The 60,232-nt window shown below is 41.7% G+C and overlaps 3 protein-coding genes across 3 annotated transcripts in view; all 3 read right to left on the minus strand.

Annotated features, from left to right (window-relative positions):
• Positions 1 to 7,110, minus strand: part of LOC137095463 (transmembrane protein 160-like) — a 9,502-nt gene extending 2,392 nt beyond the window's left edge. The window contains exons 1-2 of the mRNA XM_067462158.1: positions 6,888 to 7,110; positions 1,774 to 1,866 (exon numbers count right to left, since the gene is read on the minus strand). Coding sequence (XP_067318259.1) covers positions 1,774 to 1,866; positions 6,888 to 7,065 — 271 coding nt within the window. The 5' untranslated portion in view covers positions 7,066 to 7,110. The remainder of the gene's footprint in view (positions 1 to 1,773; positions 1,867 to 6,887) is intronic.
• Positions 7,111 to 11,926: 4,816 nt separating this feature from the next.
• Positions 11,927 to 22,068, minus strand: LOC132781593 (NTPase KAP family P-loop domain-containing protein 1-like). The gene is made up of 4 exons (XM_060785878.2): positions 22,050 to 22,068; positions 21,671 to 21,802; positions 17,340 to 19,144; positions 11,927 to 12,208 (listed from the first exon to the last, which is right to left on the minus strand). Exons 1-4 carry the CDS (start codon positions 22,066 to 22,068, stop codon positions 11,927 to 11,929), a joined length of 2,238 nt encoding a protein of 745 aa, XP_060641861.2.
• An 18,934-nt stretch (positions 22,069 to 41,002) lies between these two features.
• Positions 41,003 to 51,216, minus strand: LOC137095098 (NTPase KAP family P-loop domain-containing protein 1-like). The gene is made up of 5 exons (XM_067461338.1): positions 51,086 to 51,216; positions 49,442 to 49,537; positions 46,530 to 46,661; positions 43,711 to 45,401; positions 41,003 to 41,808 (listed from the first exon to the last, which is right to left on the minus strand). Exons 2-5 carry the CDS (start codon positions 49,482 to 49,484, stop codon positions 41,494 to 41,496), a joined length of 2,181 nt encoding a protein of 726 aa, XP_067317439.1. The 5' UTR covers positions 49,485 to 49,537; positions 51,086 to 51,216; the 3' UTR covers positions 41,003 to 41,493.
• Positions 51,217 to 60,232: the final 9,016 nt, after the last annotated feature.

Here is a 60,232-nt window from a genome sequence, read left to right on the forward strand (position 1 = left end):
CCGGCAGGACTGAAGACCGACAGGTCGCAGGTTCGAATCCGGGGAGAGGCGGATGAGCTCCCTCTATCAGCTCCAGCTCCTCATGCGGGGACATGAGAGAAGCCTCCCACAAGGATGATAAAAACATCAATTCATCCGGGCATCCCCTGGGCAACATCCTTGCAGACGGCCAATTCTCTCACACCAGAAGCGACTTGCACTTTCTCAAGTCGCTCCTGACACGACAAAAAAAAAATCAATAAAGTTATTATTAGCTAAGTTACTCTTACAAGGTTCCGGATACATTGCAACCTGCTCAATAGCTACCTATAACAGGTACCTAGCCTCCAGCAGCAACAAAATCACAAAGGGATATAAGCAGTCAGGCAATGTATCTGTATGTTCCTGCCAGAAATCTCATTTACGTGGCTGTGACAAAATGACTTAACAGCTCCAGAAATAATAAATATATATTGGACATGTAACAATATTATTATTATTATTATTATTATTATTATTATTATTATTATTTGTTGTTGTTGTTGTTGTTGTTGTGTTTGTTAGTTTCCATAATCCATAAAGTATCAATATCTCACACTACACTTCTCCTTGGAAATAATAAGATAGAAAGCTCTATTTTTCCTCGCAGTGACAGCCTGCTTCACATCCATATGGATTTTGTCTTTCTTCTAAAACTAAAAATTCTGGCTATAATAAAATTATTGCTGCTATAGATCAGTTCTCAGTGTGAAGAACCATTGCCCCCTGCTGGTCAAGGTCAGAACTGCTGCCTTGATGTCAATGGCTAGATTTAACACAGGCATGGGCAAACTTGGGCCCTCCAGGTGTTTTGGACTCCAACTCCCACAATTCCTAACAGCCGAATTGTGGGAGTTGAAGTCCAAAACACCTGGAGGGCCCAAGTTTGCCCATGCCTGCAGAATCATTGCAGATTATTATTATTATTATTATTATTATTATTATTAGAAACACAACAAGATGAGTCCACAGCAGACAGGATCACTCTGCTGGCTGTTGTATTGGATCACATGTCGGACATATTATTATTGTTATTGTTATTGTTATTATTATCATTTGAAACACAACAAGATGAGTCCACAGCGGACACTCTGCTGGCTGTTGAATTGGATCACGCGTCGGACACTTCCCAAGTGTCTAGGACTGTGTGATGTATCAACAGATCCCAGTAAGGTGGCCTTCTGCAGCTGGCAGATAATAATCTTGTCAGCGCCAATTGTGTTTAAGTGCAGACCAAGGTCTTTAGGCACTGCACCCAGTGTGCCGATCACCACTGGGACCATCTTGACTGGTTTGTGCCAGAGTCTTTGCAGTTCGATCTTTATTATTACTATTTATTATTATTATTATTATTATTATTATTATTATTATTATTATATGTTATTGTTGTTGTTGTTATTATTATTGTATTCTATACCCTTAATTTATTTTATCCTTATTATTCGATCCTTATTATTATTATTATGTTATTATATGTTGTTGTTATTATTATATGTTGTTGTTGTTGTTATTATTATTATTATTGTATTCTATACCTTTAATTTATTTTATCCTTATTATTCGATCCTTATTATTATTATTATGTTATTATATGTTGTTGTTATTATTATATGTTGTTGTTGTTATTATTATTATTATTATTGTATTCTATACCCTTAATTTATTTTATCCTTATTATTCGATCCTTATTATTATTATTATTATTATTATTATTATTATGGGGTTCACTGACACAACGCCTTCCTTGCCACTTACCGTAAGCAGCTTCACGTCCCATGTCGCTCTGCACATAGGAGATCACACCAACGCCGGTCGCCAGCAAGCCATTCCGGAACCAGGAGAGAAAACCTGGCAGGAAAAAGAGAGAACAAATTGCATTTAACTAGGTAGAGTTCTGTAGTAACCTACGGATGTGAGAGCTGGACCTTAGGGAAGGCTGAGCGAAGGAAGATCGATGCTTTTGAACTGTGGTGTTGGAGGAAAGTGCTGAGAGTGCCTTGGACTGCGAGAAGATCCAACCAGTCCATCCTCCAGGAAATAAAGCCCGACTGCTCACTGGAGGGAAGGAGACTAGAGACAAAGCTGAAGTCTTTTGGCCACATCATGAGGAGACAGCAAAGCCTAGAGAAGACAATGATGCTGGGGAAAGTGGAAGGCAAAAGGAAGAGGGGCCGACCAAGGGCAAGATGGATGGATGGCATCCTTGAAGTGAGTGGACTGACCTTGAAGGAGCTGGGGGTGGTGACGGCCGACAGGGAGCTTTGGCGTGGGCTGGTCCATGAGGTCACAAAGAGTCAGAGACGACTGATCGAATGAACAACAGGTAGAGTTCTATCAGATTAAACAAAAGTGTTTTTTTCTTAAATAACTAGCCTATATATCCAGTGTTGGGTTCAGTATTTTTTTCCCCAACTGTATTTATTAGAACTACTTTTGTTTGTTTTTCAGTGACATAAATGAACAACCCGTCGGAATTTAAGGCCCATCTCTTCCGGCAGAAGACCTGCCCATTCAACTTTCAAACATTATTATTCCACTAGAATATAATAATAGAATAACCATATTGTCATTGTGCATCAATTAATGAAATTTAATGCTATCCCCAAAATTACAAAATAAAGCACTCATCTTTTCGCATTCTAATCACTCTTGCACAGCCTCTAATGCCACATTGGTGTGAAACCACAAAAGTTCACAAGAGTTCACGAGTGATAGGATAAAAGCAATTGCTCTCCTTTGTGAAAAGAAAAATATAAAATATATAATAATTATATAAAAATATAATAATAATAATAATAAGTCCATTCTTTATTGATAAGGTTATAATATAATACAATATAATACTAATAATAATACAATATAATAACTATATATATATAATAACTATATATATATATATTATATTATAACATTATTGATAACGTTATAATATAATACTAATAATAATACACTATAATAACTATATATTTTATAGTCGAAGGCTTTCATGGCTGGAATCACTGGGTTGTTGTAGGTTTTTTCGGGCTACATGGCCATGGTCTAGAGCAGTGGTTCTCAACCTGTGGGTCCCCAGGTGTTTTGGCCTACAACTCCCAGAAATCCCAGCCAGTTTACCAGCTGTTAGGATTTCTGGGAGTTGAAGGCCAAAACATCTGGGGACCCACAGGTTGAGAACCACTGGTCTAGAGGTATTCTCTCCTGACATTTCACCTGCATCTATGGCAAGCATACTCAGAGGTAGTGAGGTCTGTTGGAACTAGGAAAAAGGGTTTATATATCTGTGGAATGACCAGGGTGGGACAAAGGACTCTTGTCTGATGGAGTTAGGTGTGAATGTTTCAACTGACCACCTTGATTAGCATATAATTGCCTGACAGTGCCTGGAGCAAACTTTTGTTGAGAGGTGATCAGAGAGGAAATAAACAACAGAGAGGAAACAAACAAAGACATCTAATCACCTCTCAACAAAAGTTTGCTCCAGGCACTGTCAGGCAATTATATGCTAATCAAGGTGGTCAGTTGAAACATTCACACCTAACTCCAGCAGACAAGAGTCCTTTGTCCCACCCTGGTCATTCCAGAGATATATAAACCCTTTTTCCTAGTTCCAACAAACCTCACTACCTCTGAGGATTCTTGCCACAGATGCAGGTGAAACATCAGGAGAGAATGCCTCTAGACCATGGGCATATAGCCCAAAAAAACCTACAACAACCTATATATTTTATATTGTTATATTCCAGTATATTGGTATAGTACAATATAGTAATATATAATACTAATATTATGCTGTGCTAATAATATAACATATTGTACACAAATATAATATTATAATGTAAAACAATATAATACTAATAATAATACAATAAGTATATATTTTATATTACATGTAATATTACTAATAATATTACAGTATAGTGGTATAGTACAATATAGTAATATATAATACTAATATTGTGCTGTGCTAATTAATATAACATATTGTATACACATATAATATTGATATTATAATGTAATACAATATAATAATACAATCTAATGACTATATGTTTTATATTACATGTAATATTACTAATATTACAGTATAGTGGTATAGTACAATATAGTAATATATAATACTAATATTATGCTGTGCTAATTAATATAACATATTGTATACACATATAATATTGATAATATTATAATGTAATGCAATAAAATACTACTAATAATACAATAAGTATATATTTTCTATTACATGTAATATTACTAATAATATTACAGTATAATGATACAGCACAATATAGTAATATATAATACTAATATTGTGCTGTGCTAATAATATATTGTATACACATATAATATCGATAATAATATTATAATGTAATACAATATAATTCTAATAATACAATATATTAACTATATATTTATATTACATGTAATATTACTAATAATATTACAGTATAATGATACAGCACAATATAGTAATATATAATGCTAATTTGTGCTGTGCTAATAATATAACATATTGTATACCCATATGATATTGATAATAATGTTATAATGTAATACAATAAAATATTAATAATAATGCAATAAGTATATATTTTATATTACATGTAATATTACTAACAATATTACAGTATAGTGGTATAGCACAATATAGCAATATATAATACGAATATGGTGCTGTGCTAATAATATAACATATTGTGTATATATATATATAATTGATAATAATATTATAATGTAAATCAATATAATACAATGTAATACAATATATTAACTATATATTTATATTACATGTAATATTACTAATAATATTACAGTATAGTGGTATAGTACAATATAGTAATACTAATATTGTGCTGTGCTAATTAATATAACATATTGTATACACATATAATATTGATAATATTATAATGTAATACAATATAATACTAATAATAATACAATCTAATGACTATTGTACACAAATATAATATTAATAATATTATAGTGTAATACAATATAATACTAATAATAATACAATAAGTATATATTTTATATTACATGTAATATTACTAATAATGTTACAGTATAGTGGTATAGTACAATATAGTAATATATAATACTAATCTTGTGCTGTGCTAATAATATAACATATTGTGTGTGTGTGTGTGTATATATATATTATTGATAATAATATTATAATGTAAAACAATATAATACAATGTAATACAATATATTAACTATATATTTATATTACATGTAATATTACTAATAATATTACAGTATAGTGGTATAGTACAATATAATAATATATAATACTAATATTATGCTGTGCTAATAATATATTGTATACACATATAATATCGATAATAATATTATAATGTAATACAATATAATACTAATAATACAATATATTAACTATATATTTATATTACATGTAATATTACTAATAATATTGCAGTATAGTGGTATAGTACAATATATTAATATATAATACTAATCTTGTGCTGTGCTAATAATACAACATATTGTATACACATATAATATTGATAATATTATTATGTAATACAATATAATACTAATAATAATAATACAATATAATAACTATATTATTTTATATTACATGGAATATTACTATATTATTTTATATTACATGGAATATTACTAATATTACAGTGTAGTGGTATAGCATAATATAGTAATATAGAATATTAATATTGTGCTGCGCTAATAATATAACATATTGTATATATATATATAATTGATAATAATATTATAATGTAAAACAATATAATACAATGTAATACAATATATTAACTATATATTTATATTACATGTAATATTACTAATAATATTACAGTATAGTGGCATAGTACAATACAATAATATATAATATTAATATTATGCTGTACTAATAATATATTGTATACACATATAATATTGATAATATTATTATGTAATACAATATAATACTAATATAAAAATACAATATAATAACTATATATTTTATATTACATGGAATATTACTAATATTACAGTATAGTGGTACAGTACAATATAGTAATATATAATACTAATCTTGTGCTGTGCTAATAATATAACATATTGTGTGTGTGTATATATATATATAATTGATAATAATATTATAATGTAAGACAATATAATACGATATATTAACTATATATTTATATTACATGTAATATTACTAATAATATTACAGTATAGTGGTACAATACAATATAGTAATATATAATATAAATATTATGTTGTGCTAATTATATATTTTATACACATATAAATTGATAATAATGTTGTAATGTAATACAATATAATACTAATATTAATAATACTAATATAATACTAATATTAATAATATATAATATTAATATTGTGCTGTGCTAATAATATAACATATTGTATATATATATATATTATTGATAATAATATTATAATGTAAGACAATATAATACAATATATTAACTATATATTTATATTACATGTAATATTACTAATAATATTACAGTATAGTGATATAGTACAATATAATATATAATATTAATATTATGTTGTGCTAATTATATATTTTATATTATTTAATTTTATATATATATAGAAATATATATATAAACCTCATATAAATTGATAATAATGTTATAATGTAATACAATATAATACTAATATTAATAATACTAATATAATACTAATATTAATAATATATAATATTAATATTGTGCTGTGCTAATTAATATAACATATTGGGTGCCTTGCTGTCACTTCTGAGCACTGCCCAAGCCCCGCCCCCGAAGGAACTCTGGCCCCGCCCCCGGCCCGGGAAGCCACACCCCCTCCCACGCATGCGCACAGGGTAACGCCGGCCTCCCCGCCCGCCGCTGGCGTACCGGTCTCGTGAGCCTTTCTGAGGAGCCAGGCGTCGGCCTTGTCGAGCTCCGTAGCCGGCGGGGGAGGCCCCGGCCCTCGCCCCGAGCTGTACTTGGGCGCGCCCCGTCCCCTCAGCAGCCTCCCAGCGCCCCTCAGCTGCCACACGGCCCGCCTCCACCATCCGCCGCTCAGCGCCATGGCGGAGGCCCGCTCTGAGAGAAACCGCTGGCCTCTGAGGCGCGGGAGGTGGGGCCGAAACCCCATTGGCGGTGTATGCTGCTTCTCATCCCTAGTCCCCGCCCTTTGCTTTATCCCGTATTGCCATTGGCCGAGACGTTTGTCATCCTAAACTAAGGTGGGCCTAATGCGGCAGCTTCCTATCCTGATAGGTTGTTGGCAGGTTGTCAAGAGGCATTGCATTCTGGGATTCGTAGTTGTATTGGCCCATATCTGTTATAGCTAATTTGAGCTTGTAGTCCCGCCGCCATTTTGAAAGTCACTCACAGTGTAACTATAGAGATAGAAATACTTAGAGTGATATCCAAAGCATTGCATTGTGGGGTTAGTAGTTTGAAACTCTTCAAGGCAACGTTGTGGCTTAAAGCAAATCACTCACAGTGTGACCATAGAGATAGAAATACTTAGAGTGATATCCAAATGCATTGCATTGTGGGGTTAGTCGTTTTAAACCCTTCAAGGCAACGTTGTGGCTTAGAGCAAATCACTCACAGTGTGACCATAGAGATAGAAATACTTAGAGTGATATCCAAAGCATTGTATTGTGGGGTTAGTAGTTATAAACTCTTCAAGGCAATGTAGCTTAGAGCAAATCACTCACAGTGTGACCATAGAGATAGAAATACTTAGAGTGATATCCAAAGCATTGTATTGTGGGGTTAGTAGTTTGATACTCTTCAAGGCAATGTTGTGGCTTAGAGGAAATCACTCACAGTGTGACCATAGAGATAGAAATACTTAGAGTGATATCCAAAGCATTGCATTGTGGGGTTAGTAGTTTTAAACTCTTCAAGGCAACTTTGTGGCTTAGAGATAGAAATATACTCATTTTGTATGGGAAGGAAGGAACTTGTGGGTGTGAATTGGTGTTCCAACGGGCTCTAGGCAACAATGGAGCATCATGGGAGTTGCAGTCTAAAAAACAAGGTATCAAACAGTTATTTTTTTTAAAAAAAAAAACTCCAAAATCAGGACAGTAAATAAAGAGAAACACTGAAAAAAAGGGGAAATTCAAGACAAAAATCAATCAGGGCCAGCTAACACTTCCAAACAAAGGATTCCCATTAGGAAGAACTTCCTGACTGTGAGAGCTGTTCAGCAGGGGAACTCTCTGCCCCAGAGTGTGGTGGAGGCTCCTTCTCTGGAAGCTTTTAAACAGAGGCTGGATGGCCATCTGTTGGGGCTGCTTTGAATGCAATTTTCCTGCTTCTTGGCAGGGGGTTGGACTGGATGGCCCATGAGGTCTCTTCCAACTCTAAGATTCCCCCAGGCAGCAATCAACCAGGCATTGAAGCTGCAAGGCTATTCAATGCTAACCAAGGTGGCCAATTGCAACATTTATATCTGCCTCAAGCAGACAAGAGCTCTTTCTCCCATCCTGGACATTCCTGATATATAAACCTCACTTATCTAGTTTCCAACAGACATCACAACCTTTGAGGATACCCGCCACAGTTGTGGGTGAAACGTCAGGAGAGAATGCTTCTGGAACATGGCCATACAGCCCAGAAAACTTACAACACCCGAGTGATTCTGGCCATGAAAGCCTTCGACAACACAATAATAATAATAATAATAATAATAATAATAATAATAATGTAATTGTTATTATTATTATTAATAATAATATTAATAGGTAAATTTTCTATTGTGTACATTTTCTATTATTATTAAACTATAAATCTTAAATTATTAAATTGAAAATTTTCTATTATTATTATTAAAAGCTATCGGCTTCCTCATTCAAATCTTCTCTGTCAATTATTATCACCATTATGATTTGAATATTCTCTTAATATTAAAAATGAATTTTTCTATTATGTATATTTCTGTTATGTAAATTTTCTATTATTAATATGTACATGTAATACTAAACTGTAAATTTTCTATTATTATTAAAAGCTAGCAGCTTCCTCTCTCAAGTATTCTTCTCTGTCAACAATTATTATTATTATTATTATTATTATTATTGTTTTCGCTTAATATTAAAATGTAAATTTTCTATTATTACTTTGTAAGTTTTCTATTATTGTTAATATTATTAAATTTACATTTTCTATTATGCAAATTTTCTACTGTCAAAATGCAATGTTTATATTTATTTTTATGTGATGTTTCTATTATTATTATTATTATTATTATTATTAAACGGGTTGCCTCCTCATTCAAGTGGTCTTCTCTCCCTCTCAGCAATCATTATTGTTATTATTATTATTATTATTAAAATTTTCTATTATTGTGTAAATTTTTATTATTAATATTATTAAAAGGTATTTTTCTATTATTATAATTATGTAATTTTCAATTATTATTATGTAAATTTTCTATTATCATTCAAGTGCTCTTCTCTACTTGTCAACAATTACTATTATTTTATGTACCATTTCTATTATTATTATTATTATGTAAAATTTCAATTATTTTATTAATATTATTAAAATGTAAATTTTCCCTTGTGCAATTTTCAATTATTAAAATATAATATTTCTGTTATTTTTAAAAAGTATTTCTCTATTATTATGTACACTTTCTATTATTATTATTATTATTATTATTACTATTATTATTATTAAAAGGTGGCAGCTTCCCCATTCACATATTCTTCTCTATCTGTCAACAGAGACACAATGGTTTCCAGTGACTGATGGCCCAACAGCAAAGTTTCTGCATTTTTGGAGACACTGAATGGAGAAAATTACGGTAAATCTATGTCTAGATATATTATAAAAGTGACAAAAGGTGTGTATGGATCAAAGCTGCTTTGAGTCCACTTCGGGGTGGTGAAGCAGGGTATTAATAATAATAGTAATAATAATAATAATATGGACCAAATAGAGGTACATATACATACATTGATAGAGGATGATGGTTGCTGTAGTCAACCCACATCCAAAGAGATGTGGAGTCCCACCTACAATGCATCTAGACCAATCTTGGTACATGTATCAATCATGAAAGGATTTAAAATTTTAGTGGGGTTTTTTGAAGCAGAGGATGATGGGAGTTGGAGTCTACCCATGTACAGAGAGCTAATACAGGAGTTTGAATACAGTAACATCTGGAAAGCCATGTGAATCCCATCAACAATGGTTCTTGACAAAACCTGCAGCACATACCCATCATAACCATCTTAAAATACTAGAGGGATTGACCCAAGATGGTGGATGTTGCAGTCCATCAACATCCAGAGAACCATGTGAATCCCACTGACATATCCATTATGATGAAATTGTAAGTTTTGGCATGCTTTGAGGGTACTTGACAAAAAATGAGGGGAGTTGTAGTCAACCCGCACCCAGAGACCCAAGACAGGATTATGGGAGCTGGAGTACAGCCATGTCCAGAGAGTCTTTTGATCCCACTGATGATGCATTTGGAAATGACATTTATAACCCAGGAACACAAAACGTGTTACAGAGTATTATTATTATTATTATTATTATTATTATTATTATTATATCTAATAGGATAGAACCAATTAGAAGATATTTATAATCCAGGAACACAAAATGTGTTACATGGTATTATTGTTATCATTATTCCTATTTGATTTAATACTAGCCGTCCCCTGCCATGCATTGCTGTGGCCCAGTCTGTGTATATGTGTTGTGTGTGTATATATTTGAGTATATGTGTATTTATGTGGTTATGTGCATACGTTGTAATGTAATGTATTTCTTATTTTATTTTATTTTTTTGGCTTTTTAAGTCCCTTCTGCTGTGTTTTTATGAGTGATGGTCACTTGTTGGCCTGATAGGTGTATGTTTCCAAATTTGGTGTCAATTTGTCCAGTGTTTTTTGAGTTATGTTAATCCCACAAACGAACATTACATTTTTATTTATATAAGTTGAAGGGAGTTGGACTGGATGGCCTTGAGTATTTTCTGTTGGTCATGGGGGTTCTGTGTGGGAAGTTTGCCCCAATTCTGTCATTGGTGGGGTTCAGAATGCTCTTTGATTGTAGGTGAACTACAAATCCCAGCAACTACAACTCTCAAATTGTCAAGGTCTATTTCCCCCAAACTCCATCTGTGTTCATATTTGGGCATATGGAATATTCGTGCCAAGTTTGGTCCAGATTCATCATTGTTTGAGTCCACAGCACTCTCCGAATGTAGGTGAACTACCACTCCCAAACTCAAGGTCAATGCTCACCAAACCCTTCTAGTTCTTTCTGTTGGTTATGAGAGTCCTGTTATGCCATCGTTGGTGGGGTTCAGAATGCTCTTTGATTGTAGGTGAACTATAAATCCCACCAACTACAACTCCCAAATTACAAAATCATTTTTTTGAGTGAAGGACATACATTGGGTTGTTAGGTGTCTTGTGTCCAAATTTGGTGTCGATTTGTCCAGTGGTTTTTGAGTTATGTTAATCCCACAAACGAACATTACATTTTTATTTATATAGATGATAGAACCAATTATGCAACAGAGTATTATTATTATACCTAATAGGACAGAACCAATTAGGAAATGACATTTATAATCCAGGAACACAAAATGTGTTACATAGTATTATTGTTATTATTATTCCTATATAGTGGAACCAATTAGAAAATGACATTTATAACCTGGGAACAAACATCGTGTTATGTACATAGTGTTATCTATGGCATCGATTTTCAGGACTGGGCCAAACCCATCAGTGGAAATAAATAAACATTAAACCCGTCATAGAAAGTCTGATCCCTTGAACCATTGTGTTCCAGGCGGTCATAATTCAGCCTTCGCCAACCTATCATGGCATCATTTTAGTGCTTGACAGGAGTCATATCGTCCTAATTTATGTCGAAGGGAGCCAGTTTCAGGGGAAGCTTTATCAGAGGATGTTTTCCTTGGATAAGGTCAGCCGGCTTCCTTTGAACGTGCTGTCCTGCAAGCTTAGCCAGCTTTTTGCTGGGAACAATGGGAATTGCGAAGATGCAGGGACGGAGTCAAGGAAATGCATGCAGAAGGCCATCCATTCGCCCAGGCCCATGCCAAGGGCGTCCTTCACCTCGTTTCGGTCACTATAAAGCAGTGCCCGGCCGTCCAAGTGATGCTCCCTCAACCGCTCTTTGTACCGCTGGGCATTTTCCTCCTTCAGAGAAAGATTGTCCATCTGCAACATAAAATGATGATAATAATAAAACACTATGTAACAAAACGTGAAAATGTTTCTGTTCCTGGTTTGAAAGTGTTGTTTCCTGTTTAATTGTGCACTCCTTACTTTGAAAGTAGTTGTTGTACTCCAGTAACTTTGTTTTTGTGGCTGCCACAATGTTGAAATGGTTGAGACTCTGTGACATATTTGTTGAAAAACTAGAGCAAAATGTGCTATAGCAGGATGTCCCGCCAAAACAAAGTTTTTGGAGTTCAATAAACTCTTCCCATGTTTTTATGATTAGGAAATGACATTTATAACCCAGGAACAAAAATTGTGTTACATAGGATGATGATGGGAGGAGAGCAATGTCCAATCTCAATAAAATAGTAAAGAGTAGAGACATCTGGCAACAAAGATCCGCCTAGTCAAAGCCATGGTATTCCCTGCAGTCACCTAAGGATGTGAGAGCTGGACCTTAGGGAAGGCTGAGCAAAGGAAGATCGATGCTTTTGAGCTGTGGTGTTGGAGGAAAGTGCTGAGAGTGCCTTGGACTGCGAGAAGATCCAACCAGTCCATCCTCCAGGAAATAAAGCCCGACTGCTCACTGGAGGGAAGGAAACTAGAGACAAAGCTGAAGTACTTTGGCCACATCATGAGGAGACAGGAAAGCCTAGAGAAGACAATTATGCTGGGGAAAGTAGAAGGAAAAAGGAAGAGGGGCCGACCAAGGGCAAGATGGATGGATGGCATCCTTGAAGTGACTGGACTGACCTTGAAGGAGCTGGGGGTGGTGACGGCCGACAGGGAGCTCTGGTGTGGGCTGGTCCATGAGGTCACGAAGAGTCGGAGATGACAGAACGAATGAACAACAAAAGTGTGATGATGATGATGATGATGATGATGATGATGATGATGCAAGAGTCGCTTCTGGTTGCTGGGAGTCACTTTGGACCGTGCTCTGACCTACAAGAAGCACTGCCTGAACGTCAAGCAAAAAGTGGGTGCTAGAAACAATATCATACGAAAGCTGACTGGCACAACCATCTATGCTGATGATCGTGCCATCACCGCTCAAGCAGGGAGCTTTGAGATGGTTGAAGAGAAGCTCTCTGAAGCTCTAGGTGCTCTTACTGCCTATTACAGGGGAAACCAGCTGATCCCTAATCCATCTAAAACACACGCATGTCTTTTCACCTTAAGAACAGACAAGCATCCCGAGCTCTGAGGATTACCTGGGAAGGAATCCCACTGGAGCATTGCAACACACCCAAATACCTGGGAATCACTCTGGACCATGCCCTGACCTACAAGAAGCACTGCTTGAATATCAAGCAAAAAGTGGGTGCTAGAAACAATATCATACAAAAGCTGACTGGCACAACCTGGAGATCACAACCAGATACAGTGAAGACATCTCCCCTTCCGCTATGCTACTCTGCTGCTGAGTACGCATGCCCAGTGTGGAACACATCTCACCACGCTAAAACAGTGGATATGGCTCTTAATGAGACATGCTGCATTATCACAGGGTGTCTGCGCCCTACACCACTGGAGAAATTACACTGTTTAGCTGGCATTGCACCACCTGACATCCGCTGGGAAGTAGCAACCAATAGTGAAAGGACCAAGGCAGTGACATCTCCAGCTCATCCCTTGTTTGAGTATCAGCCAGCACATCAATGACTTAAATCAAGAAATAGTTTTCTAAGATCTACAGAGACACTTGCTGGAACACCTCAGCAAGCGAGAGTCCAAAAGTGGCAGGCTCAAACCCAGAACCTCAGTCAATGGCTGATACCAATGAGAGACTTCCCCCTGGGCACACAGAAGACTGGGCGACTTGGAAGGCGCTGAACAGACTGCGCTCTGGCACCACGAGATGCAGAGCCAACCTTCAGAAATGGGGCCACAAAGTGGAATCCATGACATGCGAGTGCGGAGAAGAGCAAACCACTGACCACCTGCTGCAATGCAACCTGAGCCCTGCTACATGCACAGTGGAGGACCTTCTTGCGGCAACACCAGAGGCACTCCAAATGGCCAGATACTGGTCAAAGGACATTTAATCAACTACCAAGCTTGCAAACTCTGTTTTGTCTGTTTGTTAAAAATGTAATACAATTGTCTGGTTGCTACTGACACGATAAATAAATAAATAAAAGATGCAAGAGAGGGGATTTTGACAGTTTAGCTTAGAGAAAAGAAGATTGAGAGGGCACCTGATTATCCTTTTGAGGAGGGGTAAATTTGTTTTTTCTGCTGCTCCAGAGACTAAGACATAATGGAGCCATGGATTCAAACTCCAGGAAAAGAGATTCCACCAAACCATCAGGAAGAACTTTATTGTATGCTATTGCTTTGAGTTTCCTTCGGGAGAGATAAAGTGGGATATAACTATTATTATTATTATTATTATTATTATTGCTGTACATGGATGATCTAAAGCTTTACGGAAAGTCAGAAATTGAAATCGAGTCACTGACCAACACAGCCAGAATCTTCAGCATTGACATCAGTATGGAGTTCGGCCTAGACAAATGTGCCACAGTGGCATTAAAGAAAGGGAAAATGTCACAAAGAGAGGGCATAGAGATGCTGAACGGACAAACCATAAAGTGCAATCAGCCTGAAGCCTATAAATATCTGGGCATACGAGAGTTGGACAATATCAAGCATGGGCAAGTGAAAAATGTGGTCATCAGCAAAGAATATATCCAAAGAGTCAGAAAGGTTTTGAAGAGCAAATTAAATGGCGGGTGTTGATCAAGGCTATCAACACCTGGGCCATCCCCGTCATTAGATACACTGCTGGGATTGTGAACTGGACACAAGCAGAGCTGGATGATCTGGACAGAAAAACAAGAAAACTGTCCGTAAAAGGGCCCCAAAAGGCCATCTAGTCCAACCCCTTTCATATTTATTGGCCTCTCCAAGCTCTTAAGGGCCACCAAAGGCTATCTAGTCCAATCCCTTTCTAATTCTTGGATTCTCAAATCCTTTCAAGGGATCTCAAGGAGATTTTAATGTTTTAACATTTTATCCTGTACATTTGGCCCACCCTTTATGTTAGATTTTATTATATTATTTTGCACTGTTTATTTTATTTTGTTACTTTATGTACTTTGTTGTACATGTGGCCCACCCACTGTTATTGTGAATGTGTGTATTGGAATGGTTTTTTTTTCTTTCCTCCTATGTAATTTTGATGATGTTGATTGTTGTTTATGTTTTTGTTTTACTTCATTGTAATGTTGAGGCTTGGCACAGGGGAGATGATGGCGGGGTATAAATAAAGTATAAATAAAGTATTATTATTCTTATTATTATTATTATAATCTGAGGATGCTTTCCATAGATGAAGGCGAAACGTCAGGAGAAATGCCTCTAGAACATGGCCATATAGCCCGAAAAAACCCACAAGAACTGAATTATTATTATTATTTGATGACAATCCACTACTCATGACACCCGCATAGTGATGTCAACAGACTTGACCTGCCCAGAAAATCAGGAGGAAGAGAAAAGAGGGCTTCTGCAAGGGAAACAAATGGTAGAAGAAGAGAAACATGGACTGGGAAGATGATGTGAAAGGCAGTCAAGAACCAACATTGCTGGAAGTCAAGAGTAGTAAACAGCTTCAAGTGCAAAAGACAAAAAGGGAATACCGTAAAAATACAATGCAGAGCAGAAGAGAAAACTGGCCAAAGAAGGCTCTCCATGGAAAAATTGAGAGCAAAATAGATAAGGAAAAAACATGGCTGTGGCTCACAAATGGGACTTTGAAAAAGGAGTCAAAGGAGAGCCTGATTCTGGCAGCCCAAGAACAAGCCATTTAAACAAATGCCATCAAAGCCAGAATTGAAGAGTTGATGACAGATCCCAAATGTAGACTCTGTAAGGAAGCAATCGAACACATCCTCAGCTGCTGCAAGAAGATTGCACAGACTACAAGCAGAGGCATAACACCATTGCTCAGATGATTCATTGGAACTTGTGCCACAAATACCACCTGCCTGTGACAAAGAACTGGTGGGATCACAAGCCTGAAAAAGTTACAGAAGAATGAACACGTCAAGCTACTCTGGGACTTCCAAATTCAGACAGAGAGTTTTGGAGCAAAATACTCCTGACCTCACAATTGTGTTAAAAAACAAAGTATGGATTGTTGATGTTGCAATCCTAGGTGACAGCAGGATTGAAGAGAAACAACTAGAAAACCTGACACAATGTGAAGATTTAAAGACTGAACTGCAAAGACTCTGGCACAAGCCAGTAAAGGTGGTCCCAGTGGTGATCGGCATACTGGGTGCAGTGCCTAAAGACCTTGGCCTACACTTAAACACAATTGGCACTGACAAAATTGCCACCTGTCAGCTGCAAAAGGCCACCTTACTGGGATCTGCACGTATTATTCCCCGATACATCACATCATCCTAGACACTTGGGAAGTGTCCGACGTGTGATCTAATACAACAGCCAGCATAGTGATCTTGTTTGCTGTGTACTAAACTTGTTGTGTTTCTAATAATAATAATAATAATAATAATAATAATAACAACAACAACAACAACTGTCATCAGTTTAGCAATGAAATATGCTGCCTGGGAGTCCAATAGATTCTCTTTAGGAGGTTTTTAAACAGGCTGGATGACCCTCTGTTGAAAGGGCTTTGATTGTATCTTCCTGCACGGCAGAACCAGCCAGGGGAGAGAAACTTTAAAGACATTTTAAAGGCATCTGACAAAAATATATTTAGGGAAAGCCATAAAAGTTGGAGACTGAAACAGCCACATTTTGGGACGATTGTCCCCAGCATGGGCCACAAAGGAATAACAATTAAGGCAAAATTATCAAGGTTTTGAAAACCAAGCCCTATAAGGAAAAACCTTGGGAGCAGCCTATGTTGAGCTTGAAGAAGGGGAGATGAAGAGACACCTTTAAATATCCGAAAGAGTGTCATAAAGGAGATGATGAGGCAAGCATCTTTTCTACTGGATTGAAATCACAAGAAAAGAGGTCCCACCTAAAGATGGGATGTCTTAAGATGTCTTTGAGATGGCCAGCTTCAGAGGTTTGGTGGAAATCTTTCAAGGGTTGAACTAGCTGGTTTTGTGGTTCCTGACATATTGTGCGCATATCCACTTACCTCTTTGCAGATCTGCTCTACCGACATCCCCAAGAGGATGCATTTGGAAATCCCGTGGCTCTTGTTGGTCCGCTTGAGGCTGCGGCTGCCTCGCAAGAGCTCCATGTGTCTCTTCAAGGAAGAGTCCAGGTTGACTGTGTAGGGCAGGAAGAAGTTGGCGTCCTTCACCCGGAAGCGTCCACAGATGAAGTTGTGGAAAAGCTCTGGGTCCCTGTCCAGCTCCAGCAGCTTCTCCAGCTGGGCTTTGAGCATGTCGAGCTCCTCCATGTACTTCTCGTACACCTCCCACAAGAAGAGGTCTGGGGTGAGCTGGCACTCTTGACCCTCGCAAAGGCGTCCCGTCTGCTCGTCGTCCTCGATGCACTGCAAGATCCAACTCAGTCTGCAGGGCCACTGGTTGGCGAGAAGAACCCAGGAGGTCACCTTTTGTGGACACAGCTTCTCTCGAGGAACCTCTGTCGCCATGAGCCGGACCGTGACAGCGATGCTGTTGATGATCCGTTTCATTTGCAACATGTTGTCTGTCACGTACTCCTTCATGCTGTCGTCCAGCAAGTACTTAAAGGCCTCTTGGATCAAATCTTTGGCTTTGAAGCCTTTCCCACATTTTCTGTTGTGTGGCTCTTCCGTCTTAGGGGAATTCACCACCACTAAAGGCACCCGGCAGCTGTCTCTGTTTCTGCCAGGCATCTTCTGATCAGGTGATTTACAGCAACAGCAAATTCTTGACGTATTTGTCTCTTTAGCCGGGTTCTTCAGCGGAAGGTTTTCTCCTGATTCCTCATCATCTTCAGAACTTTTCTCCTGCTCCTCCTTGCATTGAACTATTCTCTGGATCAGCTGCATCTTGGTGTTGAGGTCCGTCTTGGGGACCGAAAAGGGCAAGGTGATGATGCGGTTGAGGAATTCATAGCCATTGTTGGCCATCCCTTTCATGAACAGTGAGTTCTCCACGCAGTCCACGATCACGCTCGGGTCGGCCACCAAGATGGAGACGAATGGGGCCTCATAGTCCGAAAGGAGGATGTTCATCGCGTCCAGGACACCCACCACTTTGTCGGGGCTGCAGCGGTCCAAGCTGGTGATTTCCAGAACCACCCGGAGCTTCCTGCGCTGGAAGATCTCCATGAACTGAAGGAACTTGGCGATGATCCTGACTTCCCTCTTGACATTGCTCATGAAGCCCAACTGGGCACTGAGGTCCGTCCGGTTCATCTGCCTCTCCAGCTGGGCCTTTTGGGTGACCACCACATTCCGGAGCACCATCACGCCCATCCGGACTGCTGCTGCCGCTGTGATGCCCACTGCCGTGGCTCCAACACCCTCGGCCACTGCGATGGCATCTCCGGAAGCATCGCCGACTGGGATGCCGTACAGAAAGATGAGGACAGCAACCACAACAGCCACCCCGAACACCAGAAGTATAGCAGCCCATAAGGGTAGGCAGAGATACTTCTTGCTGACCCATTCTTTGGATAGAGATGACTCAACGATGCCGCACTTCCGACCTACCGTTCGGTAGACACTCATCGGGACCAGGCCAAAATGACTCTCGATGCCATCACATAGAGCCGTAATGAGGCCGGCCCAGAGCTGGTCACTCCCGGCATATTCCCAGGCGCTGAAATGAATAAAAATGTGCTGGACGTTCCTCCTCTGCCTGTGTTGGGGTGTCAGGACGGGACGATAGAAGATCATAAGGAGGATGACGGAGACCAGGTCCCAACCGGTTGTCCCTCTCTGTTTCAACCCTGTCCGACGGAATTCCTGTTGGTCCTTTTTCCAAGATTGATACCGCATATATTCTGAAGAGGAAAGGAAGAGTTTTAGGACATTGATTTTGCAGGAACTCATAGGGGAAAATATGAAAATGTATTTCCCCAATGGGTTGCTGTGAGTTTTTTGGGCTGTATGGCCATGTTCCATCAGCATTCTCTCCTGATGTTTCATCTGCGTCTGTGGCTAATGTCATCTTCAGATATTCTGTTGGCAGTGAAGCAAGTGGAGTGTATATCTATCTGTGGAATAATGTCCAGGGTGAGAGAAAGAACCCTTGTCTAATTAAAGCAAGTGTTAATGTTGCAATTAGCAAACTTGAATAGCATTGAGTAGCCATGAAGCTGCAAAGTCAATCAGTGAGAGTATCTGCATAGAGGTAGCCTGGGCTTTGTTGTCTGGAGGCATCCTCTGCTGGAACATGACCATACAGTAAAAAAAAAAAAAACTCACAGCAACATAGTGGTTCTGGCCATGAAAGCATTCCTATCTCCTCAATATATCTCCTCAAATGTTTGTTGTTGTGTGTACCTTCAAGTCATTTCAGTAGTGAACCCATCATGGAATATTCTTGGGAGAATTCAATCAGATGGAGTTTCCCTAGCTATAGGGTTCTATGCCCAGACAAGGATTTGAACCTCAGTCTTACAGTATCTTAGTCTGACATGGTGTTAGTGGCTTCGTTGCTTAATTATGATCGTTTCCCCCACCTTGAGTACTTTCATAACAGTTTAATGAAACACTCTTGAAGTAGTTTATTCAAGAGAGAGCTGTTCAGCAGTGGAACTCTCTACCTCGAGTTGTGTTGGAGGCTCTTTCTATGGAGACTTTTAAGCAGAGGCTGGATGGCCATCTGTTGGGGGTGCTTTGAATGTGATTGTTCTGCTCCTTGGCAGGGGATTGGACTGGATGGCCCACAAGGTCTCTTCCAACTCTATGATTCTATAATTGCGCATACACCATAGAATCATAGAATCAAAGAGTTGGAAGAGACCTCATGGGCCATCCAGTCCAACCCCCTGCCAAGAAGCAGGAATATTGCATTCAAATCACCCCTGACAGATGGCCAAATAATACCAAGAAGAACAAGAGGATGCCGGTGGTTCTGGGGCAAATCAGTTTGCCTCCCTCTTTCATCTGTCTCTCCAAAGCAAGAGTTAAAAGCATGTTGACCCATGCTCAAGAGTAATGTCATGTTATTATTTTATTATTTTATCTAATTAAGCCTCTCTTGGTTAGAAGGGGTTTAGTTCTTCATTGGATAGTTATGGGAGGGAACCATGGGTAGCTCTTTTCCTTTTAAGACCCCCAATCCAGTAGCTTCTTTGAAGCCAGCCATTTGGAAGAAGGTGCTGAGAAGAGCTAGGAAGCCAAACATATTACACATTTAGAAGTTGGTTCTAGAAGTTGGTGTTTACAAATTGAAGAAACCCTGGGAGGCAAGGCAAGGCAAGAAAGCACACAGAAACAAGGCAAAAAGTAAGCAAGAACTACCATTGAGTCAAGCCTTCAACTCAAGAATTAGCTCAGGGGACAGAATAGGTAAATCTATATATATATATAAATGCTCTGTGCATAATGAGTACCTTAAAAACAAAAGAACCAATGAACCAAATCACACCAAATTTGGCAACAAGACGTCTCACAACACAAGGAGTGACCATCACTCAAAACATTATGATTTTGTCATTTGGGAGTTGTAGTTGCTGGGATGTATAGTTCACCTACAATCAAAGAGCATTCTGAACTCCACCAATGATGGAATTGAACCAAACTTGGCACACAGAACTCCCATGACCAACAGAAAATGCTGGAAGTGTTTGGTGGACATTGACCTTGAGTTTGGGAGTTGTAGTTCACCTACATCCAGGGAGCACTGTGGACTCAAACAATGATGGATCTGGACCAAACTTGACACAAGCACTCAATACGCCCAAATATGAACACAGATGGAGTTTGGGGGAAATAGACCTTGACATTTGGGAGTTGTAATCACTGGGATTCACAGTTCACCTACAATCAAATAGCATTCTGAACCCCACAAACAACAGAATCGGGGCAAACTTCCCACACAGAACCCCCATGACCAACAGAAAATACTTGAGGCCATCCAATCCAACTCCCTTCATCAGGGCAAGAAAACGTAATCAAAGCCCTCCCGACAAAGAGCCATCCAGCCATAGATAGATAGATAGAGAGATAGGGATCTGATTCACACACACACACAGATACAGTACCATAGATTTGAAAGGGACCCTTAAAGAAGGACAATGATATCTTGCATGTTCCAGGGTGGGAAAACCAGATACTCTCCACATCAACACTGACAAAGAAACAGCAAGAAATGCTGTTTACCCACAAGCAGAAAGAAATTACGTATATTAGAAACCAACACTTTCTCATTACTTTATTTTCCAGATCAACAGTCTGGGCCACAGCAACGCGTGGCAGGGGACAGCTAGTACCTCCATAGATGTATCTATGTTGAATGTAATGTATAATTACTGTTTAAGTGTCCTTCCACTCGTCTTCACCATAAAACTCCAAGCACTCACCTCGAATCTTATCCAAGAGGAAGTTTTTGCAGTGTCCCCATGGTGCGTAAAACCCAACCGTCACCGGAGTGGCAACGCAATAGAGAGCCTTGGCTAAGGAAAAACAGTAGGCATCATCCTTGTTTTGGAATTCTGTGGAAGGAACAGCAAAACAAACAAAAAGAAAACCTACATCAGACCAGGTGGGATGTTGATACAGGTATGACTATGCCAGGCATGGGCAAACTTCGGTCCTCCGGGTGTTTTGGACTTCAACTTCCACAATTCCTAACAGCCGGTAGGCTGTTAGGAATTGTGGGAGTTGAAGTCCAAAACACCCGGAGGGCCCAAGTTGGCCCATGCCTGGTTCTAGCTTCTAAAGCACATTTGCCCTGCTTACCTCTGTTCACTGTAAGCATCGTGGTGGTTGACGATGTCAAAAGGTTGTACGTCCCAAAAGGCTGTTCCTAGGGACAGAAGAAGGACAAGGAAAGACTCCTAAGGCAGTGGTTCACAACCTTCCTAATGCCGTGACCCCTTAATACAGTTCCTCATGTTGGGGTGACCCCCAACCATAAAATAATTTTTGTTTCTACTTCATAATTGTAAATTTGCTACTGTTATGAATTGTCCTTCAAATATCTGATAGGTAGGATGTATTTTCATTCGCTGGACCAAATTTGGCACAAATACCTGATATGCCCAAATTTGAATACTGGTGGGGTTTCGGGGAGGGGTGGGGTTGGGGTTGATTTTGTTATTTGGGAGTTGTAGCTGCTGGGATTTATAGTTCACCTACAATCAAAGAGCATTCTGAACTCCACCAATGATGGAATTGAACCAAAGTTGGCACACAGAACTTCCATGACCAACAGAAAATACTGGAAGAGTTTGGTGGGCATTGACCATGAGTTTTGGAGTTGTAGTTCACCTACAATCAAAGAGCATTCTGAACTCCACCAATGATGGAATTGAACCAGACTTGGCACACAGGACTCCTATGACCAACAGAAAATACTGGAAGAGTTTGGTGGGCATTGACCATGAGTTTTGGAGTTGTAGTTCACCTACATCCAGAGAGCACTGTGAACTCAAACAATGATGGGTCTGGACCAAACCTGGCACGAATACTCAATATGCCCAAATATGAACACTGGTGGAGTTTGAAGAAAATAGACCTTGACAGTTGGGAGTTGTCGTTGCTGGGATATATAGTTCTACTACAATCAAAGAGCATTCTGAACCCCACAAACAATAGAATGAAGCCAAACTCCTGATCAACAGAAAATACTATGTTTTCTGATGGTCTTTGGCGACCTCTCTGACACCTTCTCACGACCACCACAGGGGTCTTGACCCCCAGGTTGGGAAACACTGTCCCAAGGCACCACACAACCCAGAATAATGACTGAACGCAGTAATAATAATAATAATAATAATAATAATAATAATAATCCTTTATTTATACCCCGCTAACATCTCCCGAAGGACTCGGTGTGGCTTACAAGAAGCCGAGGCCAAGGCCAAATACATCAGCAAAACAACAAAATAACAAATACAACAATAAATAAACTCATAAAACAAAGCAATAAACATTAAACGATAGCAATAAACATTAAACAATAACACCACGACGCAATTAAAAACTATGGCCGGGCCAGATGTAATGATTAAACATTTTAAAAATGCTGGACATGACCAGGTGAAATGGATGAGTTTGGCGATAGGTGCAGTGTGCAGACAATTAAATCTCTGGTAAAGTGCATTGGGAGATGAACGCAATCTGGGAAACAAGTCTCAACAGCAAGAAATGGTTTGAAAATGTTTGGAAATGGCAATCATTGTGATTATTTATCTAGGTGGATTCCTTAGCCTCAAGACACACTCTCTCAGCCTCAGTAGCAACCTTGGGGCAAATCTGAGCCTTCATTTCGGCTCAAATACAGCAAAGCCTCGACATCAAGAAAAAGGAATATATGAATGCCCGGCTTAAAACCATTTGGGAGTTTTGACGAATTGACTTTACGGCAATTATTTTCTGTATTGAACTGACCACTATGAAGGTGAAACAGAAATATATAGTTCACAAACCAGAAAGAGCATTCGTTTCAGTTTCAGGAAGCAAACAGGCCCAAAGCACTTTGTAAATGCAAACATAAAACCTGCGCTGGCCATTAGGTATAATTACCAATGCAAGTCTATTTTTCGGCTTCGGCAGCCATGCGCATAAACGGGCTGGAAAAGGGAGCAAAGTTCCCGATGGTGAAAATGTAATAAAAACAGGAATAGGGAAAAAAGTACATGACCGGATAAAGGACGCCTTTCCCAGCCATGGCAGTTGCATATAAGGAGCACCGTGCGTATTTACTTGGGAGTAAATCCAGCTCAGTCCATGGACCTTCCCTCCTAGCAAACAAGCCTTACCTCCACCCAGGAAATCAAATATAGTTAGGTGTTCTTTGTGTTACCTTTATTTATATTTCCCCCCATAATTAGGAACTCAAGTCGGGTTACGATTTCAATAAAGCTCAGTATAGCTAAAAGAAGGCACCAAAATCAACATTGCAATAGAATGAAGGATAAGTTGTTGATATTCCAACTTTACATGCTTACAAGCGGAGGAAAAGCAGAGTCAGTGTGTTTACATACACACATGCACACTTCAAGGAACGCTGGTTAATTTGCTTCTTCCCCTTGATCCCCGACACATACTTACATGGAAGGAGAAAGTGGAACCAGGAGTGCCTGCCCCTCTGCCAGCTACTCCTAAGGAACTTTGCCCTCTACCTTGCCAGATAAGGGTATCAATTTCCATTACACCTTCCGAGATTTAAGGTGGTGAATTTGTTGGGCAAGTGCCGGACACAGTTTGGCCATAGGGTGTGTGTGTGTGTGCGTTGGTACACACCGAGGAGACTCTCCCTAGCAGAGATTATAAAGACTTGGTGCAAATCACTTAGGGCAGTGGTGGTGTAGTTGATGGGATTTATAGTTCACCTATAATCAAAGAGCATTCTGAACTCCACTAATGATGAAATTGAACTAAACTTGGCATACAGAACTCCCATTACTAATAGAAAACACTGGAAGGATATGATGGACGTTGTGTTTTGGAGTTGTAGTTCACCTACATCCAGAGAGCACTGTGGACTCAAACAATGATCGATCTGGACCAAACTTGGCATGAATGCTCAATATGGCCAAACGTGAACAGTGGTGGAGTTTGATGAAAATAGACCGTGACATTTGAGAGCTATAGTTGCTGGGATTTACAGTTCATCTGCACTCAAAGAGCATTCTGAACGTCACCAATGATAGAATTGAGCCAAACTTAACACACAGAAGCCCCATGGTCAAAGGAAAATACTGTGTTTCAGATGGTCTTTGGTGACCCATCTGACACCCCCCTTGTGACCCACTCAGGGGTCCCGACGATGCCGAAAGCGCAAAGTGGGTGAGGGGGCTTTGCGCGAGGCCAGGCCTCGCACCGAGATCCCCTCGCCTGCCTCATGCCCTCGTCGGATAGCGAAAGTGAGAGGTGGGTGAGGGGGCTTTGCGCGTGGCCAGGCTTCGCGCGAAGGAAGCCTCGCCTGCCCCATGCCCTCGAGGCCAACGGAGGTGGCCTCGAGACCCCTCTGAAATGGCCAGGTGACCCCCCTGGGGGTCGTGACCCCCAGGTTGAGAACCGCTGACTTAGGATGAGACTCTCTATCAGGATAAAAAGAAATCCAATCAATATGATGCAGATGTAGAACCTCAGCATTAATGTATACAGAGACTCTGGCTTATGTGTTACCTCCTGTCCAAGATCCTGAGATGCAGAGAAGGGATTTTGCTCCTTTTTCATAAAACAGGCGTCGGAAAACTTTGGCCCTCCAGGTGTTTTGGACCTCAACTCCGACAATTCCTACAATTTGCCCATGGCTGCTCTGTGGAAATGAAAGCAAGTTGCTGCGAGGTTTTCAGACTGTACAGCCATGTTCCAGCTGCATTCTCCCCTGATGTTTTACCTGCATCTGTGGCCGGCATCTCACAGGTTCTGTTGGCAGTGAGGCAAGTGGAGTGATAATGCCCAGGGTGGGAGAAAGAACCCCTTTGTGTTTCAAGCAAGTGTGGATGTTGCAATTGGCAAGCTTGAATAGCATTGAGTAGCCATGAAGCTGCAAACTCAATCAGTGAGGGTATGTGCAAAGAGGTAGCCTGGCTGTTGTTGCTTGGTGGCACCCTTTGTTTGGGAGGTATTAACTGGCCATTGGTTGTTTGCTGTCTGGAATTCTCCTGTTTCCGAATGGTGTTCATTATTCTGGAATTTTTAAATACTGGTAGCCAGATTTTGTTCCATTTCATGATCTCCTTTCTGTTGAAATTGTTCACGTGCTTGTGGATTTCAATGGCTTCTCTATATTGTCTGACATGATGGTTGTCAGAGTGGTCCAGCATTTCTGTGTTCTCAAATAATATCCTGTGTCCAGGTTGGTTCATCAGGTGCTCTGCTATAAATGACTTCTCTTGTTGAATTAGCCTGCAGTGCCTTTCGTGTTCTTCGATTTGTGTCAAAACTTCAGATAGCAAACAATGAAATGCCAGTTAACACCTCCCAAACAGGGGATGCCTCCAGGCAACAAAAGCCAGGCTACCTCTATGCAGATACTCTCACCATTCCGGTTCAAAGCAGATTACCTGTAGATTACCTGCTTTGATAATCTGGATTATATTAGAAGGGGTCAAACGAAACTGCTTGAAGACATCATATTCAGGGCATCCGACCAAGCCTCCACCTTCACCTTTAATGATATTGATATCATTAATTGATATTGATATCATTCCAAGTATTGATAGTGATCATTCCTTGGAAATAGCTGAAAACTTCAATTCCCATATGCATCGGAACGCCCTGCAATTGTTTGTTAAGTGGAAACACTTCAAAACAAAGCCATCAATCAGTCCAGACAAGATAAGCCAAGATGGATAGCTAATGAGGTTGTGTTGCGCCATTCCGCTACTCCACTGTTTTCTAACAAGCGGTTTTCCCATGCACCCTAACACCCATTATACATATTAAAAACCATCCCCGAATTTGATTAAGAAAGGGGTGAGACAAGAGGAAATGGAGGGAATCTCCCTCTTGGAAGGGAAATCCACCCCTGGAAGAATCATTGTAATCCGCCCTGAGTCAAGGGGTCTCCACTGAAGGTTTCTCGCCAATCCTTGGTTCCATAACAAGTCAAATTTTCCAAAATCCAATTCTCAGAGACCGAAAGTGAGGTGAAATTTCCAGAAAAGAGACACAGGAGTAAAATAAACACCACTGGGGTATTAATCCTTTCCTTTATGATCCAAACCATCCATACACACACACACACACACACACATGGCATGACTGGAGTTACACTTAAACAGTGTATTTAGGCGATCCCTCGTAGTCCGAGGATGATGGTCCTCCAAGGTCGGTATTCTGTCAGTGGGTCCGTAGGTGACTGTGGAGCCCTATTCTTGATCTGCATCTTCTCCCGCAGTGAGGACATTGGTTTCCAGATGGAAGGCAGTCCCGGTCGGGGTTGGCTTGATGCGCCTTCCTCTTGGCACGTTTCTCACTTTCACCCTCCATTTGTGCCTCTTCAAATTCTGCAGCACTGCTGGTCACAGCTGACTGCCAACTAGAGCGCTCAAGGGCCAGGGCTTCCCAGTTCTCAGTGTCTATGCCAGAGTTTTTAAGATTGGCTTTCAATCTTTCAATCTCTTTTCCTGTCCACCAACATTCCGTTTTCCGTTCTTGAGTTCGGAATAGAGCAACTGCTTTGGGAGACATGGTCGGGCATCCGGACAACGTGGCTGTCCAGCGAAGTTGATGGCGGAGGACCATTGCTTCAATGCTGGCGGTCTTTGCTTTTTCCAGCACGCTGACATTTGTCTGCTTGTCTTCCCAAGAGATTTTCAGGGTTTTCCAATGGCAGCGCTGATGGAATCGTTCCAGGAGTTGCATGTGATGTCTATAGACAGTCCACGTTTTGCAGGCATATAGCAGGGTTGGGAGGACAATATCTTTATAAACAAGCACCTTGGTATCCCTACTGATGTCCTGGTCCTCAAACACTCTCTGCTTCATTCAGAAAAATGCAGCACTCGCAGAGCTCAGGCGGTGTTGAATTTCAGTGTCAATGTTGACTTATGTGGAGAGGTGGCTGCCAAGGTAGCGGAAATCGTCAACATGGTGAGGGACCGCCTCTCCCCCTACCTACCCCAGAGATCCCTCCGTTCTGAGGACCAAGATTTGTTGGAAATTCCCAATGTCAAGACCTTGCGTCTAACAGTAACCAGACACAGAGCCTTTACAGCAGTGGCACCATCACTCAGGAATACTCTGCCACCTGAAGTCCGTGCCTTGCGGGACTTATCAGCTTTCCGCAGGGCATGTAAGACATATCTGTTTCGACAGGCCTTTGATCTTTGATATTGCTGTTTTTAAATTGTTTTAAATTGTTTTTAAATTGTGTTAGATTTTAGCCTGTTTTTGTAAGCCGCTCCGAGCCCCAGGGGAGTGGCGGCATATAAGTTTAAATAAGAAATAAATAAATAAACAAACATTTTCTAATGTTACACCATTAAACTGTATTTCTGGCATTGGAGAGGGATTGACTGGTGACTGCTGGAAGGGCACTTTGGTTTTCTCGATGTTTAATGACAGGCCGAGCTTTTCGTATGCTTCTGTGAAGGTGTTTAGAGTGGCTTGTAGGTCTTCTTCTGAATGCGCACAGATGACGTCATCAGCATACTGAAGTTCTATAACAGATGTTGTTGTAACCTTGGTTTTGGCTTTCAGTCTGCTGAGGTTGAATAGCTTGCCAACTGTCCGATAGATCATTTCCACTCCGGTGGGAAGCTTCCCATCAACAAGTAAATATGCACACTTCAGAATCCAGATCCTAAGAGAAGTGAAAGAATAAGTGTTCACAGAAGAACGATTTCTCATTCCAGATTTCCCAAATGAATTTAAAAAGTCTCTCTTGTATTGAAGGCTTTCATGGCCAGAATCACTTGGTTGCTATGAGTTTTTTGGGCTGTATGTCTATGTTCCAGTAGCGTTCTCTCCTGACGTTTCGCCTGTATCTTTAGCTGGCATCCTCAGAAGTCCTGTTGGAAATTAGGCAAGTGGAGTGTATATATAATACAGGTCAGACCCATAAAGAAACAGCAAGGTCTATGATACTGGCATTCGTTACCATGAAAACAATCTTGCCTTCAAAGTAATTGGGGCGGTTTATGTTTATCTTGTTGTTGTTATTCATATCCCACATTTCTCTCCTAAACAAGACCCAAAGCAGCTAGATATTTTGCATGCATTGTTTTTGCTTGGTCTTGAGCCCGAACATGTATGAAATTGCCTACCTGTCATCACCCAAACGAAGTATTTCATCTTTTTTTTTGGTGCATATGGGAATTTACTACTTCAACTTACTAAAAGTGTTGATCACTATCATTAATGATGGAGGTGGAGATTTGGCAGCTCCTATAAATGATGAGAAAACATAGGACTCCTTCCTTCTGTGACTTGAATCCCTATATTTATCCTAGGATCTTAGAAGAGTCTCAAGGAAGGAATGCTGGAATGAGCCTTCTTTCATGATCTCCTATTAGCATCCAAGAACTAAATTGCCCATTTGTTCAAGTTGCTTCCAAGGAAAATGCAGATTTCAGCCCAAGCTCAGCACATTGTGTTGACTTCCCACGAAATAGTAAACAGAAATTACAACAAAGAAGGGTAAAATTGCAATATGTATAAAACACGCCTTCAAATCGTAGGGTGTGTTTCTGTTTACCTTCTTGGGCTGTCAACGCTGCGGTGTTCGGTGGCACCTTAAAGCTTCGGGCTACAGTCTTCTGTTTGTTCCTTGCAAGCAAGCAAGCAGTGCCATTCGAGTAAAAATGCACTCTTCAGAGTCCAGATCCTAAGACAAGTGAAAGAATAAGTGTTCACAGAAGAACAATTTCTCATTCCAGATTTACCAAATGAATTAAAAATGTCACTCTGTTGTTGAAGGCTTTCATGGCCAGAATCACTTGGTTGCTATGAGCTTTCCGGGCTGTATGTCTATGTTCCAGTAGCGTTCTCTCCTGACATTTCACCTGCATCTTTAGCTGGCATCCTCAGACGTCCTGTTGGAAATTAGGCAAGTGGAGTGTATATATAATCTGTGGAGTGTCCAAGGTGGGAGAAAGAACCCTTAACTGTTCAAAGCAATGTGACTGTTGCAATTGTCAAGCTTGAATAGCATTGAGTAGCCTTGCAGCTGCAAAGTCAATCAGTGAGGGTATCTGCATGGACTGAGCTGGATTTACTCCCAAGTAAATATGCACAGTGCTCCTTACATGCAACTGCCACGGTTCAGAAAGGCGTCCTTTATCCAGTCATGTACTCCCCCCCCCCCCCATTCCCATTTTAATTACATTTTCAGCATCAAGAACTTTACTCCCCTTTCCAATTCGTTTATGCATATGGCTGCCAAAGCTGAATAATAATAATAATAATAATAATAATAATAATAATAATAATAAAACTTTATTTTTGGACCACGATTTTAGTTAGGAGATGTATTGGATTGTGATTTCGTGTAATATTGTGTATTATGTTTTTTATGGTTTTAATTGTATACTGTGCACTGTATATTTTGTTTTAAACCGCGTTGAGTCGCCAATTAGGCTGAGAAACGGCGGTATACAAGGACAGTAAATAAATAAATAAATAAATTATTTTTATACCCCGCCTCCATCTCCCCTCAAAGGGACTCAGGGCGGCTTACACATGGGACAAAATGTCCACAGAGCATCAAAACAAAAACAGCCATTAAAAACAAAAAAACATGATTAAAATAAAACATAGTAGAACATAACAATCAAATAAAACACAATTAAATAAAACCTAAGGGTATAAAACAGCAGCATTAAAACTCACTCAAACAATACACAACAAAAACCAATATGCCAGATTCTGAAGTATTTAAGGAAAATACTTATGTCCGGTCCAGCAGAGTTGATGGTGGAGGACCATCGCTTCAGTGCTGGTGGTCTTTGCTTCTTCTAGCATGCTGACATTTGTCCGCTTGTCTTCCTAAGAGATTTGCAGGATTTTTCAGAGGCAGCGCTGATGGAATCGTTCCAGGAGTTGCATGTGACGTCTGTAGACAGTCCACGTTTCGCAGGTGTATAGCAGCGATGGGAGGACAATGGCTTTGTAAACAATCACCTTGTTCTCCCTACGGATGTCCCAGTCCTCAAACACTCTCTGCTTCATTCAGAAAAATGCTGCACTTGCAGAGCTCAGGTGGTGTTGTATTTCAGTGTCAATATTGACTTTTGTGGAGAGGTGGCTGCCAAGAGAACAGAAATGGTCAACATTTTCTAAGAGAGAAATGTAGGATATGAATAACAACAAGAGAAAAATAAACTGTCCCAATCACTTTGAAAGCAAGATTGTTTTCATGGTGACGAACGCTAGTATCATAGACCTTGCTGTTTCCTTATGGGTCTGACCTGTATTATTGCTATGTATAGCCACATCAGGTAAAATGCTTTAGTATTTTACTGCATTCATATCTATGCCTAATCAGTATTTTACCCACAATATTTTCTCTTGATTTTATACAGACAGTCCCCAAGTTACAAAGAAAATAGGTTTTGTAGGTTTGTTCTTAAGGTGAATTTGTTTGTATGTCAGAACAGAAACACTGTTTAAGTGTAACTCCAGTCATATCATATATGTGTGTGTGTGTGTGTATGGATGGATGGTTTGGATCATAAAGGGAAAGGTGGTGTTTATTTTACTCTCTATGCCTCTTTTCTGGAAATTTCGCCTCACTTTTGGTCTCTGAGAATTGAATTTTGGAAAATTTGACTTATTATGGAAACAAGGATTGGCGAGAAACCTTCAGTGGAGACCCCTTTCCCCCCTGATAATGACTCTTTCAGTGGTGGATTTCCCTTCCGAGGGGGAGATTCCCTCGACTTCCTATTGTCTCACCCCGTTCTTAACTGGGAGTCATTTCTAAGTTGGATGTTTGTAACTCGGGGATGGCCTGTATATGTATAACAGGTGTTAGGGTGCATGGGGAAACCGCTTGTTAGAAAACAGTAGCTTAGCAGGGAATGGCGCAACACGACCTCGTTAACTTTCCATCTTGGCTTATCTTGTCTGGACTGATTAATGGCTTTGTTTTGAAGTGTTTCCACTTAACAAACAATTGCAGGGCGTTCCGATGCATATGGGAATTGAAGTTTTCAGCTACTTCCAGGGAATGATCACTATCAATACTTGGAATGATATCAATATCAATTCATTATATCAATATCATTAAAGGTGGAGGTGGAGGCTTGGTCGGATGCCATGAATGTGATGGCTTCAAGCAGTTTCGTTTGACCCCTTCTACACCGCCATATAATCCAGATTATCAAAGCAGATAATCTACATTCTCTGCTTTTAACTGGATTATATGAGTTTACACTGCCATATAAACCACAGATAATCTGGATTTCATATGGCAGTGTAGAAGAGGCTTCAGTGGCATCTGAAGATGGCTTCTGCAACCACCCCGTCTGCTCCTCTGCCTGTTGGACTACACTTCCTGGTCTATCATGATCCAGAACGAAGGATCCCAGCAGCAATCTTTCTCCCCATAATGGCTCCCACCTGTCCGCCATGTTCCTGGTGCTTTTTTGTTCTTCCTTTTGCTGTGGATATTACACTACGTAACACAATTTTTGTTCCTGGGTTATAAATGTCATTTCCTAATAGGTACTTAAGGAACTATTTTTAAACAAGCAATGCATGGAAGTGGAAGAAGACAACAGAATAGGAAGGACAAGATACCTCTTCCAGAAAATTAGAAACATTGGAGGTAAATTTCAGGCAAAAATTGGCATGATAAGAAACAAAGATGGCAGGGACCTAACAGAAGCTGAAGAGATCAAGAGAAGGTGGCGAGACTATGTAGAAGATCTGTATAGGAAGGATAATAATATCGAGGATAGTTTTGACGGTGTGGTGAATGAATTAGAACCAGACATCCTGAGGAGTGAGGTGGAATGGGCCTTAAGAAGCATTGCTAACAACAAGGCAGCAGGAGACGACGGGATCCCAGCTGAACTGTTCAAAATCTTGAAAGATGATGCTGTCAAGGTGATGCATGCCATATGCCATCCTCCCCCAAACCACACCAGGACATAAAGAGAATAATTGGGGATCTGTGTACCAAATTTTGTCCAGGTTCGTCATTTGTGGGGGTTGCAGTGGTCTCTGGAAGTGGGAGCCCATAGGAAAGCTGCCGCAAACATACACCGCCACCCACAAACATACATACATTCACTTTTATTATATACGGGCTTGGGTACCTGGCAATGTCTGTGTTATTTGAAAAGGGCATTGTTTGTTTTGGGGTGTTAGGTAATATCATTCGTTAATCAGTAACACTATTTATTAGGAAAAAGCCCATCTTTGATTTCATTTTTTAAGAATGCTCCCATGAGAAAATACATAATGATGTGGATGAACTACAATTCCCAGAATTGTGGGTCAATCCTCCCCAAACCAGGCCTGTATGCACAGTTAACCATGTTGGGTATGTGTGCCGTTGAGCCCGAGCGCAGCGGAGAGCCCCGCCTTCACATTGGTGTGAACTGCAGCGGAGAGTTCCGCAGTTCCTGGACCAAGCTTTTGGGACCAACAGATGAAATGTGCCCCAGCAGCTAGCTCAAAACCAGGAATGCCTGCAGTTTCACCTTGCTTTCCCCTTCCCTTTTACTTTGTATCCTCCCCCTAATAAAAGTACTTGAAACTTGCAACTTTTTATCTTTCCGCATGCTACTTTTGTATCCTTTCTTGACTCTAACAAAATAACATTGCAATAGACCTTTTTTTGGGCTCCGGGGAGCCGTGAGCCCGCGGGAGGCGCCTTCGGGCGCCCCCCGGACCCCGAATCTGCGTTCGCTTAGATCGCGGATACGGAAACCGCCATTTCAGACCCCCTTATCCACGAAAACACCTAAGATGGCGGATCGCCGCCGTTCCAATTTTATATTTTTCTACAACTAATTATAAGATTAACTGCCATTTCCCTTTTCTCGTTTTGGGCTCCTTCACCCGGGGAAAAATTAGTTTTGTTTTAAGTATTTTATCTTGCAGAGAAACAGCTGATTGTCAATTTGACTGGGTTTTCCGCTCCTCCGCGGCAGTGCTCGCTCCCAGTTGAATCCAGCAACCTGAGACCCACGGCGGTCGCCCGTAGGAGCCCCGGAGAGGGGGCCAGGCATGGGTCCCGGGCCCCGACCGGGGAGATACAGTTTCCCAAAGGACATTGCCCCACCATCTACAGTTTGGAAATCCTCTTCGGACTCTTTTGCCCTCACTTATTGACTTTCTGCCTTATTGTCTTGGACTGTTTCCCTGCCATGTTTTTGGACACAAACCTCAGACCGGGCTTGCCTGGAGGGACAAGCAGCCTCAGCCTACGTGCGCCTTCACCAAGAAGATTATGATTCCAACAAAAATGAAATACATTATTATTATTTTTTAATAAACTTTGATGGGATGGGGATGGGAATTCATTTATAAGATGTATGAAGTATATGAAGTATATAAGATGTATATAGTGGGATATCATGTGAAATGTACCCTGATCCCTCTTCCCGCCTTTCCCTCTGAACTTCGCCCCAAAAAGGAATGTGACCTAGGATTACTGCGACAGGGAGGAAATCCTTTGTCCTCCCAAAACAGTCCATATTTACATTTGCATGGGCCCGTGATTGATTCCGTCTCAAAGCTTACTTTCAGAGCAGACAGTAAGATAAGAGATGGGTCAACAGAAACTCAGGAAAAAGACTGATTATATCATTTCCTAGGTATTTGTTGATCCCCCTTGTTTACAAGGCCCCCTTGTTTGCAAGGCCCCGAGGTCCAAATACCATCAATAGCTCCTTTTTCACCTTTTTCCCAAATCCAATCATGGACCGGGGAAACTCATTGTTCCCCTTTTCTGCCACTCCGCCGATGAGAACAAAGGCTCAGTAACAGCTGGCGGATGCCCCCTGGGCATCCCATTTCCCCTGAGCCATTTCAGACCCCCTTATCCACGAAAACACCTAAGATGGCGGATCGCCGCCGTTCCAATTTTATATTTTTCTACAACTAATTATAAGACTAACTGCCATTTCCCTTTTCTCGTTTTGGGCTCCTTCACCCGGGGAAAAATTAGTTTTGTTTTAAGTATTTTATCTTGCAGAGAAACAGCTGATTGTCAATTTGACTGGGTTTTCCGCTCCTCCGCGGCAGTGCTCGCGGCAGTGTCAAACTTCGTCCCGCCTCCTGGCTGCTGATTGGACCATCTTCGGAGGCGCTAGGAAGGCGCCGATTGGCCCCCTAGAGGCGGCAACGCTCGCTGATTGGTCAAGAGGTGGGACGTACAGCCAAGCCTCCTCCCAGCTGTTCCGGGGCCAGCCAATCAGGGCGAAGCCCGCCGGCAGAGGGCGGGCGGGATTTTTTTGAAAATGTTTCCTTTGTCTGTGCGCTATAAAAATGCCTGGAACTTCTGTAAATGTATGCTTGTATGTGAATGATCACTGCAATCGCATCCTTTTCAGCTGAATCGCAGAAATAAACGCTTCGGTCATTGAACCTCTTCAGCCTCTGGTGAGATTAATTTTTAATATTTTTGCACTTTGGATTGGCTCTCGCTGGCTGCTCACCGAGGTCAAAAGACCCCTTTAGTGGTCTTCAGGGATCTCCCCCACTGGGAGAGCCCCACAAAAGAGCTCGATATCACCGTGTTTGGTCCAGATCTGTCGTTGGCTGGGTTCAGTGCTCTCTGGATGCGGGTGAACTACAGCTAAATACTTTACATTTTTTTTGTTTGGACTTGATCCCGAACATGTATGAAATTGCTTACCTATTGTCACCCACACAGAAAGGTTTCCATGTAACAAAGTATTTTGGCTTTTTTGTTTGTTTGTTTTAATGCATATGGGAATCTACTATCTCAACTTCTCCAAACTGTTGATCACTATCATCAATTATGGGAGGTGGAGATTTGGCAGCTGTGAATTGAATCCCTATATTTATCTTAGAAGAGACTCAAAGAAGGAATGCTGGAGGGAACCTTCTTTCGTGAGCCTCTCTTCGCATCCAAGAACTGAAGTGCGCATTTGTTCAAGTTGCTTCCAAGGAAAATGCAGATTTCAGCCCAAGACCTGAAGGCATCACAGAATATTATTGTGTTGACTTCCCAGGAAAAAGTAACCATAAAGGAACATAGCAAGGTCTATGATCCTGGCATTTGTTCCCCTAAAAACAATTTCCCCTTCAAGAATGATTGGGGCGGTTTAGGTTGATGTTGTTGTTGTTATCTTTATTATTCTTCATATCCCACTTTCCTCTCTTAAACGAGACTCAAAGCACCTGGATATTGCATGCATTTTTGTTAGGATTTGAACTCAAACACATATGAAATTTATTTATTTATTATTATTTATTTAAGACTTTTATATCCCGTTCTTCTTTATCTCCTTGGAGGGACTCAGCACGGCTAACAGAAAAAAATCAATGCTAAACAGTAAATAAACAATTTAAAAGAATATATATAAAGCAGTAAGTTAAAATACATGTAAGATAAAATACATATAAAGCTGTTCTGTTGCTCGCTGGGCCTGTAACAGCTGTCTTTTCTATAGGACGTATACTTTAAGCCCAGCGGGAAGCCAGGGGGCCTCAAAGAGAATTCTTAGGGATTTTTTCTGAATTGATGGTCTTCAGAGTCTTTAATGATGCAACAAAGTCTTTATTATGGGACAAACAACAAATCTTCAATGGTTCAAACAACACTTCAAGGCTTTCTTAGTCTAGTCCTCAATGGACTGGCACCTATCTTTAATTAACTGTACTTTCTCTGTAAGAAAAAGCCCTTTTTAACCTCTCCCAGGCTGTTTACTATCTATGCCTCATCGGTGTGGGTCCTACTACCGATTCCAAATGCGTCTGGGTATCGAGTAGACCTACCAGCCGAGGCTTGCAGATATTTCAGCTGGAGTTCAGTGAATCTCTAATGCTGTCCTCCCTCTGAGAATTCTTTGAAAACTTCAGGGCTGTTTTCCCTCTGATTGCTGTGAGCCTGATGGCTGTGAGCTCTCAGCCAGAGCCTTGGGACCTTTCCCCTGGAATTTCTGTTTCTGTTTCCCCAGATGTTCTTGAGAAAAGAAGCTTTTCTACGGGACGAGCTGGTCTACGTCTTATAGTTCAGCTTCCTTATGTTTGACTGCCCAAAAAATGGCTCCTTTCCCTCCCAGAGCCCTGAACAAGGGGCGGAACCAAAGTTTAATTATGATGGCCAAGTGGCCTGCCCTATGACTGCAAACAGATAACAGAAAGAAAATAAAGTTGGAGCTCCTGGTACAGCCGTACCAGCACAAAAGCCATTCACTAAGTTAAAACATTGTTCAACTCAGTCCCCACATTGTGATCCAATAACTTTAATCTTTACCGATCTCAGCCGTCACTCCGTGAATGCCTGGTTCCAAAGCCAGAATTTCACTTGCTTCCTAAAGGTCAGGAGGGAGGGGGCAGAGCTAACCTCATTCGGGAGAGAGTTCCATAGCCAGGGGGCCACCACAGAGAGGGCCCTGTCTCTTGTTTGTTCCAAGTGCGACTGTGAAGGTGGCAGGACTGAGAGCAGGACCTCTCCGGAAGATCTTAATACCCTTGATGGTTTATAGGGGGGAATGCGTTCGGACAGGTAAACTGGGCCGGAACTGTAAAGGGTTTTGTAGGTTAAAACCAGCACATTGAATTGTGTTCGGAAGCTAATTGGTGGAGCTGGCACAACAAGGAAGTTGAATGCTTCTTGTACCCAGCTCCCATGAGCAACATGGCTGCCGAGCGTTGGACTAATTGCAACTTTCGGGCAGTCTTCAGAGGCAACCTCACGTAGAGTGCTTTGCAGTAGTCTATTCAGGATGTAACCTGAAATTGCCCACCCATACTCACAGAGACAGAAAGGTTTCCATGTAATGAAGTGTTGCTAGGTGGGGTGTTTCGATGCATACGGGAACCTGCTATCTCCGCTTCTTCATTGATGATACTGATCACTGATTTATTTAAAACATTTATATTCCGCCCTCAGTATCATCAATGATGGAGGTGGAGATTTGGTTGATTCCAGCGCAGGTTCCAACAAGCTCCGTTTCGTTGCACCTGCTGCTTTGAGGAATGAAGAATCCCCATCTCAGACACATCTGACAGTGGGTTTTATTTATTTACTAGCTTGAGTACCCGGCGGTGCCCGGGTTATTTGAAAAAGGCATTGTTTATTTTGAGGTGTTTGAGAATATCATTTAGTTAATTAGTAACAGTATTTATTAGAAAAATGCCAGTTTTTGATTTGATTTTTTAATGAATGCTCGCATTAGAAAATGTATAAGGACATGGGTGAACTACAATTCCCAGAATCATGGATCGATCCTCCCCAAACCAGGCCAGTATGTAGTTGGCCATGTTGGGGGTGTGTGCCAAGTTTAGTCCAGATCTGTCGTGGGCTGGGTTCAGTGCTCTCTGGATAAGGGTGAACTACAACTCCCATATGCCAAGGACAATCCAGATCCATCTCCGAAGGGGGTCTTGATGCAAGGTGAACTACAACTTCCATCCTGTTGAGTCAGGTCCCAAAACACCTCCAGTCTGTTCAGTTACCGATAAATTCGTCTGTGTTTGCTGTGTGCCATAGGAAAGGGTAGGAAGGGGTTAAGATACAGGCAGTGGGCGGGGTCATGCAAATTCCACACAAGGAACCCTGGGATGCCTGCCTGTGGTGGAGGAAACACGTCAAATCTAGGATGTAATTTTCCCCAAATGAAAGCATCCCTTGGGTGGTGGGTCGTAGGGTTTGGGGAGGACATTGGTAGTGTTTGGCTGCATGTTCATGGCACTCACTATAACCTGCAATGTGAGTTTAGGGAGTACCTTTGGAGTCTTCTCAGCACTTGGAACTATAGCCTGTTTGTAGAGGCCGGAGGCTGTTTGTGTAAGTGGATGTCTCCGCCACATACACATTTTTCACTCTTATTATGTGTATAGATTGTATCAGGAGCAAACCAGGGGTACAGTGGTGAAAGGGTATGAAACAGACTCTGCCAGACTCTGTCCCTCTCTGACTCAAAAAAAATAAGCACACTTTGAAGGAGTAAAGCTTTATTTAAGAAAAATAAGGAACAAGTGACAATATCCCGGTAACGCGGGATTTATAGTTTCTCTATTTCCAACACTTCGCGCTCTAGTTTCCCATTTGACAATACACATTTCTTTCATTAGTCAGGTAATAAAAAACGTGATCACATGCCCCATCTTTTGCATCAGAAATACTTTGGATCATTTGACTAACGAAACTCAGGAATTAATTTAAACAAGGTCATAAGATCATCTATTATTCTCTGTTCTGCCATTGTTTACTTCTTCTTCTTCTTCTTCTTCTTCTTCTTCTTCTTCTTCTTCTTATTGTTATTATTATTATTATTATTATTATATTTATTTATACTCCGCTCTATCTTTCCCGAAGGAGACTCAAAGCGGCTAACAAGCGGTTTTCCCATATACTCTAACTCCCATTATACACATATATAATTAAAACAACATTTGTCATATCAATATTATTCGGACATGCATATGAATATCAGTAGTATATTAATTCATGCATAACGTTACCACATTGGCCAATGTGGCTATACATAACAACCATAAAGAAACACGGCAAGGTTTGTGTGTGTGTGTGTCAGGAGCAACTTGAGAAACTGCAAGTCGCTTCTGGTGTGAGAGAATTGGCCATCTGCAAGGACGTTGCCCATGGGACATTGCACGGATATTTTGATGTTTTATCATCCTTGTTGGAGGCTTCTCTTGTGTCCCCGCATGAGGAGCTGGAGCTGATAGAGGGAGCTCATCTGCGCTCTCCCCGGATTCGAACCTGCAACCTGTCAGTCTTCAGTCCTGCCGGCACAAGGGTTTAACCCACTGCGCCACTGGCAAGGTATAAGCATAGGATCCTGGCTATTGAACTCTTCTTCAGACTTGGGCTGACAGTCCTTCTTGGGCTGAGGTCAGTGGAATAAAAAATGTAACTTTTCTAAAAGTTGAGCAAGGCAGCTTCCTACCTCAAGTGATGGTTCTCCTATCCTTATACCTGTCAGCAGGGACACAATGACTGATAATTGATATGAGAAAATGCTAGAAATCAATACATCTTCCAACATCAATCAGGAATGCTCCTCACTTGATTTAACCACTCTGATGATTTATAGTTTGCCAAGGACACCTACATGAAATAGAATAATTTCCTTTCCCACAGCCCAGCCATAAATCCACACTGACAGACGGACCAGCAGCCATAACCGCCATAACCCTCTCACAAAAGCCTGTTTGTCATTTTACATCTTTTTACTAAAGATCCGCAGATGTGTGTGGTATGTATCAGTGCATGTGTAAGCCAGATCAGCAGCAGCGAATTTCATACTAAGACTCTATCCTTTCCCAATCCCTTAATGAAATATATCCTTTTCTAATAACTTCTGTATACTTTTATATCTTTTGCTCCCTGCTTTACCCTTATATATCTATATCTAATCTATTTTAATTATATGATTTCTAAGCAAGCCACAAGGGTCATTGCCTCCTTGCTGACCCCGCTGAGGAATTTACTGGACATCTGGGGCTGGGTGAGATCCCTAGACTAGTGGATCTCAACCTGTGGGTCTCCAGATGTTTTGGCCTCCAACTCCCAGAAATTCTAACAGTTGGTAAACTGGATAGAAGTTGTAGGTCAAAACCCCTGGGGACCCACAGGTTGAGAACCACTGCCCTAGACAAAGGTGGCCATCAAAGTCCACTGAGTACATGTACAGATCAGCAGGCGGTTTCCGCTCTAGATCTTATATCGTGGACTGAAACTCACTCAACTGTTTGCCCCAATTGAACTGAGAGATGACTGTGTTCTTCAATTCGGAACTTCGGGCTTTAGCGTAACACTCGCCAGGTATGGACCCTCCGTAGCCACGTTCCTAGCCTAAATTAGACCTCACTTGCACTATCACTAATGAATTGAGAGAAGTGCTGATTGACTAACCCACCAATTAAAACACTTTTATGCAAACAATATGGAGACAAGCAATCTGGGGCCTTCTGATACTTAAAAGAGGGGTAGATAAGCAGTCCAGGAGTTGTCCAAGGCTTTCATGGCCAGAATCACTGGGTTGTTGTAGGTTTTTTCGGGCTATATGGCCATGGTCTAGAGGCATTCTCTCCTGACATTTCGCCTGCATCTATGTCAAGCATCCTCAGAGGTAGTGAGGTCTGTTGGAACTAGGCAAAAGGGTTTATATATCTGTGGAATGACCAAGATGAGACAAAGGACTCTTCTCTGCTGGGGTTAGGTGTGAATGTTTCAACTGACCACCTTGATTAGCATACAATGGCTTGACTGTGCCTGGGTCAAACTTTTGTTGAGAGGTAATTAGATGTTGAGAGGTAATTAGATTTGCCTAGTTCCAACAGACCTCACTACCTCTGAGGATGCTTGCCATAGATGCAGGCGAAACGTCAGGAGAGAATGCCTCTAGACCATGGCCATATAGCCCGAAAAAACCTACAACAACCCAGTCCAGGAGTTCTTCTTTAATCATCTGGGGACAGAAAATTCCTGACCTCAATCTGTTAAAGTTCTTATTTCGTTACATTTCTTGAACTGTTCTGATCTATATCAGGTGCTAGTTCCCCCACAATTTGTTTTGGGCAATTGGAATCGTCCAGTTTATGTGGAGGGGAATCAGCTTTCGAAAGTCTTATTGTTGGATAGTTTGCTTGGAGAAGGACCACCTTCTTCCTTAAGAGGTGGGCTCGTCTGCAAGTCAACCCGTTTTTCATTAGCAAAGTAATAGAATGGGAATATGGAATGGTGTAAACCCTCTGCAGGGACCGTCTCAAGAAAATGCGCGCGGAAGACCATCCAATCCCCAAGACTCATGGCAAGGGCCATATTGATATCCTGTTGTTTGCCGTACACTAGTGCCCGACCATTCAAGTGATGCTTTCTCAACCGGTCTTTGTATTCCTGGGCATTTTTCAGATGAAGCTTGTCCATCTATAAAAGAAAAGCAAAGGAAGAGAGGGGATTTTGACAGCTGCAAACACTGCACATCAACAGTTTGAAACCAAGTTCTGAGACTGATACATTAGATAGGAATGCATTGCATGTAGCCCCAGTGTGTGAAAAATACCATTCTAATGGACATGTATTCACGGCACAGCCCACTGAAACAGTTAAGAGAGTAAAGATGTGATCCTAGAGGGACAGCTGAGTCATATCCTGTGATCCCTGGCATATATGTGAACTTCCTCTTTGCCATGTACTTGCTGTCTGCCATCTTAGATTCTTTGCCATGGATCTCTCTGCATCTGTAATCCTTTGCCATCCTTGTCCTGTGAATGTCTTCCTGTGTTTGTGGGTATCTCTGTATACTGATAGCAGACCTGTAAATAGTTGTATGTAGCAATGACTGAAGAATAAACTTCCAAAGGAGTTTGGATGAAAGCCAGAGCTGGTGAGCTACAATACAAGGTCAGAGGCTATTATAAAATCTCTGCTAACTGTGACCAAGACTCTGCAGCGTTGTGGAGATTGGAACTAACTATCCCAGTGGCTCTCAACCTGCGGCTCCCCAGATGTTTTGGCCTTCAACTCCCAGAAATCCTAACAGCTGGTAAAGTGGCTGGGATTTCTGGGAGTTGTAGGCCAAAACACCTGGGGACCCACAGGTTGAGAAACACTGAACTAGACAATGGGACTGGACACTGTTTTAACAAGGAGATGCTAATGATTTATGTTTTTATTGATTCCTTGTGGTTTTATCTATCTATCCATACACATAATAAAAGTGAAAAATGTGTATTTGTGTATGTGACGGAGACATCCACTTACACAAACAGCCTCTGGACTCTACAAACAGGCTATAGTTCCAAGTGCTGAGAAGACTCCAAAGGCACTCCCTCAACTCACATTGCAGGTTATAGTGAGTGCCATGAACATGCAGCCAAACACTGCCAATGTCCTCCCCAAACCATACGACCCTCCACTCAAGGGATGCTTTCATTTGGGGAAAAATACATCCTAGATTTGACGTGTTTCCTCCACCACAGGCAGACATCCCAGGGTTCCTTGTGTGGAATTTGTATGTCCCCGCCCACTGCCTGTATCTTAACCCCTTCCTACCCTTTCCTATGGCACACAGCAAACACAGATGAATTTATCGGCAACTGAACAGACTGGAGGTGTTTTGGGACCTGACTCAACAGGATGGAAGTTGTAGTTCACCTTGCATCAAGACCCCATTCGAAAATGGATCTGGATTGTCCTTGGCATATGGGACCAGCCCACGACAGATCTGGACTAAACTTGGCACACACCCCAACATGGCCAACTATATACTGGCCTGGTTTGGGGAGGATCGATCCATGATTCTGGGAATTGTAGTTCACCCACGTCCTTATGCATTTTCTAATGGGAGCATTCATTAAAAAATCAAATCAAAAACTGGCATTTTTCTAATAAATACTGTTACTAATTAACTAAATGATATTATCAAACACCTCAAGGTAAACAATGCCTTTTTCAAATAACCCGGGCACCGCCGGGTACTCAAGCTAGTATTATATATTAATGTTTTAATTGTAAAAGTGGTATTGTGATCATCAAATTGTTGCCCTGTAAATCGCCTTGAGTCGCCTGCGGGCTGAGAAAGTAAATACAAATACAAGTAAATAAATAAATAACTGATTGCTTGGAGACCGTCCCATTGCACAACTGGAAGAGGCCATGGGAGGAGGAATTCATGTGCCTACCTAGCACGGGTGTTGTGTGTGTAGTACTCTTTCCTCTTCTACGCCCGTGACAGAAGTGTGGTGGATACTTTTCAGGAATGCATTGCTGTTGGTTGGACTAGATGGCTTCATGGTCCCTAAGCATATATTGTTCCTAGTCTCTTACCTTCTCACAGATGTCCTCTTCTGACATCTCCAAGAGTTTGCTTTTAGAAAGCCCTTCAATGTCCTTGGTCCAATTAAGGTTGCGGTTGCCTCGCTCGAGCTCCATGCACCTCTTCAAGGAAGAATCCAGATTAACTGTGCAGGGCAGGAAGAATTCGACATCCTCCACCAGGAACATGGAAGATTTGGAGTTTTTCTCCTCAAACTCTTTTTTAAGGAAGTTCTGGAAAACCTCCGGGTCCCCATCCAGCTCCAACTGCTTCTTCAGTTTGTCTTTTAAAAAATCAAATTCTTCCATGTACACCTCATACACCTTCAACAGTGTAGTATCTTTCCTTTCTTGCTCCTCAGAGAAAGCTCCCATTTGCTTGTCGTCCTCAATGCACTGCAAGATCCAGCTTAGTCGGCAGGGCCACTGGTTGGCAAGGACCACCCAGGATGCCACCTTTTGCGGATTAAACTTGTGTGGATAAAACGTCTTCACCATGAACCTGGCCATGACCACAATGGTGTACTTGAGCCTTTGCCACTTGTTGCTGATCACGTACTCGTTCATGTTTTCACCCAGGTAGTCAATGGCGTTGCGGATCAACTTTTCTTCTTCTTCCTTCGTAGTAGGAGGGATGACCACCAAAGGCACCTGGCTGTCATCTCCGCATGTGCCACACAGCTTCTGATCAGCAGATTTAAAGCAACCGCATAGCTCTGGCTCATTAAGGGCCTTAGGCCAGTTCTGCTCTTTCGCATGCTTCACATTTTTCCTGAGCTTAATTTTGTTGTAGTAATATATCTTAGGGATGGAAAAGGGCAGGTTGATCATGCGGCTGAGGACCATGTAGCCGTTGTTGGCCACGTAGCTTCTGCTCTCCACACATTCCATGATCACATTCAGGTCGGCCACCAAGATGGAGATGAATGGGGAATCGGAGCCGGAGAGGAGGAGGTTCATCGCCTCAAGGACGCTCATCACTTTATCAGGGGTACATTGGTCCAAGCTGGTGATCTTCAGAACTACTCTGAACCTCTTCTTCTGGACGGTCTCCATGAACTGGAGATAACTGACGATGGTCTTGACTTCCTTCTTGACTTTGCCCATAAAGCCCAGCTGGGCGCTGACATCTGTCCGGTTCATCTTCATCACCAGCTGGGTCTTTTGGGTGAATATTGCATCCCTGACCAAAAAGCAGACCTTCTTGACTGTTGAATATACTGGGGCTATAAGCACTGAGCCCATGATAACCTCACTCAACAAGATGATGAGTCCAATAAAGGTGCCAAGTGGGACGCTGTAAAGGCAGATGACGGTGACAAGTCCAGCAACCACTCCGCAAATCAGAAGGATTGCAACAAATAAGGGTACACAGAAGTATTTCCTGCAGCTCCAATTCTCGCCTTTGTTCGGTTCCATGATCCGATAGACACTCATAGGGACTCGACCAAAATATTTCTCGATGCCATCACACAAGGCGGTAATGAAGCCCGCCCAGACGTGATCGGTTCCAGCGTATTGCCAGGCACTAAAATGAATAAAGATGTTATGAACGTCTTTCGATTCTAATGTTTGGAAATGAGAGTAGAAGATCATTCTGAATATGGCAGTAACCAGCTTCCAAAAAGTCAGCTGTCCATTCTTCGAGTCACCTCTCTGTTCATTCTTCCAGCAACTGCTCTGTTTCTCATCTTTCATGTATTCTGAAGTGGAAAGAAAGAGCTTTAGGTCACAGATTATGTAGAGGCCTTTTGTTTATTTGTTTGTTTGGGGGGGGGGGTGCTGTGAGTTTTCCAGGCTGTATGGCCATGTTCCAGCAGCATTATCTCCTGATGTTTCACCTGTATCTGTGGCTGAGAGGCGTCTTCAGAGGTCTGTTGGCAGGGAGGCATGTGGAGTGTATATATATTATTGTGGAATAATGTCCACAGTGGGAGAAAGAACCCTTGTCTGTTAAAAGCAAGTGTGCATGTTGCAATTGAATACTATCGAGTAACCTAATTGCAACATTCACACTTGCTCTAAACAGACAAGGGTTCTTTCTCCCACCCTGGACATAATTCCACAGATATATATACACCCCACTTGCTTCACTAGCAACAGAACCTCTGAGGATGCCATTAGCCACAGATGCAGGCGAAACATTAGGAGAGAATGGTGCTGGAACATGGCCATACAGCCCGGAAAACTCACAGCAACCTAGGGATTCTGTCCATGAAAACTTTAGACAACACATTGTTTTGTTGTTGTTGTTGTGTTTTTGTTTTGTTTTGGTTTTTTTTTGTCGTGTGTGCCTTCAAGGCGTTTCAAATGATAAAACTATCACAAGGGTTTCTTGGCCTAATTTCTTCCGAGGGAGTTTGCTCTTGCCTTTCTTTGAGGCTGAGATAGTGTGACTAGCCTACAGTGGGATTCCATGCCCAGGTGGAAATTTGAACCTGCGTCTTATTGCTTCTTACATTTTAATGATGTGCATTCCTCACCCTGAGCGCTTTTGTAGCAGAAAAATAGAAAATGCAAATGGAATCCAATGAGGTTAACTCAGAGGATGTGCCATGATGTTTATCTACTGCATCACAGTTTTGAAAACACTCCTATTATTCAGGAGTGGATAGGCTGGATCCAAACAAAATAAACACAACAAGAATAAAGGGTTGCCAGTCATTTTGAGACAAATTGGGAGCGATTCTTTGCCACCTTTGACTCATTTCTCTTAATGCAGAAGAATTGTGCAAAATCCTGTGCAGAATGTAAAGTGTAAACGCCGGTGTATGAGTGTGTACAAAAGCACTTCCTTCCATGAGTCTTCACAAAAAAAGAACTGCACTCACTCTCAACGTTGTTCAATAATTCTTTTTTACAGTATCCCAATGGTACGTAAAGCCCAATCGTCTTTGGCGGCTCAACATCACGGAGAGCCTTGGCTAAGGATTTGCAGAAGCGATCCTCGTGTGCCTTGCATACTGCAGCAGAAATGACAAAACAAAAAATTAAGGTTATTTTAAAAGCAGCTGAGAAAGTGGAATGACAGAGGATTAACTGGGACTGTCCCTGCCAAACCAGTACAGTTGGAGGGTTACAGGTGAATGCTGGTAACTGAATAACATCCTTCATCGTGTCCCCTTTGGAGGAATAGGATCGGTTTGATCTTTCGATGGCAAGAATAACAACAGGACTAGGTTGCTGTGAGTTTTTCAGGCTGTATGGCCATGTTCCAGCAGCATTCTCTCCTGATGTTTAGATTGCACCTGAGACTAATGGCATCTTCAGAGGTTCTGTTGGAAGTGAGGCTAAATGTGAGAGAAATAAGGTTGAACACTGCGAAAGCCACCCACTACATGGCTACCTGCCTCCTCCCAATAGACTCAAATCAAGGAAAAGCTTTATGAGAACTACCACTCCTCTTGGCATCCCCCCAGCAACAGCAAGGGTATCTCTCTGGGCAGCTAGACCAGGAAATCCCAACTGGATGGCTCCTCATGAGGGAAAGTCTTCCTCCAGGGGCAAACCAAGAATGGGCAACGTGGACGTCCCTGAACAGACTCAGAAGTGGTGTTGGTTGAACAAAAGACAACCTGGCAAAATGGCACTACCTAAAAGAATCCCACAACTCATGTGACTGTGGAGCAGAACAGACAACTCCACATCTGTATGCTTGTCCACTATGCCCTGCTCCATGTACAGAGGAAGAATTGTTGGAGGCTAAGAACAATGCCGTTGCTACTGCCCGTTTTTGGTCAAAAGATATTTAGCCACCTGTGCTCCTTGTATTTTTATCAGTTTTATACTAATTTATTCAATGCTTTTGATACAAAATAAAACAAATAAACAAGGGTTCTTTCTTCCACCCTGGACATTATTCCAAAGATATATATACATTCCACTTGCCTTATCTCCAACAGAACCTCTGAAGATGCCATTAGCCAGAGATGCAAGCAAAACGTAAGGAGTGAATGCTGCTGGAACATGGCCACACAGCCTGAAAACCTCTCAGCAACCCATTGATTCTGGCCATTAAAACCTTCAATGATACATCGAGCAGCAGAATTGCTATTGCAACTCCAGCTTTATGCTGCAGGAAGCAGCAATAATGAGGGAATAGGATGGGTGAATCCTGGCTTGAAAACGGTCCATGTTTTCAAGATCTAGGTGTCTTCGTAGACCAGAAGTTGAACATGAGTCAAGAGTGTGACGTGGCAGCTCCAAAAGCCAATGCGATTCTAGGCTGCATCAATAGTGATATGGAATTTAGACTATAAAAGTGTGGTGGAAGCTCCTTCTTTGTAAGCTTTAAACAGAGGTTGGATGGCCATCTGTCGGGGGTGCTTTGAATGCAATTTTCCTGCTTCTTGGCAGAATGGGGTTGGACTGGATGGCCCAGGAGGTCTCTTCCAACACTATGATTCTATGATTCTACGAGACAATGGATTCAAACTGCAGGATAAGATTTCACCTAAATATTAGAAGGAACTTACTAATGATCAGAACCATTCAATGGTGGACTATGCTACCTTGGAGTCCAATGGAATGTCCTTTTCTGGAGGTTTTTTGGCGGAGCCTGGATACCTGTCTGTCAGGAAGGTTTTGATTCTGCCTGGCAGAAGTATGTTGAATAAAAGATGTGTGGTTTGAATGAAAATGTATGAAAGGAGTGTGGCTGGGGTCTGTATAGAATAGAAGCTGGAGTTTTGGAGTTCGGTGCCATCTGTATGCAGATAACACACAACTCTATTATTCCTTTCCACTGAGATCTAAGGATCTAAGGAAGTTCCCTGGATCCTAGACTGGTGCTTGGCAGCTGTGATGGACTGGATGAGGACTAACAAACTGAAGCTTAATCCAGACAGGCAGGCCCGTAGCCAGGATTTCGTTTCGGGGGGGGGGGGGGGGGCAAAAAAATTTCAGGGGGGGTTTCGGGGGGAGCGGGCTGAGTCTGAGTGAAAGAGGGTTTACCCTAGCAAACCTTTTGTATCATTACCCCCAATACCCCCATGCATATGGGATATATTGGGTATGGTGATCAGATCATGATATGAATAAACATAACAGTTTAAATAATGCACCAGTAAGGCCTTTTTGCGAACCACCATGAGAATTTCGGGGGGGGGGGGGGTGAAGCCCCTACATGCCTGCAGACAGGGGTTCTTCTGCTCAGTCGTGAGGCCAATCGGGGTATAAGATGGCAACCTGTGCTCGATGGGGTTACACTCCCCCTGAGGACGCAGGTCCGCAGCCTGAGGATCCTCCTGATGCTTGAAGCTCAGGTGTCGGCGGTGGCAGGGAGGGCCTTCACACTTTTAAACCTTGTGCGCCAGCTGCGATTGTACCACAAGAAGTTGGACTTGGCCATGGTGGCCCATGCCTTAGTTACACCAAGATTGGAATGCTGTAATGCACTCTATGTGGGGCTGCCTTTGAAGATGGCTTAGAAACTGCGGTTGGTCCAAAGATCAGCAGCCAGGCTACTAACTGGAGCCAGGTATAGGGAGCACACAATGCCCCAACTAAAGTAGCTCCATTGACTGCCAATAAGTTTTCGGTCCCAATTCAAAGTGCTACTTATTACCTATAAAGCTTGGGTCCTGCTTAACTTGAAATTGTTATTTCACTGGTTGCTTATCAGTTAAGACAACTCGCAGGAAAGTTACATCAAACTTCCAACCAGAAATGGACCTTCTTTCTCCATCACCACATGCTACTTTTTTCTGCTGCTCATTTTAACCATATCCTTCACATCTCTCACCTTTTTCATGTATTTTATACATCTCTCTGTCCTCATCTTGCATGGTTGTGGTCAGCCACAAAATTGTCCAAGGTTGAATGTCCACAGATGCTGTTCCTACCAAAACACGGAGGAGAAAAGTGAATTCTCAAGCCACCACACAATCTAAAATATGTGCATGAATGCAAAGCAGGAAACATTGTGCAGCTCCAATTAAAACCAATGGCTGCGGAAGCAGTTGGTTTGGAAATGGATTTATTGGCCAAGTATGAGCATTGGACTTCCTCAGCTCAATTGTTTGGCTCCACCTCTTCCTGGAGGAGGGCAGTGCTTTCCTTTTCCGTTCCACCATCAAACTTTCTATCAGATGGACGTGAGAAAGAGGCTTGGCTCTAAAGCACTTGATTAAGTTACCTCTCAGCACAAATTCTAAGATTTTTTACCCTTGGGACTCATACTTCATGCCCAGATCGCCCTGGACACCATTGAGGAGACCCAAGCGCCTTCAAACTGGTGGCACCAGAGGAAGGCTTCGTGCCTTCAAATATAGGCCATCTGGATTGGGGCTGTGAGTGTTCAGGCATTTACAGCCATTGGGAAAGAGGGAACTTGGAAAAGCTTCTCAGCTGCAAAACTCCTTGGACCCAGGATTTCAGAGTTTGTAATGTATATTTTCTTTATCCCTGTTGAAACATCAACTTTATGCCTAAGAAAGATAACTCATTGTGAACAATAAATACCATTCCGAGTTATCTGTTGTGTTCTGGTCCTTGGGAGTTCCAGTTTCCTAAAGGAGGGCAAGAAGCAATCCCCTGGGGAAAGATGCCACGTCCATGCCTCCTTCACTAAGAGTTATACAGTCGAAAACACAAAAGTACTATAAAAAATTCTACAAACACACATACACATACAGGCAGTTCTGTACAACATACACATTCCTATAAAACATACATTAATCACACATGGGTGCCCTTAGGCAAGTCACACTCTCTTAGCCTCAGAGGAGGAAAAGAAAACATCCTGCCAAGAAAATTCCCATAATAGGGTTTCCATAGGTATTATTATTATTATTATTATTATTATTATTATTATTTGAAACACAACAAGATGAATCCATAGCAGACATGATCACTCATTATAATTATTTTATTAATATTTTTCCCACAATGTATAGTAGGAAGGTGAGGGGGAAAGGTAGGAATTTTCATGTTATTGTTATGAGTAGTACAGTAGAGTTTCGCTTATCCAACTTTCACTCATCCAACTTCCTGTATTAACCAACGCAGTCTGCCTCTTGCCCAGAATAATGTCCAGGTTGGGAGAAAGAAAGAAAGAACGCTTATCTGTTTTGGTGCTAAATTCATAAATACAGTAATTACTACATAACCTTACTATGTATTTGAACTGCTTTTTTTGTTGATTTGTTGTAAAACATGATGGTTTGGTGCTTAATTTGTAAAATCATAACATAATTTGATGTTTAATAGGCTTTTCCTTAATCCCTCCTTAATTATCCAACATTTTTGCTTAGCCAATGTTCTGCCAGCCCGTTTATGTTGGATAAGCAAGACTCTACTGTATTCTTAAAATTTTCCCTTGATATCAGGCAAAAACACCCTTAAAATGCTTTAAATCAGTTTTTCCAAGGACTGGAGGTCTACTTACGTGCAAGAACCTGGATTGCCTTCCTCTGGTCTCTCTTTCTCTCCTAAGGAACGTTGCCCTCTTCCTCGCCAGGTAAGGGCCTCTCTTTCCCTTCTCCTTTCCTTGCTTTCTTTGGAATACAGAAGTAGACAGGTGCCACAAACAATCTGGCCAACTCCCAGGGAGTTTGTGCCTTTATAGGCGCAGAGTAGATCCTAAGAGAGATTATCAAGACCTGTGGAATTTGGCAGGTCCCTGTGAGAATTGGATTTGGGAAAAGTTTGACTTGTTGTGGAAACAAGAATTGGTGACACAACTTCAGTGGAGACACCTTTTCCCATGATAAGAACCCTTCCAGGAGTGAAGGATTCTTGGGTGAAACTGATTATCTGGATCCATCCCAATCTGGTTTCAGGCCTGGCTTTGGGACAGAGATGGCATTGATTGCCTTGATGATCTAGAAAGAGAACTAGATAGGGGGAGTGTGTCCCTGCTAGTTCTCCTGCACCTCTCCAGCTTTCAATACCATCAACCATGGTATCCTTCTGGGCTGGCTCTTCTGGATGAGAGCCAATAAATTGAAGGTAAATCCAGACAAAACAGAGGTACTCCTGGTCATTTGGAAGGAGGATCAGGGTGTGGGATTCTTGTTGTTGTTCATTCTTTCGGTCGTCTCCGACTCTTCGTGACCTCATGGACCAGCCCACGCCAGAGCTCCCTGTCGGCCGTCACCACCCCCAGCTCCTTCAAGGTCAGTCCAGTCGCTTTAAGGATGCCTTCCATCCATCTTGCCCTTGGTCGGCCCCTCTTCCTTTTGCCTTCCACTTTCCCCAGCATCATTGTCTTCTCTAGGCTTTGCTGTCTCCTCATGATGTGGCCAAAGTAATTCAACTTTTTTTCTAGTATCCTTCCCTCCAATAAGCAGCCGGGCTTTATTTCCTGGAGGATGGACTGGTTGGATCTTCTCGCAGTCCAAGGCACTCTCAGAACTTTCCTCCAACACCACAGCTCAAAAGCATCGATCTTCCTTCGCTCAGCCTTCCCTAAGGTCCCGCTCTCACATCCGTAGGTGACTACAGGGAAGACCATGGCTTTGACTAGGCAATGGATCTTGGTTGCCAGTCTGATGTCTCTACTCTTCACTATTTTATCGAGACTGGACATTGCTCTCCTCCCAAGAAGGAAGCGTCTTCTGATTTCCTGGCCACAGTCTGCATCTGCAGTAATCTTTGCACCTAGAAATACAAAGTCTGTCACGGCCTCCACGTTTTCTCCCTCTATTTTCCAGTTGTCAATCATTCTTGTTGCCATAATCTTGGTTTTTTTTATGTTTAGCTGCAACCCGGCTTTTGCGCTTTCTTCTTTCACCTTGATTAGAAGGCTCCTCAGCTCCTCCTCGCTTTCGGTCATCAGAGTGGTGTCATCTGCATATCTGAGGTTGTTAATGTTTCTTCCAGCAATTTTCACCCCAGCTTTGCATTCATGAAGCCCCGCACATCCTCGCATGATGTGTTCTGCATACAAGTTAAAAAGGTTGGGTGAGAGGATGCAGCCTTGCCATACGCCTTTCCCAATCTTGAACCCGTCTGTTGTTCCGTGGTCAGTTCTGACTGTTGCTACTTGGTCCTTGTACAGATTCCTCAGGAGAGAGGGAAGGGGGCTTGGGATGCCCATCCCACCAAAAACTTGCCACCATTTATGATGATCCACGCAGTCAAAGGCTTTAGAGTAGTCAATGAAGCAGAAATAGATGTTTTTCTGAAACTCCCTGCCTTTCTCCATTATCCAGCATCCGGATATGGGCAATCTGGTCTCTCGTTCCTCTGCCTCTTCTAAACCCAGCTTGAACATCTGGCAACTCTCGCTCCATGTATTGCTGGAGTCTTCCTTGCAGGATCTTGAGCATTTCCTTACAGGCATGAGAAATAAGGGCCACTGTACGGAAGTTTGAGCAGTCTTTCACATTTCCCTTTTTTGGTATGGGGATATAAGTTGATTTTTTCTAGTCTGATGGACATTCTTGTGTTTTCCATATTTGCTGGCATATGGTGTGGGATTACAGCCTGTGTTAAATGGGCTGCAAATGTGCAATCCCTCTGAAGATGCAGGTTCGTAGTCTGGGGGTCATCCTGGACTCATCACTGACCTTGGAATCCCAGGTGTCAGCGTTGGCCAGGAGAACCTTTGCACAATTAAAACTTGTGCGCCATCTGTGCCTGTACTTGGCCACGGTAGTCCATGCCTTGGTCACATTTGTTTGAACTACTACAATGCTCTTTATGTGGGACGGCATTTGAAGAAAGTTGAGAAGCTTCAACTGGTTCAGAGATCGGCAGCCAGATTACTAAACTGAGCTCCGCACAGGGAGCGTACAGCTCCTATATTACAGCAGCTCCACTGGCTGCCGATTTGGTTTGAGGCAAAATACAAAGTGCTGGTTATCTATATATATATAAATACTCTATGAGTAATGAGTACCTTTAAAAAAAGAACCAATGAACGAAATCACACCAAATTTGGCAACAAAACATCTCACAACACAAGGAGTGACCATCACTCAAAGCATTATGATTTTGTCATTTGGGAGTTGTAGTTGCTGGGATTTATAGTTCACCTAAAATAAAAGAACATTCTGAACTCCATCAGTGATGGAATTGAACCAAACTTCCCACACAGGACTCCCTTGACCAACAGAAAATACTGGAAGGGTTTGGTGGGCATTGACCTTGACTTTGGGAGTTGTAGTTCACCTACATCCAGAGAGCACTGTGGACTCAAACAATGACGGATCTGGACCAAACTTGGCACAAGCACTCAGTACGCTGAAATATGAACACAGATGGAGTTTGGGGAAAATAGACCTTGACATGTGGGAGTTGTAGTCACTGGGATTCAGAGTTCACCTACAATCAAAGAGCATTCTGAACCCTACGAACAACAGAATTGGGGCAAACTTCCCACACAGAACCCTCATGACCAACAGAAAATACTTAAGGCCATTCAGTCCAATTCCCTTCACCAGGGCAAGAAAACATAAACAAAGCCTTCCTGACAAAGAGCCATCCAGCCACAGATATAGATAGATCGATATGATTCACACACACAGAGATATAGTATCATAGATATGAAAGGGACCCTTACAGAAGGACAATGATATGTTGCATGTTCCAGGGTGGGCAAACCAGACACTCTCCACATCAACACTGACAAAGAAACAGCAAGAAATACTGCTTACTCACAAGCATACATATATTCGAAATCAACACTTTCTCATTACTTTATTTTCCAGATTAACAGACTGGGCCACAGCAACGTTTGGCAGGGGAAAGCTAGTAACTTATAAAGCCCTAAACAGTTTGAAAGTCCAGACTATTTGAAAGACCGCACTGCCGTATACAAACCAACGCAAGTGCTGCAGTTGGCTGAGGGGCCCTCCTCTCGGTCCCACCCCTGTCTCAGGTGCGGCTGGTGGGAATGAGAAAGAGTGAGGGTCTTCTCCATGACCACTCTCCACTTCAGGAACTCCCTCCCTAAAATATATACCGTATATATGTGGAAGTATATAGATACAAAGGATTAGTTATGGTGACTTCCGAGAAAAGGCAAGATGGAGGAAGACAAAGGGAAAAGGTGATAGGTATGAAGGAGGGAAAGGAAGGAAGGAAGGAAGGAAGGAAGGAAGGAAGGAAGGAAGGAAGATAGGGATATAGGAGGGAGGGAAGGAAGGAAGGAAGGGAAAGGAGGGAAGAAGGGAAGGAGGGAAATGAATGAAAAAGGAAGAAAGGAAAGGAAAGGAAAGGAGGAAGGAAGGAAGGAAGATAGGGATATAGGAGGGAGGGAAGGAAGGAAGGAAGGGAAAGGAGGGAAGAAGGGAAGGAGGGAAATGAATGAAAAAGGAAGAAAGGAAAGGAAAGGAAAGGAGGAAGGAAGGAAGGAAGATAGGGATATAGGAGGGAAGGAAAGAAGGAAGATAAAGGAAGATAAGAAAGGAAGATAAGGATGATAGGAAGGAAGGAAAGAAGGAAGATAAAGGAAGATAAGAAAGGAAGATAAGGATGATAGGAAGGAAGGAAAGAAGGAAGATAAAGGAAGATAAGAAAGGAAGATAAGGATGACAAGAAGGATGGAAGAAAGATAAGGAAGGAAGGAAAGAGGAAGGAAGGAAGGAAGGAAGGAAGGAAGGAAGGGAAGAAGGAAAGCGCAGACTCCTTTTTACTGCTTTATTATTATTATAACTTTATTTGTACCCCGCTAGCATCTCCCGAAGGACTCGATGTGGCTTACATTGGGCAAGGCCTCAAAACACAATACAACAATACAATACCGAAAGCAAATTAAAAACCGTTAAGCAGAATAAACAACAACAATAACAATACATCGAGACACTATAAAACCAGGCCAGAGTAATGGGTACAAGATTAAAAGTGCTGATGTGGCAGGAGGTATGTAGGATTATAAAGTAAGTGCAGTGTGCGGTGTGCAGTGATCTTGGTTCTACTAAAGTGCATTCTAGGAGTTGGAATTGGAGGTTCCTAATCTGAGAAGGCACATCGGAACAGCCAGGTCTTCAAGTTCTTTCTGAAGACTGCCAGTGTAGGGGCCTGTCTAAGATCTTTTGGGAGGGCGTTCCAGAGTCGGGGGGCCACCACAGAAAAGGCCCTGTCTCGAGTCCCCACCAAGCGCGCTTGCGACGCGGGCGGGATCACGAGTAGGGCCTCTCCAGATGACCGAAGTGAATGTGTGGGTGCGTAGACGGAGATGCGGTCACGCAGGTAGGGTGGTAGGTTATTGAAAAGCTAAGTTAGAATATTTTCAGTGGCTACATCCAAGGTTTCCCTTTTAATGCTGACGCTTGGTATGTATTTGAATATGACTGCAGGCCCGAATCTCAGACTTGGAGGGGAAAGAGTGAAATATAAAATTAACAGCAATAACAATGTATAGACTCAACTGTAGTAGTCATACTGAATCATCTAGTGAATTGTGAGTCAATATCTACATGCACCCCGCCGATTTAATGGGTGCATTCACGTTGGCTTTGTAATGTGGAACCCAAGATGAAAGCAACAACGTCTACCCTAGGTCAGTAGACGCAGGGAACACCGTGGATGGAGCGTATCTGTATTTCAGGAAGGCCTTCCTTTGACAAGGTCCCCCATGACCTTCCGGCAAGGAAATTAGTCCAATGTGGGCTAAGCAAAACTAGGGTGAGGTGTATCTGTAATAGGTTAAGTGAAGGAACCCAAGGGGGGGATTCTCCCCAATGCTTCCTCTTCATCCTGGAAAGAACTGAGGAGTGGAGTGCTGTCAGCAAATTGAACATGAGCCAACAATGTGATGTGGCAGCTAAAAAACGTCAATGGGCTTTTGGCCTGTATCAATAGGAGTCTGGTGCCTAGATCAGTGGTTCTCAACCTGTGGGTCCCCAGGTGTTTTGACCTACAACTCCCAGAAATCCCAACCAGTTTACCAGCTGTTAGGATTTCTGGGAGTTGAAGGCCAAAACATCTGGGGACCCACAGGTTGAGAACCACTGGCCTAGGTCCAGGGAAGTCCTGCTACCCATTCTCTATTCTGCCTTGGTAAGAACATGCTTGGAATCACACTGTGTCCAATTCTGGGCACTGGACTTGAAGGGAGATGTCGACAAGCTGAAATGTGTCCAGAGGAGGGTTACTCAAATTATCAAGGGTCTGGAGAACAGGTCGTATGAGGAGCAGCTGAAGGAGCTGGGTATGTTTAGCCTGCAGAAGAGAAGGCGGAGAGGAGACATGATGAGGGCCAGGGATAAAGAGATGAGGGGAAGTCATAGGGAGGAGGGAGCAAGCTTGTTTTCTGCGGCCCTGGAGACTAGGATGCAATGGAACAATGGCTTCAAACTACAGGAAAGGAGATTCCACCTGAACATTAGGAAAAACTTCCTGGTTGCAAGAGAGAGCTGTTCAGCAGTGGAACCCTCTGCTCTGGTGTGTGCTGGAGGCTCCTTCTTTGGAGGCTTTTACACAGAGGCTGGGTGGCCATCTGTCAGGGGTGTTTTAAATTTTCCTGCTTCTTGGCAGAATAGGGTTGGACTGGATGGCCCACAAGGTCTCTTCAAACTCTAGGATTCTATTCCAGAAATGAGCCATTGTGGAATGCATCAATAGGAGTCTATTCCTTTCCAGAAACGAGCTACTATGAATGGGGGGAAGATGTAGGACTCCTTCCTTCTGTAAATTGAATCCCTATATTTATCTTAGGAACTTAGAAGAGACTCAAGGAAGGAATAATGGAATGAGCCTTCTTTCATGAGTCTCTCTTTGCATCCAAGAACTGAAGTGAGCATTTGGTAAGTTGCTTCCAAGGAAAATGCAGATTTCAGCCCAAGGCCTGAAGGCAACACAGAATGGCATTGTGTTGACTTCCCAGGTAAAAAATAATATCAGGCAGAACCATAAAGGAACATAGCAAGGTCCATGATCCTGGCATTTGTTCCCCTAAAAACAATCTTCCCTTCAAGGGTGATTGGGGCAGTTTAGGTTTATGTTGTTGTTGTCGTTGTTGTTATTATTATTCTTCATATCCTGCTTTCTTAAACGAGACTCAAAGCAACTGGATATTTTGCATACATTTTTGTTAGGATTTGAACTCAAACACATTTGAAATTGCCCACCCCAAGTCACTGAAACAGAAAGGTTTCCATGTAGTGAAGTGTTGCTGGATGGGGTGTTTTGGTGCATACGAGAACCTACAATCTCTGCTTCTTCATTGATGATACTGACCATTGATTCTCAGTATCATCAATGATGGAGGTGAGATTTGGTTGATTCCAGCGCAGGTTTCAACAAGCTCCGTTTCGTTGCACCTGCTGCTTTGAGGATTGAACAATCTCCATCTCAGACACATCTGACAGTGGTATTTCTTGATATATCTTATCAGGAGCAAACCAGGGGTACAGTGGTCAAAGGGTATGAAACAAACAGAGTTTTGGGACTCTGTCAGGCTCTGTCCCTCTCTGACTCAAAAAAAAAAATAGCACACTTTGAAGGAGTAAAGCTTTATTTAAGAAAAAAATAAGGAACAAGCAACAATATCCCAGTAAACTGACAAGCATCTTAAGCATCGCGGGATTTATAGTTTATCTGTTTCCCATTTGACAATACACATTTCTTTCATTAGTAAGGTAATAAAAACATCATCACATGCCCCATCTTTTGCATCAGAAATACTTTGGATCCTTTGACTAATGAAAATCAGGAATTAATCTAAACAAGTTCATAAGATCATGAACTATTTTCTGCTCTGCCATTGTTTTCTTATTATTACGATATTTATTTATACTCCACTCTATCTTTCCCGAAGGAGACTCAAAGCACCTAACAAGCAGTTTTCTCACATGCTCTAACTTCCATTATACACATATATAATTAAAACAACATTTGTCATATCAATATTATTCGGACATGCATATGAATATAAGTAGCATATTAATTCATGCATAACGTTACCACATTAGCCAATGTGGCTATACATAGCAACCATAAAGAAACACGGCAAGGTTTGTGTGTGTGTGTGTCAGGAGCGACTTGAGAAACTGCAAGTCGCTTCTGGTGTGAGAGAATTGGCCATCTGCAAGGACGTTACCCAGGGGACATTGCCCGGATATTTTGATGTTTTATCATCCTTGTGGGAGGCTTCTCTTGTGTCCCCACATGAGGAGCTGGAGCTGATAGAGGGAGCTCATCTGCGCTATCCTGATTCGAACCTGCGACCTGTCAGTCTTCAGTCCTGCCGGCACAAGGGTTTAACCCACTGCGCCACCGGCAAGGTATAAGCATAGGATCCTGGCTATTGAACCCTTCCTCAGACTTGGGCTGACAGTCCTTCTTGTGCTGAGGTCAGTGGAATAAAAAATGTAACTTTTCTAAAAGTTGAGCAAGGCAGCTTCCTAACTCAAGTGATGGTTCTCCTATCCTTATACCTGTCAGCAGGGACACAGCGGTTTCCAATGACTGACAGTTGATAGATGTATGAGAAACACCAGAAGTCAATACATCTTCCAACATCAAACAGGAATGCTCCTCACTTGATTTAACCACTCCGATGATTTATAGTTTGCCAAGGACACCTACATGAATTAGAATAATTTCCTTTCCCGCAGTCCAGCCATAAATCCACACCGACAGATGGACCACCAGCCATAACCCTCTCACAAAAGCCTGTTTGTCATTTTACATTTTTTGAATTAAAGATCTGCAGATGTGTGTGGTACGTATCAGCGCATGTGCAAGCCAGATCTGCAGCAGCGAATCTAATACTATGACTCTATCCTTTCCCAATCCCTTAATGAAATATATCCTTTTCTAATAACTTCTTTATACTTTTATATCCTTTGCTCCCTGCTTTACCCTTATATATCTATATCTAATCTTTTTTAATGATATGTGTACAGAAGTGTTTATAATAATATGCTTATAACTGTATTTATGTTTGCATTGGTTGCCCTAAGGCTGGAGCGGCCTAGCTGTGAGAAATGTGTTACCATGGAAACGAGGCAGAAGAGGAGGTGGGAGGAGCTTAGAGAGAAAAGGTTTTAAAAAAAAGGGACAGTTAGTGTCAGTCAGGGGGGAGACTCTGAGAGAGCAGCAGAGTCAGTTTTTAGACTCTGAGGAGTGAAGAAGTGAAGAGTCAGGTTTTAGTGTTCGTGAATAGTAGAGATTTATTCAGCTAGGAAGCTGAAAGGGAAAACCTTGTTAGTTGCTTTAGTTAGAAAGAACTAACAGAGGCTTGTTAGGATCGCTAGTCGGGGAAGACTGGAGATATGTGATTTGATCAAGTATAGATCAAACAGAGAGACTATTCACTGCAGGGAACACTGGTTAATAAAGCGCTTCACCACAGCAAGAGTTCATAAGTTGTAACATCGAAAGTCTGAATTGTATCGCAACCAAGTTACATGTAACCATCAAGTATTTGCCAAGCTTAACATCTTCATACTGCAACCATACGCTTTGTTTAAAAATAAACTTGTTCTCTTTGGTTTTTAAAACTGCCTCATCTCCATTAATTTTACGTTCTGTGCACCCACTCTACCAAAATTACCTCACAACACAAACAGAGCCTTTAATACCAGAGCCTTTTACAAATCAGTGGCTCCTCTCTCCTAAACCTAGGTGCTTCCTCACTAGT

The sequence above is a fragment of the Anolis sagrei genome, chromosome Y (assembly GCF_037176765.1).
Source record: "Anolis sagrei isolate rAnoSag1 chromosome Y, rAnoSag1.mat, whole genome shotgun sequence".
Lineage (NCBI taxonomy): Eukaryota > Metazoa > Chordata > Lepidosauria > Squamata > Dactyloidae > Anolis > Anolis sagrei.

Coding starts and splice junctions, on each gene's coding strand:
- LOC137095098 (XM_067461338.1), bottom strand. CDS start 49,484: ATGCAAGATGAGGACAGAGAGATGTATAAAATACATGAAAAAG. Junction 46,662..49,441: donor GTATAAAATACATGAAAAAG/GTGAGAGATGTG, acceptor TTTCTGCTGCAG/TATGCAAGGCACACGAGGAT. Junction 45,402..46,529: donor ATTATTGAACAACGTTGAGA/GTGAGTGCAGTT, acceptor TTTCCACTTCAG/AATACATGAAAGATGAGAAA.
- LOC132781593 (XM_060785878.2), bottom strand. Junction 19,145..21,670: donor CCTCTTGGATAAGATTCGAG/GTGAGTGCTTGG, acceptor TTTCCTCTTCAG/AATATATGCGGTATCAATCT. Junction 12,209..17,339: donor TAGAGCAGATCTGCAAAGAG/GTAAGTGGATAT, acceptor TTTATGTTGCAG/ATGGACAATCTTTCTCTGAA.